The 71320-nt window shown below is 41.2% G+C and overlaps 2 protein-coding genes across 4 annotated transcripts; both read left to right on the forward strand.

The window, feature by feature from the left end:
• The first annotated feature begins 6760 nt into the window (after positions 1-6760).
• VWA5A (von Willebrand factor A domain containing 5A) lies at positions 6761-27461 on the forward strand. The gene is made up of 19 exons (XM_039347289.1): positions 6761-6904; positions 8224-8300; positions 9746-9948; positions 10569-10791; positions 11713-11879; positions 13869-13983; positions 14216-14388; positions 15018-15106; positions 15856-16000; positions 17567-17646; positions 17893-18007; positions 19127-19291; positions 19485-19588; positions 20359-20564; positions 21733-21819; positions 22509-22607; positions 24296-24438; positions 25376-25499; positions 26063-27461. Exons 2-19 carry the CDS (start codon positions 8261-8263, stop codon positions 26140-26142), a joined length of 2358 nt encoding a protein of 785 aa, XP_039203223.1. The 5' UTR covers positions 6761-6904; positions 8224-8260; the 3' UTR covers positions 26143-27461.
• Positions 27462-31206: 3745 nt separating this feature from the next.
• On the forward strand, positions 31207-52917 carry LOC120309762 (zinc finger and SCAN domain-containing protein 16-like). 3 transcript variants are annotated; one of them, XM_039347304.1, is made up of 4 exons: positions 31207-33210; positions 38245-39184; positions 40361-40490; positions 51723-52917. In XM_039347304.1, the coding sequence occupies exons 2-4, from the start codon at positions 38354-38356 to the stop codon at positions 52211-52213; spliced, it is 1452 nt and encodes a 483-aa protein (XP_039203238.1). In that variant the 5' UTR covers positions 31207-33210; positions 38245-38353; the 3' UTR covers positions 52214-52917. The 3 variants fall into 3 exon arrangements, with proteins under 3 accessions (XP_039203238.1, XP_039203240.1, XP_039203239.1); XM_039347306.1 differs by having other exon boundaries at positions 51726-52917; XM_039347305.1 differs by lacking the exon at positions 31207-33210 and adding an exon at positions 35090-35225.
• Positions 52918-71320: the final 18403 nt, after the last annotated feature.

The following is a 71320-nucleotide window of genomic DNA, read 5'->3' on the forward strand; positions in this document are numbered from 1 at the left end:
CAGCACCCTCCAGCATGCTGCCAGCCAGCCTGGTGCACTGAGCTCGGGCCTTGGGCAGATGGGAGTGAGAGCCACAGCTGCCTACTTCCTCCGTCTGAGGACATGTGCAGGGAGAGGTGCCGCCTGGCTCGCTAAGCCATGGTCCACCCGCAGGAGGAGGAGGAGGATGGAGGAGGAAGGCTGGCCAGGGATGGGCACAGCACTGCCCACAGGGGGAATCTGACCAGCCCCATCCTGGAGGGGGGATGAGAGGCCAAGAGAGCCTGAAGGGAGGCATCCTGGTGCACCCGGCTGGCCGGCGACGGGCTGGAGAACGCCAGATGGCAGCAGCTGCCCCGGGACGAGCAGTAGGTGGGATAGGCGCTCCCAATGTCCACAGGAAAAGAAGTGGCGTAGTCCAGCCCAGCCTGGCATGGCACAGAAAACGAGGCAGCAGCCCCACATGTGTCCTGGTACTCGGGGCTCAGGAGCCTCCCCCCATGCCCCCCACCCCTGCCCAGAGAAGAAAACCATCACAAGGCACTTTTCTGTTTTAATTTTTTTTCCTTGTCACTTTTTTGAGTTTTCATCCTGCTTTCATGAGACGGCAGCATTAGGGAGGGGGTGTAGCTGCCCTATTCCCTCCAAGCTATTAGCTGAGCAAGACGCCAGCCTGCCCATTACCCCACTCACCAGAGATCTCCCTGGATCTCCCTCAACCCTGCCTGGCCCCCACAGGCATCCCTTCCCAGGAGCAACATCAAGCTGGCCATGCCCACCCTGGCCACACCCACCCAGTCTGCTGTGAGCACCATAGCCACGCCCACCCAGCAGGCCATGCCCAGCTGGCACCTGGCGATATATGTGGGTTTTGGGTTGCAGTTTGGGCACTCGGTCTCTAAAAGGTTTGCCACCACTGATGTAGAAGAATCTTGACAGACTTGAACACTGGGCCCTAATAATAATAGTAGTAGTAATAATAATAATAATAATAATAATAATAATAATAATAATAATAATGAAAACAATTAATCAGTGGAACAGCTTGTCTTCAGAAGTTGTGGGTGCTTTATCACTGAAGGGTTTTAAGAAGAAATTGGACAGCCATTTGTCTGGAATGGTATAGGGTCTCTTGCTTGAGCAAAGGGTTGGACTAAAAGTCCTTCAAGGTCCATTCCAACTCTGTTATTCTGTATTCTGTAAATAGGCTTCAGAAAAAAGTGAAGAAACATCGTGCTTTGTTTCTGGAGTGTAAGAAAATCTTCTTTGTCACCAGTGTGAAACTTCCTTGCCCCATAAATTCAGAATCCTGTAAGTGCTATGAAAATTATCTTACAGCATTATACAAATAGGGGGAGATCCTAATTTAATCCTCGTGCAACTTATCTTTCAAGCAAAGTCCATTACAATTCAAAGAGATTTTGAGAATAGATGGAGCAGAGCCCAAACTCCAGTATGGCATAATTTTTGTCAAAAGTAATAAATTAGACTGCTTTCCAATTATTCTGTCAAACTGTTATGTTTAATTGTGGGTCCTTGGTGCTCTCCGAGCCTAGTGGTTTTCTTGAAGACATTTGATTACCAAGCTAGTATGGGAAGAAAAATCAGGTCCGATTCCAAACTGGGAGAAAGATGCTAAAAAATAAAATGGAGGCTGGCTGCTAAGAAAGAAGATCTCTGTTTATGAGCAGAACTGAGAAAAGCATGCAGTTCTGGGACAGCTGACAAATTAGCTTAGTGAGTCAAGGATTTTTTTATACAATTTTACAGTATTTCATAATTTTGAGTCTTGCTTTGTGGTGCTTTTATTACTTTATTGCCTTTACTTGTTTCAAAAAAGCTCATGATGAGTCTAAAGTATTGGCTTCCTCGGTCTTGTCCGGTCAAGCAAATGTAATTGATTTATCCTCTTACTTTAGTCTATTGTCTCTAGCATGCCCTTTCACTGAATAGGCAGGCTTAAGTCAATGTTTCCACTTTTCTCAATGACCAGGTTACTCAAGTTCATGAGTGAAATATTGTTTCTGTTTTTCTTTTCCTGAGTTTTATTCTTGTGATTTGGGGGGCGGGGGCATAGAAAAAAGGATTGGTGGGGTGCATTCTTATCACATCTTCATCTTAATTCTTTTTAGATTGCATCACATGTTACTTATATTCTCTGAATATGTAAATTAAAAAGTTTTGAATCTGAAAATAAACTTTGCTGTGCACTTATTTTTATTCCAGAATTAAGGAAAGCAAGACTTGGTATCATCAGGTTCTGATCTTTCTCGTTTTGTGTGAAGTTTGACTAGAAATAACAACCTGCAGTCATGAAAACTAGGAGATTCACTGGAGATTGTAAAGTTTAGCTCCTTCAGAGAAATTATCTCAACCTGAGTCCAAAAGGCATCATTTTAAATTGGAAGCTCCTGAAAGGACAATTAAAGGCTGTTTTCCATTCATCCCCCTCCTTAATCTGGATCCAGTAATAAGCCTCTCTTAAATCCAGCTTGGAAAAAACTTTTCCTTTAGCTAGGTGGGCTAACATGTCCTTCGTCAGGGAGAGGGGGTACATATTTTCTATACTAACCCTTTAAAATCCACGCATAATCTAAGAGATCCAGCTTTCTTTTCCTTGAATAGCATGGGAGGAGCCACACGTGATATGGCTGGCTGAATGAAACCATAAACTAAGTTTTTATCAATGTACTCTCTCAGTTCTTTCATCTCCCTGGGCATCATAGAGTACATCCTTGGTTTAGGGAGCTTGGCACTGGGCAGAATTTCAATAGCACAGTACATAGCCCAGTGTGGGGGGAAGATGTCACATTCCTTTTCACTAAATGCTTCCACTAAATCACGGTACTCAGTGGGGACAAATTGAATCTCCGACAGCTTTTCAGCTACAATCTTTAGGGTTTCATGGGACTCCCTTGAATCTCGCTGATGGCCATTGTCTTTATTTTATCAGCAGCAGCAGGTGAGAGAAGTCCTGTCCTCAATCTTAACTTCTGCATTCCCTCCTACCACCAAATGTTGGGACGCCATTTATCAAGCCATGCAAGTCCCAAAATTATTGCTTCAGTCATCTTCAGAACCACCACAAAATGGATGATTTCCCAATGCTGACCCATTTCCAAATGCACAGGTTCTGTTAGATGTGTGGCATGGATTCCTCCAATGAGGGGCCCGTCAGCTTGCTCAAACCTCATGGGTAGGAGCAGTAGTTTGGCTTGGATGCCCAGTTTGAGTACGATGGGTAGGTTAATTAAGTATCGAGTGCACCCCAAGTCTATTAGGATGTTCAAGCTCATAGGAGCCCCTGTTTTGGGCACTATTAGCTTAGCAGGAATGGCAAAGGAGGGAATGGGCTGACTCACCATGGGTTCCTCGTCTTCTTCGCCACTGTCGGAAGGTGCCAGCATCTGCTATTGCTCGAATTGGATTTTGGTCTGAAGCTCAAAGCTCGGGTCCTGATGTGCCCAGTTTTACTTTTCTCTTCCCCTCTGGGAGCTTTTCACGGCTTTGCAGCAGTGACTGGCATGCTCCTGGGTTGAGGATTAGGAGCTGGGCACTCCATAGCATGGTGGCCCATCTGACTGTACCAGTAACACTTCATAGGAGTCCTAGCTGATGCTTTGGAGACACTGGTGGCCATAGTGGCTTGGAAACATTGGCCAAATGGGTGTTTCTCCTGGATGCCTGGCAGCTTGGGCTCAGTGGTGCTTGACTTTCTTGGGCGGTCCAACTCGATGTCCAGCACCACTGCCATGCTATACCACTCATGCAATAGGTTAGGAAAACCCTGAATGATATAGGCTTGAAACAAGTCATGACCTAGCCCCTGCTTGAGGTAGTTGACGAGGGACCATTCTGGCCACTGCCCCAGCTGATCAGCAACTCTCCTGAATTCACGAACATACTCCTTAGTGGGGAGACCTCTTTGCTTCAGGCAGTGGATTTCCTTCTCGGCCAGCAGAGCTTGGGATTCGTCTTCAAAATGACAGTTGCTCCATAAATAGGTTAATATCATTCAATTCAGGAGCCCCTTCATCATGGAGATTGGTCACCCAGTTGGCCACTTCCCCCTCTGAATTTACCACCACAGTATTCACCATCATATCCCCATGCAGGTAGGCATAAGTGTAGTGATATAAATGAGCTTGCACCTGGTTTAGGAAGAAGGTTAACTTCTCAGGGTCCCATCAAAGGTGGACTTGATCGGAGATGGTTTTAACCTCAGCAAAGCTGCCTGCACCTGCTGCTGGACTTGGGCAGCTTGCTGGTCTTGTGGTCATAGCTGAACCACTCTCCGGATTTCTCTTGGCTGGGCTTTGGGACTGGCATCCCAAGGCCGCAGCAATGGGCATGGCTAGGATACAGGGCTTGACATCACAGCTGCCTGGGGGATGGGTGAACTAGCATGGGCTCCCGAGGTCAGGCTGGGATTCCAGCGAGGAGGGGAAGAGATGGGTAGTTCTTGGCATTCGCCCCTCCCTGTGGCACCCACCTCATGGGCAACAGGAATCATATCCTTTTACCTCCAGTTTGCTGAACATCTCCTTCAGCTGTTTGAGCGATGGGCTGTGGACTGAAGACTGAAACCTACACTCTCCAGAGTCACCCCATCCCATCCACCCCTTTTCTTTCTTGCTATCCACAGATGAAGAACCTTGGGACGATAGCAATAGGAGCTCCTCTCCAGCAGTTACAGAAGTGCTCCTGTGCTGAGGGGCAGCCTCTGCTTGATAGAGGTCAGCCAGGATCGTAGCTCCTTCCTGCAATACCAGTTTCCCAGGTTAAATTAACCTGGCCTTTGGCCAAGCCCCTGCCAGTGATGCCTCCTCAGTGGCTGGAGTGCCAGTTTGCACTCTGACAGCCAGAGTTTCGTTGCGGCTAGCAGCGGTTTCACTCTTCTCCTCCATTTTGAATCTTCACCGAGTCTTTACCGCTCTCCCAAAAGTGAGTGGGTAGGTGGTTGGGGTCCAGCATTCCGAGAAAACAAAGTTTTATGAGACTTGGTTTAATGTCATGGTTCCGACAGACAGAGACGAATAAAGCAGAACTATGAGGCTTGTAAATTCCTCAAAGAACATGTTTATTAGTTACAACATATCGGCATGGTCAAGAGTGAAACCAAGTCTGGATACACAATTTTCCAATACAAAATTAAATGGCCCACCCATAAAAGCTATGCAAGCAACTATATTCCCCAATATGATTATTTGGTGGGCTTTTTATACAATGCCCAATCCCTAATCTCGGGAACAGATGACCTTGGTACCCAAGGGACAAAAGATTATTTTGACTAGTGAAGCATCTGGGCAACCCCCCTCCCTCTGTTCTACGTGGCAACCTAGAATGAGAAAGAAAATGGCTGCAGCCATCTCATTTGTAGAGTTGACACCATCTTTGCTGATAGGCAGGCCTGCAGCTCGGTGGTGTAGGGTTCTGATAACTCCCATTTTGTGTTCCTGTGGGTGGTGAGAATCAAAATATAAATACTGATCTGTGGGGGGGGGTTCTGTAAATTTCCTTAATGTATACTGCACAGTCCAGGAAGGTTAGATTATTTTACTTAACATCTTCACACCTTCAAAGAAAAACAAGAAAGTCCAGTTGTGTTGTGAAAAAAGCATCTTTGGGACAGTTAAGAAAAAAGTACTCAAAGGCTGGTCTCTTTCCACCCCTATGCTATCCCAGGGCCTGGCACATTTTTGTGTATATAGAAATGTATTATCTCAAAATGATTGTCTGTGCAGGGATATCAGATTTTTCAAGCAGAATCACACATACAGTAATGCAGTTTCATCCAAAGTTACAATCCCATTTATTATAATAAAAACTAAAAAAATATATTAAAAATTAAAAATGGTCAATATGTCAAGATTACAAAAAATTTAAGAAGCCATTCTGAAAGAAGAAGAAAAATCAAGCAAATTGTGCTCATTTCTTGGGGCAAAGTGGGTTAGGGAGTAAGAATTTGTCCATGAAAGATCCCCAAAATGCCTGGGCAGGTTACAGGAGGCTGAACTGGGATGAGTTCACCATTTCGCCATTGGTGTATCTTTCATTTGTTTCGGCTACAACTTCTGTCAAATCCTGACAGCAAAATCATAGGCTGGGGGGTGGGTAGGAGAATTAAGAGTCCCAGACGATGGTGGTCAACTATGGAAATTGTAGGACGCCTGTCACCCACCTTCAGTACTGATGGGTCCTTGGTGCTCTGTGAACTTATTTTCTTGCAGACGTTTCATTACCCAAACTAGGTAAAATCATCAGTGACTAGCAGACGTACCTTGGCTTTATTTACTTGCATACGTTTCATTACCTGCTTTTTCCCTAGTTTTCTTGCAGACGTTTCATTATTCCAACTAAATAACATCATCAGTGACTAGCGCTGATAAGGTTACCTAGTTTGGGTAATGAAATGTCTGCAAGAAAACCACCAAGCTCAAAGAGCACCGAGGACCCCTCATGTCAAATCCTGAGCTACAAATATTCTCCTCTATTGGCATCTTCCGTATTGGATTGTGGAAAGGCGGAGGGGGGGGGAGAATAGAGTTAGGGGGCTTTTCCAAGGATGACGCGGAGCCCATGTTGGGTCTAAGGGAAGGGACGGAGGAAAAGACTGAAAAGTCAAGCTACGGTATCTCCCCGCAGGGATTGCAATGGGCCATTTAGCAGCCCCGGATAAAAGGAAGGAGGAAAAAGGCCCGTCGTTGCATTTAATGTTTCCAAAGCGGAGGAAAACAGGGAGCGGCCAAACGGGTGACCGGCGGTGACTCCAGCAGGCGCAGCTCCGGAACCGAGGCTCGCGCTGATTGGTGCTTCCCGAACGAGGGGAGGGGATAATAGGGAATTTCCTCAAAAACATCGGAGTTTCTCTTTCTGTTGGGTTTTAATGAAAGAGGAAAAAGCGAAGGTGTCCGGATCCTTTAAGGTAGGCAAAATTGTCTTGCGTATCGGAGCGCTTTCTTGCATCTTTCCCACGACTACCTGTTTTTACAGGAAAAACAAAATAGTGCAAGCGTGCCTTCCCGATACATTACTTCCACTATCCAGTTCTGGATTTTTTGCGAATCATCTACAAAAAAAAGGGGGGGGGACTCTTTTTTCTCCGACTGCCCCCTTTTACATTGAAGTCTCCCAAGGAAGCAAGCTACCGTACTTCTATGCTCTTAATCCACCTAACCTTGTATTTCTATTTCTCTGTTCTTGGTCAATAACCTGTTTCCCTAATCACAGTTTGTGAATTCCAACATTCTGGTTCCTCCTAGTGAACTAAGGTAGGTACGCATACCTTCCAGTAAGCATTGACTTCTAGTCGCTATCTGCTGTTACCTCTTATATCGGATTATCCAGAAAAGTCGTGCCCTGTAGCAGGAAGTAATAGTGGTTATATCTATTTGCACTTATTTTGAAATCTGTTCCCCTAAAGAAGAGATGAAAATATTTTCTCTCAAATTCTTCTTATGCTAGTGGGATGCTGTAACTGTTAGCTTATCACTGCCTAGAAATAGCTAAGGTGTTGTTTATTTGTGTTTTTTATAATTTGGATGATGTTCAATCTCAGTGGCATTAACAACAGAAAAACGATTTCACTGCAGTAATGGATTCTGCTGAAGAAAACAAAGTTTTGACTGGCTTCAGCCGCAGGATATCTTTCTCTGGATGAATTCACAAACTGAATTAAACTACAATATGGCTTTATTTTGGTTTATCATGATACATACAGGATCAGTAAATAACCCATGATGTTATAGACATAAACTAAACCCTCAAAGGTTGTTGTCTTACAATTTGACTATTCAATTTTATCTTCTGGCTTCCTGATTGTAGATGTGCCATAATGAACTGTGCAAACAGGGAAACATGGTTATTCCTGATTTGTGTTGTGGCCCATCGAACCTCTAACTAATTCACAGAGATGCAAGATAACAATGGCTAAAAATGAAAGAATTCACACTAGAAATTGGCCAGACGAGCCATAAAGACTTTGCTTAGGGGAAACAGTTCCTGTGCCATGTCAGAAAATCATTTTTTTTTCAGTTGAAATGATTTATATATGATGTGGGAATATATCTATGGAGATTCTCAGTCATCCATGTCATAGTTGTCCCAAAGATACTTTTTCACAAAGATGCTTTTTCATGTTTTTCTTTGAAGACATTTCGCTTCTCATCCAAGAAGCTTCTTCAGCTCTGTGGGAATATACTATTCTCTTAAAATAAAAAGAGTAATATTTTTTGTCTTCCACAGTTGGTGTGCCTTGCTTCTCTTTCATAGAGCATCAATTATGCATCGATGTGGCCTTCTCACATCCTTTAAGGCACCAGGTAAACTGAGTATCTGATTGCTAGTTAATATTGAGTAAAATGGCAAGTTGCATATGACTTAAAAAAGAAGATATGGTGTCTTTAAACTTATGGTTTTAATTCTATAGCTTTGCAGATTATTTGTATACTCTGTCCTTGAAGAATATCTGAAAACTTCAGCTACTGCAAAATGCAACAGGGTAGACAGCTTTGTGTGCTCCAAGAAGTACAGATATTACACCTCTACTCTATGAGCTGCATTGGTTGCCAATTTGCTTCCTGATCCAATTCAAGATGCTAATTATAACTTTTCAAACCTTACATGGCATGGGACCAAGTTATTTGAGGGACCAGCTCTCCCCAGTTACATTTAGCAGAAACAGCATGCTGTGGGTCCAGTCAGCCAATGATCTTTGTTTATCAGTGAAGGACAAATACTTGGTATGCCTTGATATGCATATTTTTTTATGATATAAATTGAGACAGGAAGATCATTTAATTATAATTTATCAGAATATTCAGACAAAAGGAATTCCTCTCATTCAAAGAGGAAACCCAAGAGTAGAATTGATTAGACAGGATAAAAGTAATCTTTCCTTTGCACAGTAAATCAGCTACATGTACCAGTAGCCAGACATATTATATGTATGTCCATTTAAATGAGATCTGATGTCAGAAGAGGTGTAAAATTTAAGACATTAATAAGGAAAAAGTTGTTTGAAGTTCAGGAAAAGACAACCCAGATCAATTAGCACTAATGAACTTTTTCTTATCAGGAGATAATCTCAGGCCTTTCCTTCCATAGTTTATCTTTTCAGTTTAAAAATGTTAGAAGCTATCAATCAATGCATACAGTCATAGGATAAAACCTTTTCCTATATTCCAGCCTGTAATGAGTATTAACACCATTTTAAAGGAGAGAAAAATATTACAAAACTGTTAATTAACATATTTTAAAGTCCATGTCACATGTTCCTCAGCAGGGTCCAGGAAGAGAGCCTTTCTATTGTGGCACCCACCCTTTGGAACAACATTCCCCTAAGATGATTCTAGTCCCATCCTACAGGCCTTCCAAAAGACCCTTAAAACCTGGATATGCATCAAGCTTGTGAATCCCATGCAAGTGTAGAACCCCTTAAACGGCTGCACTGTATATAAGTTTAGAAGGTGTTCTCCCTGCCTTTTTGTTATTGTAGTTTTTGCAGGTTTTAATTGTTTTTGATTATTGAATTTTGTGATTGTTCATTTTTTTAATTATGTATGCTGCCCAGAGTCACACATGTGAGATGGGTGGCCATATAATTAATAATCATCTGGGGATTACAGATTTTGGGGTAAGAGCATAACACCTACGAAAGACATCTTGTCAGCATTTTCGATAGTTAACTTTCAGCATAGGGTTTTCTGCTCTGGGCCAGGCCAGATATTGAGTTAACTATCCTCTTTTTGTTATTTCCACATCTCAGTGCCTTTGAAAAACATTTCTGTGGATGTCATTATACGAGGTTTCGTGGCTGACGTAGTATCAGAACTTCAGTACCAGAATAAAGAAGACAATCCAGTGGAGGTCACCTTTGTCTTCCCTCTGGATGATGAAGCTGCAGTTTATGCCTTTGAGGGTCTGATCGGTGGGACACGGATTGAGGCCGAGATCCGAGAGAAGAAGCAGGTGCAGAAGACTAAAACATTTCAGAATACAAGTTTTGTATTCTAGTTTTGGGAAGGCATAAGAGGCTATATCACTGCACTCAGATTGTCTGAAGAAATCTGCACATCACAATCTGCTATGCTAAACAGACTTAAATACATTTACTTTGGGTTTGATGTATTTTCTTGACAACATTTGTTCCTCTACCATAGTGAAAAGTTAAGTGGTGGTAGGAACAGTGTAACTGCCAAAACATGTGAAAGTGTTTTTCATTTGAAAGGAATACTATCTGGAAAGGTTACTGATGTGTAAGTGCATGCAGTCTTCTTGAGAATGTTATGAAAGTGAATTGCCATTGCTAGCTGAGATTTTTTTAAAACCCCGTCCCAGAGGCTCTTTTTTTTATTATTGAAATTTTTATAAACGTTTTACAATAAAATCCCTCCCCACCTCTCTCCCTCCCATTGACCCTCCCCCCCTTCCCAGAGCTGAATACAGAGCTAAAAACAACAAAAGAAAAACATAAAAAATTAAATAAACATCAAACAATTATACATAAATCCTAAAAAGTTTTTAAACCCCTTTAACTCCATTACCCAGAGGCTCTTTATTTGTGACCTCTTTCTCCCTCTTCAACACAGGCAAAGCAAGAATATGACGATGCCTTAAGTGAAGGCCGTCAGGCTTTTCTGCTTGAGAGAGAAGAAAATACCAGTGACATTTTCACATGCAACCTGGGCAATCTTCCTCCTGGTGCAGAGGCCACATTGAAATTGCGCTATGTTCAAGCTCTAGCTGTGGAACCAGATGAAGCCGTCCGTTTTGTCCTGCCAGCTGTCCTGAATCCCCGCTATGTTCCTGAAGGTAAGCAACTATATTCCCAAGTTCAGCATGGAGATCCCAAAACAAAGCCTCCAATAGGCACCCTCCCTGCCTTCCCTGCTCAATGGTGTCACGCACTGGGAGAATTAACTCAGTTTCATCCTAAAAACCAATAGTTGTGGCTTGATTCATACAAGACATGAAGGCATAATGTATGATGCTTGCATAGGAGTCGATGTGTTCTACACAATCTTTGGGGATGTGCAGTTAAGCAGTGTTTCAGTCACATTGTGCAAACAGCTATAGTTTGCCGTTAGAACAATAAACTCTTGAAGTAAGAAGCTTGAGAAGGAGGCATGCTGCCATTGATCTTTTCCATTTAATTTTACCATTTTATTTTTATTCGTGGATAGAGCTCAAAATGGTGTGCAGTTACTACACCAGACTTTTGCAAGATGGTGCCCACCAAATGAGTATAAGAAGGTGCAAAGAATTCAAAGACCTTCAGTTATCACTTCCCATTATTTTCCTTTCCAAATTAAAAAGAAATACTGATATAAAATGCTTTTTTGTCCCTTTCTATTTTCTTGTTACACCATCTTCATGAAGTAGGCTGGGTTTGCAGGCTGAGAGACTAGGACAAGATAACACATTCTTCAATTTGAGCAGGACTCCTTGTGACTTCATGGACACCTCCTTTTCTTGGCAGGAGTGATTTACCATTGGTTTCTTCCATGGTAACCAGGTAGTAAACATATCCCTCCCTGCTTAGCTTTGAAGTCCAAGTAAAACATCTGCTGGGATCCAAAATCAGAATGAGAATTGTGGCCATACAGGGCTCTGAACCTGTCTTGGTCCAGCTCAATAATCCCAGCACCACAGTTCCACTTTCTTGTTTCAGGTGGTATCCTAATGCCCCCAGATTCAGGCAGCTATCCTCAGGAATCCCTTATCTCTTATCAGGCTCAGAAGGGGGCACCATTACCCAGCAGATACCACGAGTGTCTACAGAAGCTCTGCCCTACACCCTCAGCCTCAGCGCCAAGGTGGAGTCCCCCTATGGCATCATTCGGGTGGATTCAAAATGCAGTCTTATACAAAATATGTCGGAGGATCGCACTGCTGCCCAGGTAAGGCTGCTTAGGACTTAAAGATTTGGATGGGGAGAAACTTTGGATAAAAAATTATTTTTCCAGCACTGCACACTTCATACATCACACCAGTAGAGGTAGCCCTCAACTTATGACCTCAACTGAGACCAAAATTTATGTTGCTAAGTGAGAGGTTTATTAAGTAAGTTTTGTCCAATTATACAACTTTTTTGTCACATTTGTTAAGTGAATCACTGCAGTTGTTCAGTTAGTAAGTGACTAATTAATAAATGTTCAATTAGTAAGTGTTAAGTGATTCTGGTTTCCCCATTAACTTTGCTTGTCAGAAAGTTGCAAAAGGTGATCATATGACCCCAGGACACTGCAACCCATCATAAACGTGAGTTGTCAAGCATCCAAAAGTAAATCATGTGAGCCTCGAGATGCTGCAACGATCATAAGTGTGAAAAATGGCCATAAGTCACTTTTTCAGTGCCATTGTAACTTCAAACAGTCACTAAGCGAACTATGGTAAGTCGAGGACTCCCTGTAACCTGTATGAACCTAACAGCCAAATGAAATACAGGATTGTTCCCACCATTTGAACTGACCTTTAGAAGAAAAAAATGGAAATAGGATGGGGGATTAAGACTGATGCTGAAAAGCAATGGTGCTGCTGCCCCAATAGAGGGCTCTAGATGCGTAGGACCTGCCAGATGCAGTTCCTTTTAGAACTGCTGAAAAAAATTGGTCTGCTGCAAAGTAAAGCTACAGATAATCGTCAATTTAATAACTCTTCATTTAATGATGGTTTATAATTACGATAGCCTAGAAAGAATGCTTTACAGCCGTAAAGCATCTCTGGCCATTGCAAAACCCCAGCAGTCATGTGATCACTGCCTAGGTGCATGACAACCTATTCACACTTATAACTAGTGCCAAGCACCTTCTAATCATGTAAGTGTCATTTGGAATCTTCTCTACTAGCTTTCCCAGAAAGTCAGTAGTTGTAAGCTGCTGTATCTGCCCAAAGGATTCCCTCTGGTCTATAAATGCTGGTTGAAAGAGCTGCATTCTTGCACCCGATCAAAGGATTTCCCTTTGTGCATCGAGGTGATCTGAACTCCTTTGACAAACAGTTCTTTCAGTCAGCCCCCAGAGACGAGAGGGCATCAAAATCTAAGCAGAGAGGCTGCATGGTAAGGCAAGAAGTGTGGGGTGCCTGATGGATAGGAGAGGTTCAACGCAAGCCTTACACAAATGTCTCTTTCTTCAGGGGCTGAAAATCCTGCTTGGAGTTTGGCAGGAAAGACATTCAGCTCCTGAGCAGAGAAACAGCTTGATAAGGAAAGAAGTGAAGAGTGCCATGGGCAGGACCAGCACAGGATGCACACAAAGGTGCTGGGATTATAGCCAATGAGCAAAGCAGTCATATGGGGGTCTTGCTCAATGACTGAGATTATGACCTAATTGTGGTCATAAGTCAAGCGCTACTCGTACATGGTTTCCCAAATAATTATATGTACATAAATAATGCATATTATTTATTTAGAAATAATGAGTAAATCCCTAACTCACTTGCCTTGATGATGTTATTTATGGCTCCAAGGGCTGACTATACATAGCCAGAAGATTCCCAGGTGCCTGTTCCCCAATCAGGTAGTCTTCGGATATGTTATGCTACCAATCCCATCATTCCCAGAAAGCAAGGCTTATGTAAATGAGAGAACACCAGGTTTTATAAATGGTCTTTTTCGCAAAGAGTAGATGGGCTTGCAAGGATGAGCATCTTCTGAAAGTCCTCTTAGAGTGGGCCAAATGGTTAGGGATCTGGGTGATCTGCTCCTATCAATGCTCCTATCAGAGCTAAAAGGGATCCTCCCTTAATGGAAGACTTAAGGCAAGGCAGCATTTGTAGCATCTTAGAGACTTAGCATAGCATTTACTTTGAGAATTCATGGCCTGGGATCTACAGCGGGGTTAGAATTGCAACCTGTAAGCACTTTGGTTTCACTTCTCTTCCCAAAGGTCTCCTTGGCTAAAGGGCACCAATTTGACCGTGATGTGGAACTGCTGATATATTACAAAGATGTTCACAAGACCAGTGCCATTTTAGAGGTTGGGAAATCTGGAACTGCCTCAGGTGAGCAAAGTTTAAGACAAAGGGGGAAATTTATCCTCTTCACTACAGTACTCAGCAATCCCTTTTAGCTTGCCTATCAGTGAAGGATGCAATTCAGCAACATATGGAGGAACACAGGTTCTTCATCTTTGGCATAAGCTATCATGTGGCTGAAGTGGAAGTCCTAGGAATTGGAAGAGTCCTGCCATGAGTGAAAATGTCTACTGACTGCTTTTCTTCCTGCAATATATAGGTTCATTGATGGGGGACCCAGCCCTCCTGCTAAGCCTGTACCCCAACATTCTAGCTGCCAAAGCAGGTCAGCATGTTCCTGGAGAGTTTATCTTCCTACTGGATCGCTCTGGCAGCATGGATACCATCGTGGGTACCAGTTCTGGCTCATTATCACGCATCGAGAGCGCTAAGGTATTTTAATGGTGGATAAGTGGATGAATCAATTGGATTGTTGAAGATGGAGAATGAAAAGTGGTCTACGACAGTGGTTCCCAACCTGCTGTCCACGGACCCCTGGATGGCTGCTATGTCATCACAGAGGGTCCGTGAAAACTTGAAGAAATGTCATGGTTTAAATCTTGAGTTAAGTCTTGGAGTGTCTATGGCCATGATTTATGGCCACAAAAGCTATTTAAAGGGGGTCTGTGGTGAAGAAAAGGTTGAGAACCAATGGTCTACAATATTTATAAGCTATATATATTGCCTGTGTAGGATTTCCTCAAATCTTTCTATGTGCTTATGCTACTGTACATGGTCCTTTCCCTTTGATCTGTTAGACCCTTCTGACTTAATTCTGTGAAGTACAGTGGATTTAGTGTCTAGGGAAGGTCACAAAGTAAGAGCTGGGATGATAATTGGAGCCCAAATCCCTTTATCTTACATCCAAATACAATAGTTGACTTTGCAAAGGGAGGACTACAGAAAAGTAGAGGTGATATATATGGAAGCTGTCATTTTAAGTCTGAAAGGATGTGCTGGGATATCTAAAGTGACTCCAGATGTTTCTCTCTTTCCTCCCCCTCCCCCCCCTTCCATTTCAGGAGACCTTGATTTTCTTGCTAAAGAGTCTCCCTCTGGGATGTTACTTCAACATCTATGGCTTTGGCTCTACTTATGACTCATTTTACCCGTGAGTATTAAAAGATGCCTTTTGTCCATCTTTTTATTTCTTGGTTTCTCCAGCTCCTACTTGTTATGTAAAGTATATTTGGAAAGAATTAAATAGATAATTTGCTTTTAAAAGAAATACAGGGTTAAATAGGAGAAACTCCAAAGTTCTTAAGTTAGGAGTAAAAGAAAAAAAAAATTACACAGTGATGTGTCTTGCATGTGCCACTTTCTTGAAATCCCTTTTCTTAACTTGAAAATCATATGAAAGCTTTATCATAGACCAGAAGCATGTGGAATTTTGGGATTGTAGGGCCCTACTTCACTTTTGAGAGCCTGCACTCCAAAAAGAAATAATGTGAGCACAAAAACTAAATTTTACTGACATAAAGAAACATTAAGTAAGCATAGTTTAATTTTTCCCAATGCTTCTAGTAATTTCCTCTTTTATCATGAATTATAATGAAAACTATAATTGGGTGAAAGTTCATAACCTTGAGAATCTCCTATTGGGTCCTAAGGAGGTGTTCCCTTGTCTTCTTTGGCCTTCTTGATAGCCATATAGTGCCCTTGGGTTCTCTATACTTCTTAGCATATTAAGGATGATAAATTATGAAGAATGGCTTTGGTCTGGTGTGGTTGTGCTTTAAGGCTATGAAAAGTGAGATGATGAAGAATAGATTCTTGTGGATATGGGAAATATATAAAAAGTTGTTTGGGAGAACTTGGTTTAGCTTAGTAATAGCTTTCACCCTCTGGCTCCTTCCACAGGCAGAGTGTTAAGTATACTCAGCAGACCATGGATACATCTGTCCAACGTGTGAAGAAGCTGTGTTGTGACTTGGGAGGCACAGAGATTGTAAAACCCCTGAAGGCCATTTACAGCCAGCCATGCCTTGAAGAACATCCTCGACAGGTATTCAATTCTAATGAGATCTTTCTTTTTACATAGAATCAGGATTTATGCACGAGCACAAAAAGATTTATAGAAAAGCACATAATGCCCATAACTACCAATATAAGGACTCTTCTAAGAAGCTTTACTTTTATTATATGCTCTAACTGTTACAAGCATAGCCATGGTTTGCAACCTTTCATGGTTGCAACCAAATAGATTTAGATGAGACCAGTTCATGTTTTCTAACATACAACTGAGACCTTTAATCCATCAGTAAATATTCATTTTCATTTCTGTATATATAGCTATTCTATAAGACCAAAACTTCACTTAGATCTATTACATTCTTCTCTTGTTCTTAATTTCACAGATACATTTCTGTTTTTCTTCCATTTATTTCATTAATCTGCATTCTCTATATTTACTACTCTTATATTCTTCCAAATGTAATGATTATCACCTGGTGGGTCCATAAATATTGACCTCCACGGCCCATCATGGCTTTAGATCATTAAGGTCTTTGCATGCCATTTTTAATAAGATAGGGAAGATACAAACTAGGTCAGGGATCCCCAACCTGCAGGCCCTAGCCCATTACCAGGCCATGTGAGAAGTGGGCCGGTGCACACAAGAATCTCCACTCATACGAGCGGCACCCCAAAGGTTTCTCTCTTGCTGAGTGGAGCTGTGCCCATGTGTGCCCACTACTTACGTGGCCCAATCCCCCTCTCCACCCCAGCCAGGCTGCCAAGCCACCTGCTCCCGATGCTCCAAAAGCGGAGCTGTGAGAGCAGAGGTTGAGTGGGACGAGTATGCCCTGTTCAGCTTCGCTGACTGACTGAGGCTGCCTGAGCATTGGTGAGTCTGAAGGAGCATGAGACCATGCCCACAAAGTCTTTTCTTCTCCGTGCCAAAAGCTTTTGCAAACAGATGAAAGGCTTCAGGGGAGTGACTTCACACTACTTCAGGCCTTCCGTCCCTTTGCAAAAGCTTTTGGCTTGCAAAAGCATGAAGGAGCATGAAACCACACCCCAAAGACTTCTCTCTTGCATGAATGGAGCTGTGTGTGCACGCGCGCAGTAGCCCGCCACTCACACGGCCCAATTCCCCTCTTTCCCCCCCTCCATCCAGACTGCCAAGCCGCAAAAGTTGGGGCCCACTGAACTAGGTTACCAGTATCAGTTATACCAATACTCTATGCAGCATTCTTTATTAATGGTAAATACTGTTGATCAGTTTGGGCATATTTTGGTCAATATGCCATCAAGAAAACATCACTCCAAATTTGCTTGTGCTATTTTGATCACGTCAAAATTTCTAATCTAGAGACTACTTTGCAAGCCAGCATACAGTTACTCAGAACAAAAACAGTAACTATACACAGAGCCAGCAGGTCACCATGTCTAGAACCAAGCCATTTTGGAGGATGTAGAGATTGTTAAGCAAATCTTTGGCTTCATTCCAGTCCTGTTGTCTCTTTGACTAGCCATAGGAAGTTCAAATTAAATTTCTTCTTGCCTGCTTCCAGTGATCTTCTCCCTGCCCTTTAGAATTTTCACTTCAAGTTGCTCTCTATCTCCACAGATCTTTGTGTTCACTGATGGAGAAGTGTCCAATACAAATGAGGTCATTGCTGAAGTTCGATGTAACAGTCACAGCCACAGGTAAGAAAAGGTAAAGGTAAAAGTTTCCCTGTCACTCATATCCAATTCTAGTGCACAGTGCTCAACTCCGTTTCTTGGCTGAGGGAGCCAGAATTGTACAAAGATAATTTCCATGGTTATGTAGCCAGCATGGCTATATGTCAAAGGCACACAGAACGGGTAAGAAGAGAGGATGAAATTATTTTCTTGTTGTTCTTGTCGCTTAGTTTCCATCAGCTTCCACCCTCTTCCTTCCTCACCAAACAGGTGCTTTTCCTTTGGCATTGGGGAAGGGGCTTCCACATCCCTGGTCAAAGGCATTGCTCGAGCGGCTGGAGGCAGTGCCGAATTCATCACTGGCAAAGAACGTATGCAGGCCAAGGTCAGGACTCTTCCTCTTCACAGGCTTTAGCTTTGGTGCATGTCATTGATATATAGTTCCAGGATTTAGCATCTTCTATGCTGCCACTTAATTATATATCTTTAATATTTCAGCTGCAGTGGCTTAATATCTTTGAGATAAAGTAGAACATGGGTTATCCAGTATTAACCAAAGTTGCAAGATATAATTCATAGAATCACAGAATGTACTGTCTAGGCTATTCAATCCAATTCCCTTTCAGAGCAGGTACCCTCATTGAAACATCTTGCTTCACCTCCATTCTGAACACATCAAATGAACCAAAGCCTATCTACTTCTCTAGGTAGTTGATTCCACTGCAGAACTGCTCTTACTATCAGAAAGTTTTGTCTAACTTCAAATCAGAATCTGTCTTCCTGTAATTAAATCTACTATTCCATACCCTGCATTCTGGAATAAAAGATAATGTCTTCTTTGTTTCCTTCATTTAGGAGCTAAGGCAATATATAAATTTATTTAGATGTTTTAAGGCCACCCAATTCATCACTAATTCTGCAATCCCTTTCAGGTATTTGAAGAGTGCCACTGTATCCCTCCTCAACCATCTTTTCTGAGTTCTAAACATACTCTGCGCCTTCAGTCTGCCTTCACAGAGCTTAGATGTTAATTCCCCAATCTTCTTTCCTATCTTCCTCTGAATCTGCTGTGTTCTTTCCTTTCTGCTTAAAAGAGTAATGGCCAGAACTAGTCATAGCATTCAAGGTGGAGTTGTACAAAGCAGAATACAGTTGAATAATTATTTCCAGTGACTTGAAAATTATTCTTATGCAGTTGCAGCATAAAACTGCATTTACCTTCTTTGCAGCCAAAAGCTACTCTTTATATTCAGTTTTCAGTCAAGTAGTTTTGTTTTGCCAATATTACCAGTCACAGTCCAGAGGACTTACTGTCATGAGGAGTGGGAGCAGAATAAAACACTTTGTGCAGTCAAAATTTTGATTGTTTTTGCAGAAGCTATTTTATAATCTCAAAGCTAGAGCAGTGACAACCTTAATATTTTCAAAGTAAATTTTGCCTTTTATTTCTCAGAGGATCCTGAAATTTTATATTGCTTCTTCATAAGATTCCTGTTTCCTGCAGGCTTTGCAAAGTCTGAAGAAGGCCCTTCAGCCAGCAATAACGGGGATCTCTGTGAACTGGGAGTTGCCTGCTGGCCTTGAGGCCACACTGGTGGGATCAGGCCCTCGGGTCATTTTCCAAGGTCAACGCTGCCTCATCTATGCCCAGATCCAGGGGCAACTTCAGGCAAGTGATCCACCTGAGGCCCACCAACCTGAGAAATCCTCCCTCCTGTGGTGTAGACTATACCCTGTGCTAGCTCAGCTAAGGGTATTCAGTTGCCCTCCTTCAGCACCTCTAATCTAGAGTTGTCCTGATCCTCACAAAGAATTTCCCTTCTTTTCCCCTTCCTTCCTTTGCGACTTTTGTTTTTATACAGGCGTCAGGCTCCATGGAGGGGGCAGCCGTTGTTCGGTATAATTTCCAAAATGAGACTTCCACAGAAACAACAAAGTTCTCACTCCAACTTGAGAAGACAGACAGGTATAATCCAAGGCTGAGGAAACCCTTTAAAGGAGTGAGTCAGTGGGAGCACATCCAAAATATTTCTCTGAATCCTGAAGCAGATGCCTCTTTTTCAGATTCGCAGAGTTTCTTCATGACCCACTCCCAGCTATCTCTTCACATACAATGCAGCCGGGAGTAGTTTATGAACCAAAAAAAAAAAGATGAAGCTGTTTTGTTGATTCAAAGAGAGGTGCTTTTCACCTAGCAGAGCCATTTCCTCTTGGAGATGACATGTCCTTTGTATGTTAATGCCAAATAAAAGTAGGAAGCCACCTCCTTGATCAACTTTATTGCTTAGATGTGTGTGTCATCTCTTGCCCTCTGGATTCACAAACCTTTAGCCAAGGGCCCAGAGATTTGACTAGATTCATGATTGTTCTGGCAGTTTTCATTGTGAAAACATAGTTAAGAACATATTGACTAAAGCCCAAGCCAATACAAAACAAACCACATGTGTTTACTTCCAGGCTACAGAAGTGCTCCTCCAGGGGAATATTCAGGCTCTGCTTTTTCTCTTTTTAGGGAAGAGACAACAAGGAAAGATCTTTTTTGCTCCAGGTTTTCAGTTTCATTGAGTTAAAATCCAACACAAGCAAGTTAGTCCCTATTAACTTTTTGTCGTATTTACTGTCAGCTGATCCACTGGACAGAAAACCATGATATAAAAGGAGCTGACAATAAATTAAGATTTGGTGTATGATGTAATGGCAGCCCTTTCTCTGCCCATCCCTCCCCTTTCTTTGCAGGCTCCCTGTTCACCGTCTTGCAGCTCGGGCGCTGTTGCAGGAATTAGAGGAGGACAAGGAGAAGGTTGAAGAAAAGCAGCTTCTGGCACTAGAGACAAGCCTGAGCTCTGGGGTGGTGTGTTCTCAGACAGCTTATGTGGGTGTGAACACAGAGCTGGGCAAGCCGGTTCAAGGACCTCTCCTCCACCGAGATGTCCCCCTTCAAGGTGAGTTGGGAGCAAAAGATGGCAGATCAGTCCCATGCCTTGAATGGTCATTGAATCAAATGACGGACTGATTTGCAGCTGAGCTTCTCCAGATAGTCTGGAGTCTTGCCTGGTGGAGCTTCAGTTAAAAAGCCCATTGCTTCCTGGACTTTAGCTGTCCAACAATGGGCAGAGCAAGTGGCAGGTATTGATTGCCAGGTATTGCTTGCCAGGTATCATCAACATATCATAGTTTTGTAATGACCTCGCTGGATTGCTGGTTTTCTACTTCCTTTCTGAGCTGTCAGGCTGTTCTTTTTAATATCTGAATGAGAATCGTTGATTGTAAAATCAAAAGAATGAATACAGTAATGATTTCTTCATTAGGATATCCCCTCTTTCCTTCAGAGAATGACCCGTCTGTAGTTTCAAAACCTGGAAAAATGGGGAATATCTGCAGCATTTGTACATATTATGCAGCTTCATTCACAGCGCATCATTGCCCAATTCTTGTACCACCATTAAACATTAAATGTGACCCCAAACTACTAAAAGGCTGCCCTTCCATCCCCAGAAGGATAGTAACTTTTTCAAGAAAGAGTTGCAGCTGCCTACAAGGAGAAACCAGAAAGATGCCTGGAAATGGTTTCTTCTAAGAAGTGTGTGTGTGCTTGTACCTTCAAGTCAGTATTGATACATGATGACTGCCTCGACAAATCCTGACAGTTTACATCAGGGTTTCAAAAGTGGCTTGCTATTGCCCCACCCCTTAGAATTAAGAGAAAGTGGCTAGCTCCAGGTCACCCAGCTGACTTGTGGCAAGACTAGAACTCACATCTCCTGGTTTATAGCCATTTAAAAAAAAGTAATTCAGACTGCCAGTTGTTGTTGTAGGGGGGGCTTTTTCATATTCCAGCTCAGACTTGCTATCTCATTCACTCTGCATCTGCTGGGATCTAGGTTAACATCCCTCAACATTTGGCAACCTTAAGATGTGTGGACTTAATCTCACTAGGGAATTCTGGGACTTTTAAGAAGCCCATGCATCTTAAAAGTTGTCAAGGTTGAGAAATACTGATCTAGACCATTCAGCGGGGAATAGGACATGAAGAGAAGGAAAAATTAATCTTGGCTTATTACAGTTCTCTTGCAAAATATTTTCCTGTGTTCTATTTTGGAATGTCTGCAGCTTTGATGGCAGCACCACCAGCATACTACAAGGCAGTAGGATCAGCACCTAAATATTCATGTGCAAACATCTTCCATAAACGTTCAGGTAATCTCTATGGGCAAATGTGTATCATAACCAATAAAGTAATTCCTGTTAGTCATTGTACAAGCAAAAGAAATGCTGTTCTCATTAATTTCCTTTATATTCTGTATGAAGATCAAGCATGGGTTGCATTCATTCATATTAATAAATACAATAAATAAACGTAGAATATTATTTGTGTAAGGTGGTTTTGGGCTATGCTGCAACCTCTCATTTTTGTGAGGCAGGCAGAATTGAGGTGCAAACAACTGTTGGGAGTCCAAAATTGGACCTTTAAGACAAAGCCTAATATTTGCACCTCTGAAAATCTTATTTTTGAAGTTGCAGATAACAAAATGTAAAGGATTGTGATATGGTGGGAGGAATAAACAGGCAGTTTTATAGTTAACAGTAATGAGTTCTAGAAACCTGTAGTTCAGTGACTGAAACAATGAGTTATACTTTAGTGGGGACAGGGTTCAACCTTGTCAGTTTTAAAATATGTGAACTTCACTTGGCTGGGGAATTCTGGGAGTTGAAGTGCATGCAGGTTAAAAGTTGTCAAAGTTGAGAAATATTGTACTGATCTAAACCATCCAGAGATCATGGAGGACTGGAAAGACACAGAGATAAGGAAACATTAATTTTGGATTATTACAGCTTTTATTGCAAAAGTTGTTTTCCTGTGGTGTTTCATTTTGGAATGTCTACAGCTGCCAAATTAGATGATGGAGCACATTTCAGCGCAATGTCTTCAAGTTCACTTTTGAGGATGAAAAGCACTCAGATGGCATGTGTTGTACCAATTGAAGGTAATTCCCCTCATCACTGGAACCCTAACTTTTAAAAAAGCCATTTCCACAAATGTCCATTATATTTTGCATATAAGTCGAACATGGAATGTGGTTTGTGTCAGAAATTACAAAGTGATTTAAATAATAAAAGTAGGAAATGTGTTCATTTATGACTGTCCAAGCTTGTCAAAACAAATCTGGATAAACAGTAACATCAATAAGAACAAAATATACATTCCTGCTATCAGCCTCCTGAGATGGGAACATTTAACATCCCAAATGTCCAGAGGGAAAAAACAGATTTTTAGTGTCTTTTGAAAAGCTGATAGGGTTGAGGTTAATCAAATCTTGGAGTTTGGGGGGGGGGGTAATCAATCCAAAATGCAGGTGCTGCACAAAAAAGACACATTTTGTTGATTCAGCCAGGCGACATTGACACAAAGGGACCTAAAGCATGACTTGTTCACAAGCACAAATGAGAGGGAGATGGGTGGTCCCACAAGTCACCTGGCTACCATTTGCGTATCTTTAAATTGCAATGTATCTTCTGATATCCAACCTTTTGCTTTTGTGAGGTTGGTAGAATGGGATAGAAAAATATGAGGGTTCAAAATTGGACCTTTAAGCAGATACCTGGGATTTGTGCCGCCCAAAGATTCATATCTGATGTTGCAGATAGTCAAATTTAAAGGGTAAATATAGAGGAGGGATTAAACAAGCAATTTAATAAGTGTGAGATCTAGAAACTTGTTCCTCAAAATCCTGTTTTTAAATCTCTTCAAGGTTTCATATTGATAAGATAGTCCTCAACTTAGGACCACAATTGAGTGCCCAATTTCTGTTGTTAAATGAAACATTTATTAAGTGAGTTTTGCTCCCTTCTACGACTTTTCTTGCCACAATTGTTAAGTGAATCACTGTAGTTGATATTAATAACCTGGTTGTTGTGAATCTGGCTTCACTTTGCTTGTCAGAAGGTCGCAAAAGGGATCACATGACCTTGGGATGCTGCAATGGTCATAAGTATGAACCAGTTGCCAAGCATCTGAATGTTAATCATATGATCATGGGGATGCTACCAAGGTTGTAACTGTGAAAAATAGTCATAAGTCACTTTTTTCAGTGCTGTTGTAACTTTGAATGGTCACTAAATGAACTGTTGTAAGTCGAGGACTATCTGTAGCCAGATAACACAAAAAGGATCTTATTCCCTTGTTCCAGCTCTGGTTAATGAACCTAAAATGCAACACCTGAATTAACAGACATCATTGTTTTTCTTCTCTACCTCAACTCAAAAATAAAATAAAAATCAGATTGGATTCATTCTTTTATTTAAAACCTATGAAAATGGTTTCATTTTATTAAGAGTAATCTCTTTGGTAAAAAGTTAAGAAATTGGACAGCAAATGAATATTTTGGATAAGGATGGATTTGAAAGTGAAAAGGTGAAGGTAACATTTATGAGATGATTGGTCATACGAATTTGATTAAAAAAGTAAATAATCCAGAGTTACATTAGTAGTCCCCCTCTTATGCTATGATTTTTGCCTCTGTATTTAGCTCAAAAATCATTCCTTCCAGCAAAAGATACAAAGAGGCAAGTTGATACATTCAATGTAAAAAAACCAGCTAAGAGGAAATTGAAGGTAAACCTTGATGGGTTCTGAACATTTGAGATACTGAGATTCCCCTTTTCACCAATTTAGAAAGCAGAACCAAGGAAGAAGAATCTCCTCTTTTGAAGCTGGTATCCCTGCAGAATGCAGATGGCTCCTGGCCTCATGGGCCTACCCTAGCCGCCATACTAGATCTCAGTGAAGCTGAGATCTCAGGCAAAGCACCAGCCAATGTAAGTTTTTGTAAATTTTTCATAATGAACTATAAAAGCTTTATTCATTTATTATTGTCTATCGATAAAAAAGTCCATGTTCAGCTAATTTGAGGGAAAGGAGTACAGAATTAAAATCATACAAGCATTCAAGAACCCTCCAGGTGCAGTGGGCATCAAATCACCCATTGCAGGATTGAAGCAAGAAGTTGTGAGAGTTGTATTCCAGAAAGTCCAAAGGATAACAAATTCAAGTTCAGATTGAATCAACTGTTACTAAAAAAAAGCTTTGTGACATTAGTAGAATGTAAGCAGGCATTTTTAAGAACACAGGAGCTGTCAACGTAGATGGAAAGACAGGCCAATGCATGTTTACCCTGCCTTTATTCCTTCATTTTGCCATGATGGGAGATGGAAGGCACAGCCATCTTATGTTGCTCTTCCCCTAAAAACATTTTAACATCTTCAATATTTCATACATATTATGGAACATTTAGCTCATTCAACAAAGCTATCTCAGCATTAAGACATCGAGTGGACTAGGACACTGGAGATGGTTGACAATAATCAGGAGAGATGTCTTAACTGAATTTCACTCCTTGAAAAACAGAGTCTTAATTATTGTTAATGAAAACCATGGTATCCATTACCTACTTCAATCTATAGTTTTGAATTCTAGATAATAGCTAACTTGTATTTCTGATTTAGTTACAGAATAATTATTTTTAGCCATCATTTGAAAAAAATATTTTGCACGTCTCTATAGGACAGTGTTTCTCAACCTTGACAATTTTAAGGCATGTGGACTTCAACTCCCAGAATTCCACAGCCAGCAATGCTAGCTGTGGAATTCTGGGAGTTGAAGTCCACATGCCTTAAAATTGTCAAGGTTGAGAAACACTGCTATAGGATAACATGTAAGGCTCATTCAGCATCTTTTCCCCACCATTGCTTTCAGGTGGCCTCAGATATATGGGCAACAGTGCTGGCTGTTCTCTGGCTTCATTTGAATGCTGCAGAACAGAAAGATGAATGGGAACTGCTGGAAGGAAAAGCTGTCCATTGGCTCCAAGTGAACGCAGGTGAGGTACTGAGAGCAGCTTATCAAGGGAAAACAATGTAAGGATAAGAAATAGTGTGTGGCAGTCTTTAATCTGCCTTGGGTGATCATGGAAAGAGCTGATCAATACTAGACCTTGTTAGTACTTGGAGACCACAGGAAATCATGGGACTGCTGCCTAGACTGAGAAGGTGAAGAAACATATCAAAAGAAGGCAATTCTATATTATTGCCAAGAAGGCTACCTTGAAATGTCCATGAGGTAACCAGGAATTTGATTCAAGGGAATCTTTGTTTTATGGAAAAAGAGATTTGGTGAATGAAATTCCAGCAGCAGTACTACTTAATGCCACCCTTCTTGCTGATTCTAGTTTTTGAAGTATTTTTTGGTAGATCAGTTCCTTAGAATTCCCTAGCCATAATAGCCATTGCTGAGATTTCTGGGAGTTGACTTCCTGAAGTTTAAAGGGTATCCAAATTCATGTGAACTGCCTTTTGGACATTGGAAGATGTGCTGAATGCTATATTGTTATAATTGAAGTGGATGTTGCTTGAGCAATCCTGATTCTTGACTATTCATTTACAGGAGATCAACTGGCTAAGTGTGTGAAGGCTGGTAATGCAGTTCTGGGAGGTAGAGTCAGCCCCCAGGTATTCGGGCTCTGAGTTTACAGTGTCATCCTATGCCTGAAACTGGAACATCTGCATCTATTCTGCTTCTATTCTTGCTGAAATGTAACCTGCTGCAACCCCCTTAACAATCTATTAGGTCCTGAAAGTACCAGTGCCTTGCTTACAAAATCACTAAGTTCTAATGCATCACAAATTGCTTTATTGGTGTATTGATATAGACACATTCTAGCATGTAGAATGTAGCAATAGCAATAGCGTTTAGGCTTATATAGCACCCCATAGCATTTTATAGCACTCTCTGGGAGGTTTACAATGTTGAAACATTATTTGCATATTGCCCCCAACAATCTGGGTCCTCAATTAACCGGAAGGCTGAGTCAATCTTGAGCCCCATCATCAGGGTTGAATTCCAGGCTGTGGGCAGAGTTTGCCTACAATATTGCATTCTAAATACTATGCCACCAGTATTTGTTCCATGATACATAAATATAGATATAGATTATCACTGCTTGTTAGAATGAAATGAAAGAATGAAAATTAAAGCTGACATCTACCACCCCAATATTTCTGTTTTAATTTGCAATCTAAAGTTTATATCAAGACCTCGGAGTGTAAATCTGTATGCATCTTCCACTAATTAAAAATTAGGGATGCATTCCTAATCCCAGCAAAGCCCAAAATAGATTCGTATAATAAATGAAATTTTCATTGATCTGAAAGAGCAATTTAGGATTAAACACTCTAGTTAAGAATGAAAACCCCAGATCAGTATTAAGCTCAGATAATGTTTATGGTTGTAAATTTCATTATGCTAGTAGTATAAAATAATGGAGGGGATGCTTACAAAAAACTAAAAGCCACTTTGATGTAGTGATTAAGGCATCAAACACAAATTAGGGGGTTTTGAATCTTGCTTTACGCATAAAGCCATCTGGGTGACTTTGGGCTAGCCACACTCTTAGTCTTAAGAAACATCTAATGATAAACCATTGCTGAAAACCCTTACCAAAACAAACAGCAGGGTCTACTCCAGCCTTCACAAAAAAATCAACAATAACTCAAAAGCATACACATGCTTAGAAATACAAGCTTCTCTCACTGTTTTTATAACTTTATTTAATAAATCATAAATATATTAATAAAGTTTGGAAATAGGAACAGTAAATTTAAAATAGTTTTAAAATGTTGAATTATGCAATCACTTAGAGTTTATCAATATATAAAGAATTTTGAATTTATTGAAGTATTCCAAAGATGATTATTTTCTTATACCATCCCAGACATAAAATCTTGGATAGATGGTATATATTCATACTGTTTATATAATAAATAGAATAACTATTCTGCATAAAGATTTAATGCTACCCTTTGTTTTTATCTTGGATATAAATGTGACTTTACTTTTTGGTCAGTTACTTATTGTGGGGGCACTAGTCATCCCCAGTGTAATAGATTACTGAGGGAGTTAAATTAATGAAGCTTCTAAGATACATTAATGGTCTACTGTCCTAAAGGTGCTTTTTCAACAGGCAATTGGACTTTTTTGTTTTTCCTTTGAAGATGTTTTGCTTCTCATCCAAGAAGTTTCTTCAGCTTTGACTGGATGTGGAGCTGAAGAAGCTTCTTGGATGAGAAGCAAAACATCTTCAAAGAAAAACAAGAAAGTCTAGTTGCCTCTTGAAAAAGCATCTTTGGGACAACCGTGAACTGGATGACTGAGAATCTCCATGGACATTAATGGTCCACTATTTGACAAAGTATGCTACCCAGACCCTTGAATCAAATACTTTTCCTAAACAAATGAGTTTTATAAGGCACAAGCACAAATGAATAACACTCCTACTCAAATTGTGAAGATAAAGCCTGTAAATCTCAGCAGATGGCAGCCTCTCCAATTTTGCCTGAGCTAGGAAGATAAGCAGAATAAGACCTTATTAAATAGAAGGCCACATAAGCTTAGGTCAAGGATATCAATCAACAAGACCTTCTCCCACTGTGTTAGTCTTCTTTAACATGATCCAGCTCAGATTTCCTCCCAGATTAAATCATCTTATTTTACGACCTTTCTAGCCGCAGTTGTTAAGTGAATCATTGCAGTTGTTAAGTTAGTAGCAGTTGTTAAATGAATCTGCTTTCCCCATCAACTTTGCTTGTCAGGTCACAAAACCTGTTCACATGATCCCGTTCATAAATATGAACCAGTTGCCAAGCATCCAAATTTTGATCACATGACTATGGGGATGCTGTAACAGTCGTAAATGTGAAAAATAGTCATAAGTCACTTTTTTCAGTGTTGTTGCAACTTTGAATGGTCACTATACAAACTGTTCTAAGTCGAGAACTACCTGTATGTGCAAATAATGGAATCTAACGCAATATTTTTGAAATCTCTCAGATTATATGAGTAACAATTAGATTTTTGTGACATATAAGGACAGTAACTCAGTAATAATTACATTTTAAAAAATTAAAAATTACCTTAAAGTGCTCTGGCGTAAAGAAAATGAATAGCTACAAAAATGGAAATATTCTGGTAAGAGAGTTAGCAGTGCTTCTCCAAAGATTATATTCTACAACCCATCAGTTCACATGTTCAGTAGATGGCAGCAAAAATGAGATTTCTGTTTGCTTGTGTTGCCATCTAGTAGTCATTCAGATCTTTATAATCCTGTACTTGGATGATTAGAGGTTATCAGATTTTATTCCATAACAACAGATCTTATTAAATCTATAGCTTTAGAGATTGTTGAGGGAAAAAAATCCCATTCAAATCTTGTCTTAGCCAGAATTCACCCAGTTGTATTAGGTAAAGCCCTGATTTTAGACTTCCACTTTTAATAGAAATGCTAAGTTACCTTAAAAAGTTGCAGTAAGATTGCTGAGATAGCATGAAAGTTACTGGAATTGATTTTTATTTCAACTGTTTTCACCTCATTCTCACAATACCTTAGATGGCATTTTGAGTGTGCTGAAATTGTTTTTCTTATACATCTCTCAATAACTCTGCAGTGTCCTTGGATACCTAGGTTCTGTAACTGAACAAGTCCTGTGGGAGATGTTTCCACACAATTTTCTCCTCTGGGATTTCACCAAAGCACGAAAGGTTGCAGACCCTTAGAAATTAAAAGCCAGACATTCACACACATTTATCAATCACTTCAATTACTTCAGCAGAAGAATCTCATGCCCCACTCAATATTACTAAGCACGAATTAAAATCATGGATTGAATTGGCCAGTGTGTAGCCAGTGGATATTAAGGGATATAGTACAGTGTAATTTTACCTTTTAACATCTTCCTACAAATACACTTGGGGAGAAAGATTACATTGGACTTATCATGGTCCATTTTCTACACTGATGACAGGGCATTCAAGAACAGATTATCTCCTACAAAATTGGGGCTTGCAAAGTATTTATTCAAGAACAGATTGTCTCCTACAAAATTGGGGCTTGCAAAGTATTTATTTAACTCACAAAGCCCTCGGATATGCATGATTCTAGGTGATATATACCAATCAATGTAATTGACTATCTCCATACTGAGAAAAACAATTCAAAGAATTGTTTAGAAGAATAAAGAGATATGTGCTAAATCATTCTAGAACCCAAAGCCCCCCTGAAATAAAGTCATTTTCATTGCCATTCATTGTCAAGGAAAGTAAGAGAATTGTACCCCTGGGTGAAATATGCTTCATTATTTATTAAATTTATACAGCCATCTCCCAAGACGTTACTCTGGGCAGCATGCAGCAAAATAAAAAATATAAAGATATTGAACACAGACATAAACACATACATACAATTTGATTAGCAATGAGCCCCCTCAAGGTATCAGTGGTCCCCTGAGAAACCAAAGCCTGATGACAAAGCCAAGTCTTCAAAGACTTCTGGGAAATGAGGGGTGAAGGGGGGGAATATTCCATAATGCATGGACCATTACTGACAACTCTTGTCATCTGATCCAAGTCACTTTAATTTCCAGTTGGAGGGAACTTTGAGGAGCCCCCCTCCCCCTCAAAGTTCAAAGTAGAAAGGCAGAATCGTGCTTGGCAAGGCATTTCCTGGTATCTCCAGGAAATTTATAGGTGATCAGCATTTTGAAGTGGGCCCAGCAGCCTACAGATAATTATTCTACTTCCCACAAAACAAGACAGCCTCTTCCCAAGTTTCTGATTGACAAGCTGGAAAAAGAATTCAAGAAAGGTAAGAGTAAAGGACAGAATTGTATGAATTCTATACAAACAACTACAAATATTGGTGGGGTCCCAAGCTGCTTCTCTCATGTCCAGTACTTCCTGAATAAACTGGTATCTTGTCTCCATTGTAAAAAGTAATCTTTCTTGTAGGGCTATTGATATATAGACAACCAGAATATATATCTACAGAGAAAATATAAAGAAAGTCATTATTTGGGTACAGGTCTTATACCTCTATATAAACTGGTTATCAATATACTAATTCAGTGCACCCTTTCCAGTTTATAACGTTGCATACCATTATCTCTTATATTTTATGACACAGACCTGCTCCTTCAGGAAATGCTGTAAGTTGGGAGGGCAAAAATGATCCACAAAATTACAAGGGGAGCTAGGTTTAAATTAATAGAGGCCCTAGCCCAGTGGTTCTCAAGCTTTTTAATGCCGCGACCCCCCAACCGGTCATAACTCAAGGACTACTCAATCGGTCGTAAGTCAAGGACTACCCAACCGGTCATAAGTCTAGGACTTTCCCTGTCCGGGAGCACCGCACATGCGTGGTGCCGCCCCCTGCGCCGGCTGAGGCGTAGCTGGCTGGGCAACTGACCCAGCCCAAGGGAGGTAAGGCACCCGCTGGGCTCCACACACACCAGCAACCCTCCCTGCGCCCGCTGGCTTCCCACCTCCCACCCCTGGCTCTCTTTTACTTACATTTTTAGTAGTTGCTCAGCAGGGAGGGGTGGAAACTTCCAGACAGCTCGCCTTTGCTGCAGAAAACTTGCAGCACCGTTTGCAGAATGGGACTTTTGGCGGGCTCAGCAAGGCAGCGACAGCCTGGACAATTCCTATTGGCTTTCAAAAGCCAATAGAATAAAAGGGAGTAGCACAGCTAAGGAAAAGGGGAAAAAATGGCGGACTGTGTTGTTTGGCGACCCCCGTGAAATGCTTGTTCGACCCCAAATGGGGTCCCGACCCACAGGTTGAGAACCGCTGCCCTAGCCTGTTATGAGAACTGAAACACTGACTTTTAAAGAAGATAATTTGCTTGCTGAGCAAAGATAAAGAGAAAAATCACTACAACAGAGTATTGTGTGAAGTAGTTGCCTTCCTAAAACAGGACACTCAATAGGATGTCCTTCAGAAGTTTCAAACTGCAGCTCCTATCATCCCAGGTCAGTGGCTGGGACTTAGGGGAGATATGTTTTAAAATAGGGGCCCCCCAATCCCCAGTCCGTGGACCGGCTATGGTCCGCAGCATGCCAGAAACCGGTCTGCGCAAACAAGCAAAGCCCCATCTGTGGGATGCAGGCAGTACATGAAATCAGGCCCCCTCTGATCCACAGAAAAACCTCTCTCCATAGAACCGGTTCCTGGTGCTCAAAAGGCTAAGGACCTCTGTTCTAAAACATCCAGAGGCACCATGGTTCATGAGAAGTGGGTTTTTTTCCTAGTAATTGCTGTTCTCTCTCTCCTGGAAATCCTGCCGCCTCTTATGAAAGATATCCAAAATAAATCAGATGGCTGCAATTAATTTCTTCCCTTCCTCAAAAATCACTTCCTCCACCCATATGCAAACAATCAGGAAAGAAAACTGCTTCTGAGCTGAACAAACTATAGGACACTGATCTTGGACTTCTTTTTATTATCAGAGAATTGAGGGTCCAAACAACAAATAATTTCTGGCCCAAAATACAATATTATCAGAGAGTCCTTTGATGGCTTTTCTTCCAGGATTATTTCTTCTTTTTCCACTTTGTAGTCCAAACTATAATGGCTGGATTTCCAATGCCTATTCTACTACTCATCAAGCCAAACTCTGCTTAGCTTTTCTGAGATCAGACAAGGTCAACTAGGCACTGTTAATCTGCCATTAAACCTGCTCTTAAAGGTATAGCGATAGATTAAATTTGAAAAATGGCCATCTTAAAAACAAAGAAACAAAAATCCTTTAAGAGAAGATTCCCTAAAACAGAATTCCACAGCATTTGGAAAACCAACTGTCTAATAGAAATACGAAGGCTTTTTGGATGAAGCACAAAAAGGGGTACAACAAAAGCAAGGAGTAGGTAACAAACCTCTTCAACAGGTCCAACCAAGCTTCTCACAGCAAGCTCAAAATGGCGTTAGCCTTTTCGGGGTGCAACCTCAGGGTTACCTGAACCGAGCTCGGTTCACAGATTAGTTTATTAGTGTACTACACAAACACGAGGCAACCTGCATAAACTTAGTATGCGAATTATATTCCAATTTATATTTCCAACATGCACAATAACAGTATAATCAAGTATTGTAGCTAATCCCTACTGTCTTCTTCCAAGACGCCTCTTTCCGGTGCCCTCACCAAAATTCACTCTTAAAAACTCTTACCCCCGAATCCTCTTAAGAGGATTCCCTAACGAGACGGACGGATCTAGGACCCTGAAGGCGCTGCCCTTTTCACTCGTTGTCACCTTACTTTCCACTGTGAAGATTTGCTCGCAGCACCGGGAGTGCTTTTCTGCACAGAAAGCCTCAGTGCTGGCAATAAATGAATAAGCACCCGAGGGTGAAAAAAGAAAAAAGAAAGGTGGGGGGAGAAACTCCCAACATTTCCAAAATACCTTCCCGTTGCAATGCATCACTGAAGCCAATTTCTACATTTTTTGGGATGATTAGGGGGAAGGACTTCCCGGGTCAGGAAGAAGTGGCTTCCGGGCAGCTTTGAGCCCCGGCACCTTTTTTTTTTTTTTTTAAATTTGGAAATTATCCGCTGGCAGAAGCTCAAGGGAAATAGCCTGCGGCATCCTTGGCCAAAGTTGCATTACCAGGATTCCTTATTTGAAACCATGGTCGGGAATCTTACTGGGATTGGTGTTTAGTGCACGCTGCTGGGCAGAACTTAATTTCAGTCAGGCTCGACAAAGGTATATTTCTTCCCTCCGGAGCTGCTCCATCAGCTGTTACGCCGTAGGTGAAGGTCTTAAGTTAAGGGATCTGGTCGCTTCTGGTTTTAGACCAGAGATCTCTGCCTGATAAAGACTTCTGTGCAACCTGCAAACTGTCTGGGAAAGGGAAGGAGGAAGCAAATTGGGGAAGGGTCTAACTAGTCTGCTGACATGGTAAATGTGTGCTAGTTTAAAAAGTCCACTCTTGGTTTGGAAGATGAGTTGGGAGAAGGACCTTGTCAGAATTGTTGACATTAGGGAAAGGGGGATCTTGGGGCAGGAGTGATCACAAATATTGTTCAGGAGTTCTGTACTGTTCAGGGTTTTTGTTTTAATCTTCCTCCTAATAATCAATGGGCGGAGCAGATAATACTCCTCCTAGATGCCTAGCTTCAGTCCGGCTCTTAGACAAATATAACCTGCGTTATTTTCCGGGGACTAAACTTATTTGAAGGCAGCGAGCCTTGCTCCTCAGGATGGAGGTGCAAAAGTAAAATAAGTGTGATTAAAAGCTGGAGATCCAAGGAGCTGTAATAAAACATATTTTTGAATGCCAGATTAATTTATTTTGATTTTAAAAAGTGAAGATTCTATCTAGTGCCTACATAGAAGTAATCTGTGTTGTTTCAGTAGGTTTTCATCTAGGGTTATGGCTTTATTACTCAGCGGAAGATACACATTACCCAAATTTATATACTGCTCCATCCCAAGACACTCTTTCTCAAACACACACACTTCCACACACTCATATTCCATTCCACCCCAAAGGATAGTCCTAGCATCTTTTGTATCCTAATTGTTTTATATCTAGATCAGGTTAGGGCAGCTTGGCCGCTGTATGTTTTATTAATCTAATTTTGAGGGAATTTACTTAAGAAAATATCCCAGAAGAAGGCAATGATGAATCATATCTGTACTGTTGCCAAAAGAACTTTTATGGATGTATTAACACATTTCCATACAATCAGTTCTGTCCAAAGGCGTCTTAATCCTAAATTGCTTTATCCTTGCAATTTAAACCTGTCCTTGACTCCATTTGTTTGAGTCATCTGTTAACAACTGTGTTTTGCACAGTAATTAGCCCACCACATTTCAGCCTGTTGTGTGAAATCAGCCACTGTGATCAGTTTGATATTTGTACCCAGAAAATTGGATTAAATTCATTATGGTTCAATCAACCATGGCTTGTACATGAATGTAACAATGTCTTTAATGTTATCTTCAGATAGACATCACTCTTAAAAGCTTTTACTAATAAATAAGTTTCAGTGAAAGTAAAACTTCTAATGAAGAGACATTTCAAATCTTCATGACAGCCTGATATCAACTAGTAATGCTTTTCCTATTTCCCTGTTGAGAAGAGTAATTTCAATCCTTTCTTTTTCTCTAGGAACATTTTATTCTGTAGTGTTATTTATAAAGTTCCTGAGCACATTCTTTTTACTGGATCAGTTTGATCCAACTGCAAGCTTATACATTTTTGAAAAATGGAAGTACTAGATTCTGTGCCTATAGAATGGTGCATCATATTAAAATGATGAGCATATATTTATAAAGATGTTTATTGGGCAGACTTCTGGAAAAAGATGGAGCCAGGCAGTCTGGATAGTTGATGGCTTGCTTTTGTGAAGTTAATGCTCTGTTATGGGCTGGGCTTTTGTTTGCAAGCACACCAATGGCATGCATACTAACAGTTTCTCACTGTTTGTGGGAAATCTAAAATGGGTTGAAACCACATGGGTGCAATGAGGCCCAGTCAGTTGTACAACTTTGTTAATCTGAGCATGCTCTGAGATGGGGGGGTGGGATTCATGAATAACAGGTTCAAGAAAGTGGGGGCTGCAAAGGCAGGAGTCAACTAAGTCTTTGGGGAATCTGAAAGTTTTAAAAAACTGATATCAAGTAAAGCATTTGGAGTGGGCAAGCAGGCACATTCTGGACTGAATCTGCAGTTTTTGGTTGCCAAGGCTGGATGAGTAGAAGAGTCAAAACTAGTAAGATTTCTTTTTTTCTCTCTCTCTCTCCTCCTTCCTCCTTATCTATCCTGGCATTGTATTTGCATTTGAAAATATTTTTGACTATTTGAAACATTAGAAATCTTATTCCATGAATATCTTGATTATCCCTCAGTTAGCGAAACTGCTCTTTGAAACAATGAATTTGTTTGCAGAGAATTCAATATTGGTATGGTGATCTAAAATTCCTATTAAAGAAATTTGAATACTTCTAAGAGTTACTTAGACACTGATGTATTCCAGCTTTCTAAGGATTTTGATCCTTTTCTTCTCCAACCAGCAAGCAAGAAAAAATTGGAAAGATGGATTGATTGATAGCAAGGCGTACATTCATAAATCCTAAATTTACTTTTGACCAGTATTGCATGCTTAGATTTTTCTTGTACATGGTGGGGATGTTTGCTTAGTGGTGTAATCTTTTCACCAGAAATCAATTTTGAATTGCTAAATGTGACAGGAAAAGTATCATTTCTACTGATGGCTATTTATGATCTCTAAATTGAGATTTCACATAATTCTTGGAACTGTCTTGCTGGTCAGCCTGAACAGAAAACCTTCCTTCCACTTGTCACGTATAAAAGGAGTACATCTGGTTGATATTTTTAAAATGCCATCTCCGACATTTCTTTTTTAAACAACGATCTCAGGATAACAGATTAAACTGGTACATTTTTAATGGAGGTAGCTAAAAAATACTATTACTATATTTTTGTTTAAATATGATTGATTGCATTATATATGTTAAATGAATACATGTCTTCTATTTTTTATTGTTAGAATTTATAATAGTTAATTCTACATGATTTCATACCACTGAATTACCACACTAAAAAAATCTGGTCAGTTCCTGTGTGCAGTTTTTGGTACGTGTTGAAAAAGTTTTGGTGTTTCTTGGCTCAATGCCCAGTGCATCATTCAGCCAGTAGAATTAAGAACTGAACTAATGGCAAAGACAATACTGTACATAGTCTCTTGTTTCAATTTGGAGTAATTTTGTGAATGAATTTGTATTTCTGTTATCTTCTTTTATTTAGAAAAAAAATTAGGAATCTAGAAGAGGGAAGCTGGAAAAATGCCCTCTAGTAAGTTCTTTAGTTAACCCTTAATGGCTCTTGGCTGGAAGTTTATTTTCGACTATTTTATAATTTTCTTCAGTGTTCCAGAGTTGGTTAAACAGGCCCAATCTGAGCTAGGGACAAATAAGGACCATTTGGCTTGGGTTTCATTTTTTAATTTTTATGATTGTTAAAGACTTTAAATTTTTAAAGTGGTCAAGTCCTTTCTGAATCTCAGAGATAATCTGGGGGACATTGTAGAGTCTTAAAATGGTGGCTTGAACCAACTGTTCTAAATGTCATATATATAATCTTCTGTAACTTTTGGCTCTTTCACCTAAGCCTTTATGCATTGTATTAGAAATTTCCAACAAGCCAAGATAATAAAATCTGGTTTAACACAACATCTGATAAGAACTAAAATATTTCTTTTCATGTAGATGGAAGCATTTGGAAGTTTGTATTCATATTATTTGGTGCTGAATATATGAAATGTTTCCATATGTTTTGGATTTCAACTTCCATCATTTCCATCAACCTTGGGCAATATAACTTAAATAAGTACTGAATATAAGAACAGCCCCATTGGATAAGATAAAGGCCCATCTTAGTCCAGCATTTTTTTTTTATTACAACTAGATGGTCCAATAATGCTCAGAAGCAACATATTGTCGTATAGTTGGTGTTTGGAGTCATGCTGCCCTAAAAATAACATTGAATTTTCTAGATGATAGGCCTGAAAGTATTCAGTCCCCCTTTTAAACTATTCAAGATTTTGACCATCATCACAACTTAGAATAAAGAATTTTAGAAAGGTCCAGGCCAAAACAGCTGGAGGATGTAAAATTTCCAACCCACAGCCTTGTACAACAGTCTTTAACATAAACTATGATCAATTATAAATGAGCTGGCCTCAAATCATAAATTATAAAACTATGGAAAGTAACATATGAAAGTAATAATTAAACCATTCCTTTCCCGTCCTTTATGCCAGTCAAATTTAGACTTTACCCTCCCTTCATTAATTGGCTTTCTTCTTTCTCTTCCATGTCATGCTTAGTTCAGTTCTTGAGATTAACATAGAAAGTATTACATTTAATTAAATGGAGATATCATTTAAAGGGGAAAATTGAGTTCTTATACAGTGTATTACAAGCGTGACCAGATCACTGCAAATTGAAGCATTTCAGGGTGCTTGTCAAGGAAAGGTTTTGTGAAGTTTACAATTTGAAGAAACTATGAACCTTGTCATGTATATTTCTGAAAGAAATTTATTTATCTTGCCTCTATTGTTTTTTATAAGTAACTCAAGGCAGCAAACATAACTAGTACTATTTTCTCCTCCTATTTTCCCAACAATAACCCTGTGAGATCAGTTCAGGTGAGAGAGTGACTGGCCCAAAGTCACTCTTTCATGTGTGGCTTTCATGCCAAAGGCAGGACTAAAATTCAGTCTCCTGTCTTCTAGGGCTAGCTGTATTTCTGAATTCAAGTAAATATACAAAAGATTGCAGTTTTAATAGCTGAACAGATTACTTTATGCAAAATATTCTGCTTTCTCCAGTTTAGCTAATCTGAGAGAAAAGTCCTATAACACAGTTATTTTACTAATAATTAGTTTAAATAATTTTTAATGCAGCTTGGAAGCAGCAATAGGCACATGAAATGTGTTATTTATTTTTCAAATGTTAGCTTTATGTACCCTTTTGTAACCTGCCTCTGTAGTTATAGCTAGTTTTCTTTTAATGTTAGTTATAGTTATAGATCCTACTGGCCAATCAAGTCTGATTTGTGCTGGTAGCATGCAATATCTTTATGGATTGGTGTCCCCAATTAACATATTAAAATAGGTAGTTCAATTGTAACTGTGTTTTTTTTTAAAAAAAACAAACAAACAAACCTGTGTTCATATTCCTCTTTGTTGTCATTGTCTCTTCCTCTAGTTTGAGACGCAAACGACTCGAGGAATTTCTCCACTTGATAGTCTCTCCAGTTGGCAGACCAGTTATTGGAAGCTTCAGCACAAGCCTACATAAACTCCAAATCCAAAGAATGAGGAGGAAAATAGCAGCAAAGCGGAATATGGTAGCCCAGTACTTCCAGTGTCAGACACCATTCGAACAACGAGTGCAACCATTGGTGAAAATGGAAAAAGAACCCGACCCAGCAGGCTCTGATTCATTAGGAATGTCAGAAGCCTCTATAAAAACATATCGTATTATACCGGTAGGAACAGGAGGAGGAGGTCTCCGGCTAGTAACACCACAGCAAACCAGGAATGAACGACCAGAGGCACCCCAACGCTGGGAAATCCAAGGGCAAGAATTGCCAACTCCAGAACTTACCCCAGTCCAATCACCTGCATGGAGGAATCTGCAAGTACCAGAACTCACCTTAACAGAAGACATTGAGACCTACTTGACTACTTTTGAGGATGTGGCTGAGGCCTGCAAATGGCCAAGGGAACAGTGGGTCACTCGGTTGGTGCCAGCCCTCAACGGAGCTGCTCTTCAGGCCTACAACAGCTTGGATCCTAGAGAAAGTGGGGATTATGGGAAAGTAAAAGCTGCAATCTTACGAGAAGATGCTATCAGTCTGGAAAGACAGAGGCAGCATTTCAGGCATTTCCGTTACCAGGAGGCTGAAGGGCCCCGTGAAGTCTGTTCTCGTCTGCGGGGCCTCTGCCATCGCTGGCTGGAACCAGAGAGCCGCACCAAGGAACAGATTGTAGAGTTGTTGATCCTAGAACAATTTCTAACTGTCTTGCCTGAGGAAATGCAGGAATGGGTTCAGGAATATCGTCCAAAGACCTGCATTCAGGCAGTAACCTTGGCAGAACATTTTCTTTTGAAGCAGCAAGACAGTGAGAGATGGGATCAACAGGTGAGCACTTTCCAGCATGAAACCTGGGAGCTTATGTCCTAACATGCAATTAGAGTTTTAAATCACTTTTAAAAGCACCAGTTTCTGCCTACACTCATGGTAGTATCCAGGAATGGGGGGGAAAAACAACCTACCTACCTACAGGAGCTGGTTGTTGCTGAAGCATTCCTTTTTTTTTTTTTTTTTTTTTTTTAGTTTTTACAATTTTATTTAGTAGTGCCCAGCTCCCATGAGGAGAAACTGCCTCTTTTGTGTATTTTTTTTTAAAAAAAAATAGACTCTACAAGCAGCTCAAAATGTGAGTCAGTTCTGATGTACATAATAGAAACAGTCACGTTCCACAAAAGCCATTTGACCACCTGTTTCACAGGCAAGTGTTTATTTGATAACATCTCTGTCAAAATAATGTCCTGTGCCAAAAGTTTAATACTATATTCATTTAAATTGTTTAAAAAGGTGCTTCCTTTGTTTATATAGTATTCTTTAAAGTATAATGAAAGTGATTTCTGAAACCATCCATGAAAAGTTATTGCACTGAACTGAAATTGAGTCCTTATTGCTTTTTAGATTTTCTGTTTGTTCACAAAAAGAAAGCAACTGGAAAGTGAGGAAGCAACACGAGGAGCATTTGTTCTCTTAGATTGTTTAACCACACAAATTTGACATCCCTCTCCTTCCCCATCTTTAGAGCAGAGCAGCATTCTGAGAGAACCTGAATGATTTAAATGAATATCAGCTGATGCAGACAGCCTTATACACTATTAAAATTCACAGAAACAGTAGCAGAATACTCTTGGAGAGATCCAAGTTTATGTCAAGCAAGTGTGAATTTTGAACTACCAGAAATAAAAGATTCCATACATTTTGCAAGGTGTGGCAGTTGGGGACATCCAGCATCTAGCCAAGAATTGACTTTGTCTGGTTAGGGTTTAGTAAATTCCAGATTAAAGTTAAAGACAGCACATGTAAAGTGTTTTTTCCTGGATTGACAACTATTACAGTCACACATCTGAATCTGTCTTATACCACTGACTTCCCTAGATAGACACTAAAGATGATTGAAAATGTTTCTCTGTGTTGCTGTTTTCCTACTTGCATTCTACTTTCCCTGACAAAATTATATCACTCTGCTTGGTGTATTCCTTTGCCTTGAATGGTGTCTAACTGCTGTTTCAGGTGCTAGGGCCATATATGCTTGAGGAGTCTATGAATTTTCCAGAAAGTGAGCAAGTGGTCTCAGATACCCGGCAGACGGTGCTTTGCAGAGAAAATAAGGATGAGCTGAATGAGAATGCCTCCTCAGCAGGTAAGGGTTTTGAGACTCCAAATATCTTGAGTCAATTCTGATAATATAGTCATTTAGTTAGAGATTATGGGATTGAAATAGAGTATCTGAAGGGACCAAATTGGGCCAGAGAATCATTCTGGATTAACGAGATCCAAGTTCAAATAACTCTTGAGCCATAAACCTCTGGTCTTCTACTCTATTTTATCATATCTTATTTTGCAAAGTTGTTGTGGAATTACAATGGCTGCCTTTCCTTCCTCCAATCCCTTCCCTCGTGCATACACGCTGTATCCAGTTGCCTGTTTCCATCCCATTGATTTCCGGACTTGCTGCTCCCTCCTCCCCCTTTTTTCTTTTGATCGTTTTCCTCATGTGCCTATGGTTGTCCGCTGTATCTCCACTAGTTTTTAAAGTCGCTGGATGCAACTGGATACACACGACGAAAACGATCGGCGAAAAGAAGGGGGAAGGGAGAACAGCAGCTTTAGAAATTAATGGTGGGATAGCAGACAGTGGTGTATGCAAGAGGGAAGGGATTGGAGAAAGAAAAGTGGATAATGGAACAGCAGCCTTGAAAACCACCAAGGGAACAGCTAACGCGAGCCTTTTAAGAGTAAAACAATTAGGAACATTGGGTGGACCGATGACTAGGTCCAGGAGCCGTGCGCAAAACCGGCCAGTATCATAAAAAGGGGACTCCCATTGACTTGCTCCCATGCTCTGATGATGTCGGTAGTGCTGGCCGACGAAAGCTCAGCATTTTTATTAAACGATTTCTAGTTTGATATTATCCTGGTGTTCATATTTATTTGTTTTTTACTGCATATATATATATATGTATGTATGTATGTATGTATGTATGTATGTATGTGTATATGTATATATATACACACACACACACTGTAAATGCCGGCGTACAAGGCGACCCAGCGTATAAGACGACCCCGTCTTTATAGCCGGGCCGCATTCCTAGAACGTCGTCTTATACGCCGGAAACTACTAGTATTTCCGGCGTATAAGACTACTCGGCGTATAAGACGACCCCCGTCTTTGGCGCCGATTTCAGCGCTCGCGGAAGTCGCCTTATACGCCGGCATTTACGGTATATATATATATATATATATATATATATATATATATATATATATATATATGTAGGTCTTGGTTGTTCGGGTTTTCTCCCACCTCCAATTTTACGCGGGAGAAAACCCGAACAACCAAAGACCTACTACAAATACCCGCGAAAACCTCAGAAAACATATATATATATATATGTTGTTGTTAATTGCGAAGTCGGTCCGACCCATCGCGACCCCATGGACAACGTTCCTCCAGGTCTTCCTGTCCTCTACCATCTTCTGGAGTCCATTTAAATTCACACCTACTGCTTCAGTGACTCCATCCAGCCATCTCATTCTCTGTCGTCCCCTTCTTCTATTGCCCTCAATCTTTCCCAGCATTAGGCTCTTCTCCAGTGAATCCTTCCTTCTCATTAGGTGGCCAAAGTACTTGAGTTTCAACTTCAGGATCTGGCCTTCTAAAGAGCAGTCGGGGTTGATCTCTTCTAGGACTGACCGGTTTGAACGCCTTGCAGTCCAAGGGACTCGCAGGAGTCTTCTCCAGCACCACAGTTCAAAGGCCTCAATTCTTTTGCGCTCAGCCTTTCTTATGGTCCAACTTTCACAGCCATACATTGCAACTGGGAAAATCATGGCCTGGACTATGCGCACTTTTGTTGGCAGGGTGATGTCTCTGCTTTTTAGTATGCTGTCTAGATTTGCCATAGCTTTCCTCCCCAGGAGCAAGCGTCTTTTAATTTCTTGGCTGCAGTCCCCATCTGAGGTGATCTTGGAGCCCAGAAAAATAAAATCTGTCACTACCTCCATTTCTTCCCCATCTATTTGCCAGGAATTGAGAGGGCCGGATGCCATGATTTTGGTTTTCTTAATGTTGAGTTTCAAGCCAACTTTTGCACTCTCCTTCTTCACCCGCATCAAGAGGCTCTTTAGTTCCTCTTCACTTTCTGCCATTAGAGTGGTATCATCTGCATATCTTAGGTTGTTGATATTTCTCCCGGCAATCTTAATTCCAACTTTTGATTCATCTAGCCCTGCCTTTCTCATGATGTGCTCTGCATATAAGTTAAATAGGCAGGGCGACAGTATACAGCCTTGCCGGACTCCTTTTCCAATTTTGAACCAATCAGTGGTTCCGTGTTCGTTCTCACTGTTGCTTCTTGACCCGCATATAGGTTTCTCAAGAGACAAATGAGATGGTCTGGTACTCCCATCTCTTTAAGAACTTGCCACAATTTGTTGTGATCCACACAATCAAAGGCTTTTGCATAGTCAATGAAGCAGAAGTAGATGTTTTTCTGGAACTCCCTAGCTTTCTCCATGATCCAGCGTATGTTGGCAATTTGATCTCTAGTTCCTCTGCCTCTTCGAAATCCTGCCTGTACTTCTGGTAGTTCTCGATCCACATACTGCTGGAGTCTAGCTTGTAGGATTTTAAGCATAACTTTACTAGCATGTGAAATGAGTGCAATGGTGCGATAGTTTGAACATTCTTTGGCATTGCCTTTCTTTGGAATTGGAATGTAAACTGACCTTTTCCAATCCTGTGGCCACTGTTGAGTTTTCCAAATTTGCTGGCAAATTGAGTGTAGCACTTTTACTGCATCGTCTTTTAAGATTTTGAATAGCTCAGCTGGAATACTGTCACCTCCACTAGCTTTGTTGTTGCTCAGATTTTCTAAGGCCCATTTCACTTCACATTCTAGGATGTCTGGTTCGAGGTCAGTGACCATCTCATTGTGGTTATCTGGGATGTTAAGCTCATTCTTGTATAGTTCTTCTGTGTAGTTTTGCCATCTCTTCTTAATCTCTTCTGCTTCTGTTAGGTCTCTGCCATTTTGGTCCTTTATCATGCCCATCTTTGCATGAAACGTTCCCTTCATATCTCCAATTTTCTTGAAGAGATCTCTGGTCCTCCCTATTCTGTTGTTTTCTTCTATTTCTTTGCACTGTTCATTTAAGAAGGCATTCTTATCTCTTCTAGCTACTCTCTGGAATTCTGCATTCAATTGGGTGTATCTTTCTCTTTCTCTTTTGCCTTTCGCTTCCCTTCTTTCCTCAGCTATTTGCAAAGCTTCCTGAGACAGCCATTTTGCTTTCTTGCATTTCTTTTTCTTTGGGATGGTTTTAGTTGCTACCTCTTGTACAATGTTGCGAACTTCCATCCATAGTTCTTCAGGCACTCTGTCTATCAGATCCAGTTCCTTAAATCTATTTGTCACCTCTACTGTATATTCATCAGGAATATGATTTAGTTCATACCTGAGTGGCCTAGTGCTTTTCCCTACTTTTTTCAATTTAAGCCTAAATTTTGCAACGAGAAGCTCATGATCTGAGCCACAGTCAGCTCCTGGTCTTGTTTTTACTGACTGTATAGAGCTTCTCCATCTTTGGCTGCAGAGTACATAGTCAATCTGATTTCTATGTTGACCGTCTGGTGATGTCCATGTGTAGAGCCGTCTCTTGGTTGTTGGAAAAGAGTGTTTGTTATGACCATCGTATTCTCTTGACAAAATTCTATTAGCCTGTGCCCTGCTTCATTTTGTACTCCAAGGCCAAACTTGCCTGTTATTCCGGTTATCTTTTGGCTTCCTACCTTAGCATTCCAATCCCCCATGATGATAAGGACATCATTTTTTGGTGTTAATTCTATAAGGTGCTGTAGGGCTTCATAGAACCGGTCAATTTCATCCTCTTCAGCACCAGTGGTTGGGGCATAGATTTGGACTATTGTGATATTGAATGGTTTGCCTTGGATTCGAATTGAGATCATTCTGTCATTTTGGGGATTGTATCCCAGTATTGCTTTTCCTATTCTTTTATTGACTATGAAGGCTACTCCATTTCTTCTGAGGGATTCTTGCCCACAGTAGTATACCTGATGGTCATCTGAGTTAAATTCACCCATTCCTGTCCATTTTAGTTGCTGATTCCTAAGATGTCGATGTTCAGTCTTGTCATCTCTTGTTTGACCACGTCTAACTTGCTTTGATTCATGGATCTTACATTCTAGGTCCTATTGGAGAAAAATCTTTACAGCATCGGGACTTTCCTTTCACCACCAGATATATCCACAGCGGAGCGTCTTTCGGCTTTGGCCCAGTCGCTTCATTCTTTCTGGCGCTACTAGTACTAGCCCTCTGCTCTTCCCCAGTAGCATATTGGACACCTTCCGACCTGAGGGGCTCATCTTCCAACGTCATATCTTTTTCCTTTTAGTACTGTCCATGGGGTTTTCATGGCAAAGATACTGGAGTGGTTTGCCATTTCCTTCTCCAGTGGATCACATTTTGTCAGAACTCTCTGCTATAACCTGTCCGTCTTGGGTGGCCCTGCACGGCATAGCTTATAGCTTCATTGAGTTACGCAAGCCCCTTCACCACGACAAGGCAGTAATCCATAAAGGGGATATATATATATATATATATATATATGTTTTCTGAGGTTTTCGTGGGTGTTTGTATGTAGGTCTTTGGTTGTTCGGTTTTTCTCCCGCGTAAAATTGGAAGTGTCTTGGCGACGTTTCGACGAAGTCCCATTCGTCATCTTCAGGCTGGTGTTTTCAGCTTCGTGCTTCAAGCAGCAATGTGTGGTCTTAGCTGTTTCTTCCTTTTAACTGCCAGTGGGGGTATGAACTGATTGGGTGGGTGCTTGGCTGTGTTCTGATTGGGTGGAGGTGTGTTCTGATGTGGGCTAGGGCTGGCGGTGCGATGAATTGGCTTCCCGCTAGGGGGTGGCTGTGCTCTGATGGCTGGGGGGTTGGCTGTGCTCTGATTCGGCGGGGGAGGGTCTGTTTTTGGTGTGCTCAGGTTAGTCCTGAGTTGCAGAGGGGTTAAGAATTTTGGGCTGCCTTGTATTTTTGGCTTCGCGTTTTGTTGGTCGTGCCTAATTTTCATGAGGGGTCAGTTGCTTCATGTATGGATGGAGGGGTTTAAAGTGGTAAATGATGCAGCTCGGTCTGGCTTCTGGTTTGTGGTCGTGCCTCATAGCGGTGTGGCTTTGGGTTTGCTTTTTGCGTGGATGTGTGGTGGTGACATCCTGTGTGGTTTTTGTGAGTGTGGGTCTGGTATCATTTTTTGTATTAGGGCGTCGTTTGTCAATAAGGGCGGGTTTCCAAATGGCTGGTAGGCGGGAGGTATCATCTCGCTTGTTCATGCTGTGTGGGCGTTTTTCTATCTCGATGGCTTCTCTGATTATTCTGTTATTAAAATGTTCACTTTTGGCAATGGTTCCGGTATTTTTAAAGTCAATTTCGTGTCCTGTGGCTTTAAGGTGTTGGACCAGGGAAGATGTTGGTTCCTCTTTTTTGACTGAGTTCTTATGTTCTTCAATGCGTGCACTTATTCTTCGGTTGGTTTGTCCGATGTATGTGGTGGGACAAGTGGTGCATGGAATTTCGTATACTCCTTGATTTTCTAATTCAATTTTATCTTTGGGGTTTTTAAGGATGGTGGATATTTTTCTGTTTGTGCAGAATGCTGTTTTGATGTTGTGTTTATGGAGGATCTTACTGATTCTGTCTGTGGTGCCTTTTATGTATGGGAGGAGGGCTTTGCCGTTTTCTTGTTCTTTGTCTTGGATTTTAGTGGGGGTTTCTTTTGGATTAGGTTTGTAATCTTATTTCTTTGGAATCCATGTATGTTAGCATTGGTGAGAGTGTGTAGTTCGGTTTTAGGTGTTGTTCGTCGGCTAAGCGTTTTGTTCTGGAGATGAGTGTCTTGGCTACAGAGTTGATCTGTGCTGGGTGGTGGTGTGAGAGAGCGTGCAGATAGCGGTTTGTGTGTGTTTTCTTCTGGTAGATGGTGTGTCCTAGGGAGCCATTGGATTTCTTGTAGACTAAGACATCCAGGAAGGGGAGTTGGTTGTTAGCTTCTGTTTCCATGGTGAACTGTATTTTGGGGTGTAGGCTGTTGAGGTGTGTGAGGAAGTTGTCCAGTTTTTCTTTCCCATGTGGCCAGATTATGAAGGTGTCGTCTACGTATCTGAGCCAGAGTTTGGGTTTGTGATCCGATTTTTCTAGAGCATGGGTTTCAAAGTGTTCCATGTAGAGGTTGGCAATGACAGGTGAGAGGGGTGGTCAGGGTGGTGGACAGTTGGATGTGTTGTTGATCCCAGGGTGGTGCGCCTTCTCGTTTGTGTATTTTTTTGTCCCTTAGAGACCAAATTGACTTTTAAAATAACCAGAACCATTGCCAAAAAGGGAACATTTTAATAACAGAAATAATCAGAGAAGCCATGAGATAGAACAAACGCCCCACAGCATGAACAAGCGAGATGATACCTCCCCGCTCCTACAGACATTTGGAAACGGCACTTATGACAAACGACTCCCTAACACAAAAAATGACACCAGATCCACACTCACAAAACCACACAGGATGTCACCACCACACATCACGCAAAAAGCAAACCCAAAGCCACACCGATGATGAGGCACGACCACAAACCAGAAGCCAGACCACAGCTGCATCATTAGCCACTTTAAACGCTTCCAATCCATACATGAAGCAAACTGACACCCTCCATGAAGATGAGGCACGACCACGAATGCGAAGCCAAAAAATAGCAAAGCAGCCCAAAATCTTAAAAACCTATGCAACTCAGACTAACCTGAGCACAACCAAACAGAACACTCCCCCAGCCAATCAGAGCACAGCCAACCCCCAGCCAATCAGAGCACAGCCAACCCCCCAGCCAATCAGAGCACAGCCAAGCCCCTAACCAATCAGAACACTCCTCCACCCAATCAGAACACAGCCAAGCTCCCACCCAATCAGTTCATACCCCCATGGCAGTTAAAAGGAAGAAACAGCTAAGACCACACATTGCTGCTCGAAGTACGAAGCTGAAAACACCAGCCTGAAGATGACGAATGGGACTTCGTCGAAACGTCGCCAAGACACCTCCAATTTTACGCGGGAGAAAACCCGAACAACCAAAGACCTACATACAAACACCCGCGAAAACCTCAGAAAACAAATATCGAATCTCTACGGGGAGGAAATCCACCATCTGACCAGAACCTATGAAAAACTTGAAGTCCAAAGAGCTTCCATTTTATGCGACCTCACATTCCTACGCAACTGCCGAGATCAAAATCTAATCCCCACATGTTTCCAACTGAAATTCCACTCCAACTCTGCAGCCACCAAACGGATCCTGAAAAGAACAGAATTGGCCCTAATCAGAAATGAACTTCACACAAAAAGATTCCTCCTAGACCGAATTAACAAAGATCTCCTCACACTCCACCTCAAACTCAGCAACAAGATCCACCCCGCACTTTGGGACAAATCCAAACAACTCGCCGTCTGGAGAGCCGAAACACAGACCCCCCTCAAGACAGATACACACACCAACAAACTCCGAAGACTACAAGAACGCCAGAAACAAACCCCTCCTCCCTCACAGCCACACATGAAACAAACAGTGCATAACATCTCAGATAGGATCCTCACCAAAGCCGAAACCAATGTCCTTTCCAAAGGATTCAACTTTGCAGTCACTCCCAAACACATCCCCACTGAAACCATTATATGTGGAGTTGAAACCAGCCTGACCAAAATCAACCCGACGATGGCTAACAGAATCAGACTCGAAAATCACCAACATCCTCTGTACCAGCAAGCCACCCAAAAGCAAACTTACCCAAAGAGGAACAGACAGCACTACGTAACCTGAAAGAAGACACCAGCATAATAATCCTACCAGCAGACAAGGGCAACGCCACGGTGGTTATGAAACACATCTGACTACCAAACCAAATTAACCAACCTACTCCAAGACTCCACATACAAACCCCTAAATACAGATCCCACCACCTACCTGGAAAAAACCACCAGATCCAAAATAAAAGCCTCCCCCATTAGCGAAGAGATCCAGCAAAGAATCATTCCCAGAGAGAAATCATCCAGATGCCCCAAACTCTATGGTCTCCCAAGATACACAAAGGAAGGAACCCCACTCAGACCCATAGTCAGCTCCATAGGCTCACCTCTACAAAACCTAGCCAAATTTCTCGCCAAACAACTACAGCCCTATGCAGAATCCATCACCTCACACGTAAAAAACTCATTCCAGTTTATAGAGATCATAAAGAAACAAAACTTACAGCCCAGCGACCTACTAGTGAGCTTCGATGTCATATCCCTCTTCACCCAAGTGCCTATCAAAGAAGCCTTGACAGCTATCCAAAACAAATATAACCCCCCCAAACACATCTTAGATCTGACAAACCACTGCCTATCCAACACATTACTTCATCTATAACGGACAAAAATACAAACAAACAGAAGGAGCACCCATGGGATCACCCCTCTCACCTGTCATTGCAAAACCTCTACATGGAACACTTTGAAACCCCAAGCTCTAGAAAAATCGGATCACAAACCCAAATTCTGGCTCAGATACGTAGATGACACCTTCATAATCTGGCCACATGGGAAAGAAAAAACTGGACAACTTCCTCACACACCTCAACAGCCTACACCCCAAAATACAGTTCACCATGGAAACAGAAGCTAACAACCAACTTCCCTTCCTGGATGTCTTAGTCTACAAGAAATCCAATGGCTCCCTAGGACACACCATATACCAGTAGAAAACACACACAAAACCGCTATCTGCACGCTCTCTCACACCACCACCCAGCACAGATCAACTCTGTAGCCAAGACACTCATCTCCAGAACAAAACGCTTAGCTGACGAACAACACCTAAAAACCCGAACTACACACTCTCACCAATGTACTAACATCCAATGGATTCCAAAGAAATAAGATTACAAACCTAATCCAAAAAGAAACCCCCACTAAAATCCAAGACAAAGAACAAGAAAACGGCAAAGCCCTCCTCCCATACATAAAAGGCACCACAGACAGAATCAGTAAGATCCTCCATAAACACAACATCAAAACAGCATTCTGCACAAACAGAAAAATATCCACCATCCTTAGAAACCCCAAAGATAAAATTGAATTAGAAAATCAAGGAGTATACGAAATCCCATGCACCACTTGTCCCACCACATACATCGGACAAACCAACAGAAGAATAAGTGCACGCATTGAAGAACATAAGAACTCAGTCAAAAAAGAGGAACCAACATCTTCCCTGGTCCAACACCTTAAAGCCACAGGACATGAAATTGACTTTAAAAATACCAGAACCATTGCCAAAAGTGAACATTTTAATAACAGAATAATCAGAGAAGCCATCGAGATAGAAAAACGCCCACACAGCATGAACAAGCGAGATGATACCTCCCGCCTACCAGCCATTTGGAAACCCGCCCTTATTGACAAACGACTCCCTAATACAAAAAATGATACCAGACCCACACTCACAAAAATCACACAGGATGTCACCACCACACATCCACGCAAAAAGCAAATCCAAAGCCACACCGATGATGAGGCACGACCACAAACCAGAAGCCAGACCAGAGCTGCATCATTAGCCACTTTAAAGCCCTCCAATCCATACATGAAGCAAACTGACACCCTCCATGAAAATGAGGCACGACCACAAACGCGAAGCCAAAAAATAGCAAGGCAGCCCAAAATCTTAAACCCCTCTGCAACTCAGACTAACCTGAGCACAACCAAACAGAACACTCCCCCAGCCAATCAGAGCACAGCCAACCCCCCAGCCAATCAGAGCACAGCCAACCCCCCAGCCAATCAGAGCACAGCCACGCCCCTAACCAATCAGAACACACCTCCACCCAATCAGAACACAGCCAAGCTCCCACCCAATCAGTTCATACCCCCACTGGCAGTTAAAAGGAAGAAACAGCTAAGACCACACATTGCTGCTCGAAGTACGAAGCTGAAAACCAGCCTGAAGATGACGAATGGGACTTCGTCGAAACGTCGCCAAGACACTCCAATTTTACGGGGAGAAAACCCGAACAACCAAAGACCTACATACAAACACCCGCGAAAACCTCAGAAAACATATATATATATATATATATATATATATATATATATATATATATATATATATATATATATACATACACCGTATATACAGTGCACGCATTGAAGAACATAAGAACTCAGTCAAAAAAGAGGAACCAACATCTTCCCTGGTCCAACACCTTAAAGCCACAGGACATGAAATTGACTTTAAAAATACCAGAACCATTGCCAAAAGTGAACATTTTAATAACAGAATAATCAGAGAAGCCATCGAGATAGAAAAACGCCCACACAGCATGAACAAGCGAGATGATACCTCCCGCCTACCAGCCATTTGGAAACCCGCCCTTATTGACAAACGACTCCCTAACACAAAAAATGATACCAGACCCACACTCACAAAAACCACACAGGAGGTCACCACCACACATCCACGCAAAAAACAAACCCAAAGCCACACCGATGACGAGGCACGACCACAAACCAGAAGCCAGACCACAGCTGCATCATTAGCCACTTTAAACCCCTCCAATCCATACATGAAGCAAACTGACACCCTCCATGAAGAGGAGGCACGACCACGAACGCGAAGCCAAAAAAATAGCAAGGCAGCCCAAAATCTTAAACCCCTCTGCAACTCAGACTAACCTGAGCACAACCAAACAGAACACTCCCCCAGCCAATCAGAGCACAGCCAAGCCCCTAACCATTCAGAACACACCTCCACCCAATCAGAACACAGCCAAGCTCCCACCCAATCAGTTCATACCCCCACTGGCAGTTAAAAGGAAGAAACAGCTAAGACCACACATTGCTGCTCAAAGCACGAAGCTGAAAGCACCAGCCTGAAGATGACGAATGGGACTTCGTCGAAACGTCGCCAAGACACTTCCAATTTTACGCGGGAGAAAACCCGAACAACCAAAGACCTATATATATATATATATATATATATATATATATATATATATATATATATATATATATACATACATACATACATACATACATACACACACACACACACATGCACGCACACACACACACATATATATATATGTATACACGCACACACATATATACACACGCACATATATATATACGCGCGCGCGCACACACACACACACACATATATATATCAGTCTGTAATTAAATAATTAAAGTGTTTGTCTTGTTGCAAAAGTGAAGCTTATGAAACTCTAGTGTATAGTTACATAAATAGTAATAACTTTTTTTCTTTTTTAATCTAGCAGGTGATGAAATACAGACTAAAAATGAGGAAGAGTATCTGTTACAGGAAAGTTCAAAAAGACAGAGAAATCGCCTTCTTCCCAATTTGCAAGCAACTCCCTTTGCTCACCAGACACCCAACAGTCAGCTAGCTTTGAAAAAACAGCCCTTGCACAAACAAGAAGCGCTTTTCCCTTGCCCCGAATGTGGGAAGAACTTCTCACGTAAATCCACCCTCACCAGACACCGGAGAGTACACACAGGGGTCAAGCCCCATCAGTGCACCGAATGTGGGAAAAGATTCTTGCACAAATTCAACCTGGTGAACCACATGAGGACCCATGTGCGAGAAGAATCAAGCCGTTGTTCACTTTGTGGGAAAAATGCAAAGCGGAATTCAGTGCAAGGGAGCCAAGAGCGAAAGGCTGGGTGTTGTGAATGCACAGGCAGTTTGGAACTACAGTACAGTGTGGAGCAGACAGTGCAGGACACGGGTGAATCCTTTAACTGACTTGAATCCTAGGGAGAAACAGTATAGCTGACTTGAACGTGCAAAGAAGTTTTTAGGAAATAACACTAAATCAGGGAAATGTTCTGTGCCCTGGAGTCTTCTAGAAGCTAGAACCATTTTCTGAGGGCAAGGCAGTTACCCTGAATATTAATCAAAGCAAAAATGCCTTCGGTAGCTCAGTTCACATATTGAATGTTTTGTTGTTAATTTCTAAAATCATCCAGGGGAAGGGAAGAGGGAAGAGCAACAAAGTTCTAACATTCAATGATAATAGGAATATTTTCTTCTTGACACAACAGTCAGAAAGAAAAGCTAGACAATCACACAGCCAAAGCTAATGGAAATTCAGCCCTATCCTTCCCCAGAAATCAAAATGTGATTGACCATAGAAATGTGCAAAATACTTCCAGGTCAGTACATTTTGATATCTGAATATACTGAATTTTAAATGAGTTTCAAGATTGGGCCATCTCTTGTATTCTCAGAAGAGATGCTCTCATATCAGAATGGAACATTTAAAGGATGGAATGGTTTAATTTCAAAATGTTTTGCACATTCAATTAAAGAGCATCTATTTAATTAAACTGCTCAGATACTTGAGGCTCTGAAATTGGATATAGAATTTATTTCATAAATATCAATTTTGCAAATGTCCCAAACAATAAAAATAAATAAATCTTGCTTTCAAGTTGATCAGTCATGTTCTTAAGTGCAAAATTGTCTTTATTTGCTCTTGCATAAAAATCATATGGACAGATGCTTATCCAGTCATATATTAGCTAATTAATTGTATCAGATTTTTACAAATTTGGGTAAACTTCTAGATAATGTGTAATGGAATGTCACCTTAAAGGCCTTCAATCCTGTGCCTCTTTCGTGGAGAGCTTGAAAATTCTGTATTTGAAACTGTGATAGAGGTGTGAACTGTTCTGTTGATTTGTTATTTTTTTCTGTGTTCCCTTTTTTTAACAGTGCCTCAATGAGGGATGGTAAAATTCACAATAATATTTGGGTTCATTGGAACTTTTCTATTAGAACATTTTCCTCCTAAAATGTTTGTTTTCTTAAAAGTAGAATTATTTTCCAAAAATAATTACCAGAGTCAAGATAAAAGCTAAAGAATTACTTGGCTTAGCAGACATCCTGGTCAGAGTTACAAAGGATTTGATTTAACTCATCTGAATTACATCTCTTGGAGAAGCTGCCTCATTTCCAAGGAAATTTGCAGTTGTGTTTGTCAGATTATAGTTCTCAGTAGCACATGGCAAATTTTTGAAATGGTGACTTTAAAAAGTGAATTGGCTAAGAACTGAGGAATCTTGTGTTTTGAAGATGAGACAAAAATCCAATTGAGTGTGTTGTAAGTAGAGGTTTTCTAATTTCATCATTTGGCTGTTTGTAAATTCCTGTCAAGCACATCATAAGTATTTCTAACACTACCAATTTTAATCCCTCTAACACTGTTGATATACCAAAACTGCATGTTTGGAATTTTGCAATGGTTATAGCTGCACATGTAAATGTTAGGTTTTTTAAGAGAAAAAAAGTTTTTGTAATTTTTTATTAAAGCTTTATTTTTTTCTAGTTTGCACATTAAAAGGAGTTTAATGTTGTAATCAGAATTTATAGTTCTTCATTTCTCACTTAGCTGGGAGTTGATAATTTTATTAGTTTGTAGTATAGCTATAATAAACCCATAGTTTTGATTTTTAAAATGTGCTTCAGAGCAAGTGAAGCTATGAATATATTAGCCATATGAAATACTTTGGACACTGAATCACCTGCAAGCTCTGACTTGTAACCCAAATGAAACCACTGGCAATGGATCTGAACATTTCATAAGACACTTCACCAGACCCAAAATGACTTGCAAAATTTGTCATATACACAATGAACTATATACATACCTAGGAATCAATCTAAATATAATAGGATATATCTTTTAGTAATACATATAATACTGATGCACCAATTATTTTAAACATTTTTCATTTTAAAATCCCATTAAAGTGAAATTTATGTACTATATATCTTTAAGATATTGCATGTCCCAAGCTGTTAAAGTCCAGATGTATGAGGCTGCCATGCTGATTAGAAGTTAGAGAATGGTGATTTCAACACATCTGATTAGAAAAGAGATGGATTTTTGCTAGTTTTTTTTTAAATGGCTCTTTGTTGTTATATACTTGGAGTAGAAAAGACTGCTTGCATCCAATCTGCTGCCAGAAATTAGCAGACCACATTCATCATGGCAATCCAAATTCTATATTGAGACCACTGCCCTCATAATTCTATCATTGCCTCTTAAACTAAATAAACAATTGCAGCTATGTTATTCTGTGCAGAAGACAATGCAAATTCATACCACAAAAAATGCATGCTTTAACATTCTCAGAACTGAAAAGCACATTCTACAAAATTCAAAAGCCATACGCTCTATTGTAAAACTTTGGTTGTTTATAAAAGTGATCTTACTCAGTTCTGTATTCTGACTCTTTATCATAGATATGAGTATCACATATAATTCCCTGAAAATGCAAAAAGTTCTATAATAACATTAATGTGGTATATATTTTTTCTTCCAATCAGTTATGTCCATTTCTTGGAGACTGCCTAGACAAGTCCCTGTAGTTTTCTTGGCAAGGTTTTTCAGAAGTGGTTTACCATTGGTTCCTTCATAGAATTCACAATCTTCTAGTTTCTAGCGTTATAAATATACACAGAGAGAGTTTAGTAAATAAAAAAATCAGTATAACATCATTTAATCTAAAGACATTATAGCCAGAATGGTATGATATTTGGGGTCTTGGATTGAGTCAAAGAAGACCCAGGTTAAAATTCCTACTTAAGTTTGCAAGAAGCTGTATAACATCATGTCAATCCATAGCAGTTCTCATAAATACTGCCTGTTGCCATGGTTTGCTTCATGATGATTCATTAAATTATCAAAACTAAACAAAATAAGTTAGCTTATTCTATGAACCCAGCTATTACTTTCCAACAAGACCCAGCAGTTAATATACCAAATCCAGGCTGCAAACATCTGGATGATTAATAGATAGCAAAAAAAAATCTCTAACTTTTGTTGCCTCTGGATTTTTGCTCCCAGACCTGGTAGTCCTAATTTAGGTTAAAATTATTAGAATCTCTTGGCCTCCATTAGGCAATAGGGAATGGCTAAGAAAGAAAAAAATATGGAAGCTGCTTGCCTGTATTAGCATGCTCTCTAATCCTTATCATGGCTGTTGGGCCATTATTGCATCCAGTTAAATGACAGTAATATTTTTCTCCACTACAAAATTTAGTTTAATTAGATTGCACAATATTCACTGTCAAAGGTCACCAGACAAAAATGATGTAATGACCAATTAAGTATTTAAATGGATAGGTCTACCACCATTTCCTCCCTGAATTTTGGAACTTAAAATATTTTCTCTACCCTAGGCACTTTTCCAAATAATCCTTGACAAGTTGGTCATGAATGATAATACCACAGTCTTCTTTTGTCCTTAAAAGCTCTATTGGCTTGTTAAGGACTCTCCAAAGAAGATAATTGCTAAAGAGATAAGCCTAAAGTAACAGCACCAAACACTTTTTCAACATATTATGTATTCTTCCCCTTTTTAAAAAAGAATAGGTTTAAGATGCTAAACTATTTGAACATGCCCTACTTGATGCTACTTAAGAACAGCCAAAGGGGGGAAATTCCATGCAGAGATCTGTGAATGAGACAGCCAGAACTCAAAATCACAACTATCATAATTCAATTATATAAGAATGCCATAATTTAATTTCCTAATTAACTCTCAGGGAATTTCATCTTCTTTATGAACACAAACATTTCTAGAACCTTTGTGAATTCAAAGTATGTAGGAAACTACTGATAAAATGTTGGACACCAGAGACTTTGCTAGGTAAACATTTCAGTGATCCAAAGCAGAGCTACAATGCTCTTCACCAGGAATAAGCTAAACTAAGTAAAGCAAAATAAAATAATTTGTGCAGGTAAGCATATCTGTATAATTTATACAGATTTCTGCTTTATTCCTTGCAGAAAAAAATGCAGTTATCATAATAGTTTGATTAGATAGAGGTAATAATACTAATACTGTAGCTTTCTTCCATTTCTTCTTATACTAATTGATTTTCAGTTTTGCTCAGAAACCCAATACAGCCTGTCCGTATAGGTTCCATTGGTTTAATTTAGCAGAATATATTTCTTTTTGTACAGTTTGTAAACAGAATTCTCTCCTCAGTGCTACACAAATCAGTTTTGTCCTTGCATGCTTCCTTCACTTTATCTTTCCATTTTTTAGCTAAATATGGCAAGCCAATGCTTTGCAACCACAATCTTAATGTTTCATCCCGGTTTCCAAACCTGTGAGGTTTATACAAGACCTAGTCTGGGTCTATGTTGGGACTATTCACAGCTCAAAAGTTTGGGGGAGGGTGCTTCCTAACTTAGATGTGCTTCCCAGGCCTTTGCTTTTGAGTTGCCCATCATGGAATTATTCTTTCTATTCTTATCACATGTTTCTGAATGGTATTCCCCTAGCTATCTCTGCATTTCCTCTGGCAAGACAGTCAAGAGGTGCTCCTTAATTAGAAATTCCAAGGTATCTTCTTTGGTATGGTACTGATTTCAACTACAACAATTAAGTTCCCCCCAAAGACTATAGAACTCATAGATTCCTCAATTTTATGGTAGTGATGGAACTGCCAGGTGTCAATTGTGCTCCCTCTCAAGGTGGATTTATTTTTCATCCATATTAGCTTTTGTATCTAGGCTCAGTATGAGCCTACTTGACATCTTTGCTAAACAATGGCACAGCTGAGTCACCTACTTCACTTGTGGGCTATCTGCAAACTGATCATTTACTAAAAGATAGCCAGGAAGATATCAATGTTTGCCTCAAGTCCTCACAAGTGTTTTCCACTCAGGAATTTAGAATGAAAAATCTTCAGCTCTTTCAAATATGTCCTGAGGGGTAAAGTTGATATAAAGATCATAGCACTGAAGATGTGATTTGGACGGGTAATAAAACATCTACCACTGATAAACCAAGTTAAGAGATCTCAACAATCCAACACTTCAGTCCTGAGTTATGTAAATTCTCTGCAGTTACCTTTAGATCCTGAAGACACTGAATTGCCTTATTTAATTTCTCTTTCATTATAGTCCAGGTACATGCTTGAACTATCCATATTGTATATGTATGATGGCTTCCAACTGAATCAGAACCAAAAGATGGAAGTTCTCAGGTACAGCTTTACCTGAGACAACTCAGCCTGATCTTGAAAACTCAGCTGGAAATAATTCTACAGCTCGGCAGCCATTAATGAACCTATGTCCCAGTCTCCTTTTCAGAAAGACTTAGGAATGGAAAGAAATAGAAATATTTAAAGGAACTCTCCCACCCTTCCATAAAAATCAGAATTAAACAGTAAAGCAAATTCTGAAATTTTCATAAAAGCATGGATAAAAATATGGATATATGCACATTATGGAAAAAACTATTTTCAAGAACATGCCTTTGAAAAAGCAGATCTTAGGAGCAATATATGTAGCAGCATATGAAAGTGTTCATGTGGAATTTATAATATCTTAATTTAGCAAAAATGTCACAATATTAAAACAGTACTTGAACTGTGAACTGCAGAGCAGAATAGGGACAGTGAAAAACCAGTTCTCATTCAAAGACATTTACATCTGCAGGAATAAGTTGTTTGCAGAATAATTCATCCTGCCACTTGTGTGAGTTTCTATTCATACAACAGGAGAGGTGAACGATCATACTTGAAATTCCATTTCCTTTCAAAATGTATAGTGTATTGGGTCTATCAGGGAGTCAGACTCCTACTGAGTTCAAACAGAAGCTATGGCAACCTAAATAATCTGAGTACATATTAGACTCAGTGAGGGATGGGGGTTGAAAGTGGCATGAGTGGTATTAACCATCTTCCATTTGCTGTCAACAAATATTTGTTCCCAGTTTGACACAAGATCAAGCTACTGCTGCTGATCCCATGAAATGACTTTGGAAATGTCCAGTCCTAGTAGATTTGGGGGTTTATTATGGACCTGACAATAGGTGTGATTAGTATACAGAAGTATGCATAACTGCAGTAAAAGATAAGTTTTTCTTCAAAACCCCACAGGATAGATTGGTCTGAGAACACAATTAACTCAAAGTTATCTAATAGATTAAGGGGAACTAGCATCTGGATTTCTTTGCTTATAGGTCAATACCATAACTACTATAACATAATGATTCTGGGGTTGGCTATCTTGAGGCTATGAAGATGACAGCATTGTTGAGCATGTGCAAACTGTAAAGACTTGCTCCATATTTGACATATGCCCACAGATGTGCTTGCAAGTTGGCCTGCTTGGAACTACTATGTCCTTCAAGTATCTTCCTAATTTTCAAAGCTTGCTTTGCACCCAATTAGTAACAAATTCTTATGCTGCAAGAGTGTAAATGCAGTTCCATTATACAGGGAATTACATCTTTGTCTCACCAATACTCTGAGATGTCAAACTTCCTCACTCAGAGTCCTTTACACATGCCTAGAGATACTGTTTTTCACGTGTCACCTCTTAAGACTCCAAAAACCTTCTGCCTGGCATCTTTCATTTATCGTCTCCTTTCAGCATCCCTCAGATTAATTTTTCGACTTTGGCCGTGCGACGTCATTCTAATCTAAATCGATTGTTCTGATGGAAGCTCCAGCAGGGGGAGCGCGCGGCTCGCCTCTTCGCTCGGCCGGAATCAGGAAGAGCCAGACCGAATGCAACCTTGATAGGCAAAGATCCAAGATAGCTGGAAGGGGTTGGGGTTCAGCCCGGCAGGTATGGTTCGGAACCCGACAAAGAGGAATAAAGTCTTTGGGTTAAAGACAGCGGAGGGCGCTCTGCAACTGGAACGGTTGGGGCTGGGATCCAGGATTCGGAGCTCTGATTGGTCGAGCTTAGAAAAACATGCCTGCCTGAATACATTTCTTTTCTAGTATGTGCCTCACCCATGCCCCACCATTTGTGTAAATATTGATTTACTGCATTATGTACACATTTGTATTTCAAAGTGGGTTTCATATGCAGAGACAGGTAAATAATATATAAAAATCATAGGTCTGAGAGAACCAGATTTCTTCAGGCTAGCAGCATCCATACAGAAAAAATTTGTTTTCAATATTCAAAGATTCCTGGGCTGAATTTAAGGGAACCCAGGTGACAGGGGCTTTTGTACTGAATTTCATGTGTGCAAATGTTCATACTTAAATGGAGATACAACAATGTTATTCTTTCACATGAACATTTTCAAAAGTTAGACTTGATAGCTGTAGTGCATCTCCAGCATTAGATTTATATGAAAATTCCAGTAAACTGAAACATAATTTTTGCTTCTAACAAAGGAACTGTTCTTATTGATGAGTTTTTAAATTTCCTCCATCTTTATATGCAGTACATATTAAAATATACCCATATTTACCACTATATTATTCTTTTTCTTTTTTTGGATTCCTTTTAGGATAAGCAAAGTATATTAGTTAACAGAAATGCTTGCTTTCAGCAAGAATAGTATGTTGTCCCTGAATGGTTGCTAGTAGATACTAATTTTGTAATGCTGAGGCATCATTTCCAAATGTATTTGATATACATTTTTTCACCTTATATAAGTACCATCTGATTTCTAACTACTAGTTAAAAATAACTTTAAAGCAAACTGCGGGGGGGGGGGGGAAATCACTTCGCAAGAAATGTAAAAATGTACAATTTATGAAAAGGAACTCAGATGTTCCATTTAATCTCCCCTATTTAAATCTGTAATATATGTCTATAATTAATTCTGATCATATAACACACAAGCTATGATGTTGTAGGGCAGGGGTGTCAAACTGCCAGCCCGCGGGCCAGATGCATTATAGCAAAACCACGCCCACCCCATTGCCGACAATGGCAAAAAAGTCACAATATGTCCCAACACGTCATATAATGTTAGGAGTTTGATACCCCTGTTGTAGGGCATAACTCAGAAGAATGAACAAGAGAAGAATCCAAACCAGCAGGGGTAGCTTATCCCAAATGAATGGAAATCAAGAAAATTTGAAAGTGCAAAAAACTGAAAAACTTTCCCCTCCTTAAGATTATTAGATGCATTATCTAAAATGACTTAAGAATACATTGTACAAAATCATCCTTAATTGAATTTACAGATTTGGTACTTAATGATAAAATATCACAATGAGGTAAAACAAGAAATCTTTATTTTCTTCAAACATAGCTGTTTATGTCATAATCAGAAGTAGCATACACAAGATCTTTAAACAGGAAACAAACTCATGTGCTTACATTTGTATTGAATATGAAGAATGGGAGGATTTCCATAAAGACTTTTTCATGTACACCTTCATTTACTACGGCAACAACTTCTTTTGATTAGATAACCTTTATTGTCATTTTCTACTGTGGGTACAATGGCACACATTAAAAATGAAATTTAGTTGCTTGCTCTCAAAGTATACACATATATAACACACATTTAAACATAGTACATACAACATACGTATAGACCTATACCAGGGGTAGGCAACCCAAAACACTCAAAGAGCCACTTGGACCCATTTCCCACCGAAAACAAAACACTGGGAGCCGTAAAACCCTTTTGATATCTAAAATGAAGATAACACTGCATATATCTTTTTTTACCTTTAATATGTATGTATGTATGTATGTATGTATGTATATAGGTCTTTGGTTATTCGGGTTTTTTCCCGCGTAAAATTGGAAGTGTCTTGGTGACATTTCGACAAAGTCCCATTTGTCATCTTCAGGCTGGTGTTGCCTTTTAACCCTGACGATGTCAAATGTATTTGACGAAAGCTTGGTGGATTAAATTCTATTTTTGGATAGATATTCTCTTGGTGATCATTATTTTGACAATATGAATACTCCCAAGAGTCGCGTTTTTGTTTTTATTTCTAATCATTATAACAGAGCAGTTTTGCTCATGGCAAGGCGCTGGGAAAAGTCCGTTTGTCGTATCTCGGCTTGTTATCGCAAGCTAGCCTTCCTGCATACTTGCATGTGTGAAGAACTCCCGCCTAAATCGTTGATGAGGAGACCCGCAGTGAATTCTGCTGAGTGCCAACTAGCAGTGAGACAGTTTCAACGTCGTACGGTACGGGCACTCATCAATGACCAACACCGTCGGGTGGGAACCCTGAAGATGGGAGCCTATCGCCTTCATGAGCAATGTAGTAAGGATTTGTCGGAGCAACATTTTCAAATGCTCGACCAGCACGTTCGGTCAATGGCGGAGAGAACTAACCAACAGACTGTCATACGCCTCCAACGTAAGATAGACACTTTACGGGAATTAAAGGGTAATGGGTACATGGATAATTTAGTGCATAATTTGTCCTCAAAGGTCCTCACCCGCCCCCAACTCACTCTGCTGCAGCGCGATGTAGGACATAATCTGATGGATGCAAATCTGTTAGATTTTATTGCCGCGTTGGAAGCCGCCATGCACCACGGGGGTATGGGGGAGAATTCTGTGAGCTTAATCAGACAGCAGGTCACGGGGTTGCTTATGCGTCATAAGCACCACCAAGTGTTAACTAGGACGAAACGGAGGCCCTGGAACAATTTAACAAGGACAACACCATTGTGATACTCCCCGCTGACAAGGGGAGGGCCACAGTGGTGATGGACAGGGCACTCTATGTGGCCAAAGCGCTGCAGTTATTAAATGACAGGACAGCTTACAGAATCATTAAAAAAGACCCCATGGTGGCCTTGAAAAATAAAATCAATAAATTACTTGAAGGTTTTAAACGGTCAAAGAAACTTGACAAAGACACCTTAAGGAGAATACGGCCCAATGATTCGGCGCTCCCAAGGTTTTATGGGCTGCCAAAGGTCCATAAGGAGGATATTCCACTTCGCCCTATTGTGTCGTTCAGAGGCACCCCCATTTCAGGGTTGGCGAAGTGGCTTAGTCGATGGCAGCCCTACTACAGTTAGATCCGCGGAGGAATTCTTGGAAAGGATTAGGACCCTTAGAGTGGAGGAGGATGAGGTGATGGTCTCTTTTGATGTCACCTCACTCTTTACCTCCATCCCCCAGGATCTGACCCTAAGAATCCTAAGAGATCAATTAGAAAAACTAGGAAAAAGTGGACACCGGGATTCCCTGCAACCTGGGGATCTGGCGCAACTCATTGAGCTATGTCTTACAACTTATTTCTCCTTTCAAGGCAGTATATATGAGCAAGTAAAGGGCACACCTATGGGCTCCCCAATATCCAGCGTGGTGGCAGAAGCAGTTCTCCAACAATTAGAACGCGAGGCCATGACCCGTCAACAGCCCAAGTTTTGGGCACGGTATGTTGACAACATCTTTGCTATCATCAAACAGTGTCATCTAGCTGACTTTACGGGAGTGTTAAACTCAATATATCCGGACATTAAATTTACGGTGGAGGACGAGATCCGTAAATTTAGCCTTTTTGGACGTATTGGTCCAACGTTCCTTAGACGGAACTTTGAACACCAAGGTCTATCGGAAGCCCACTCATACGGATCAAATCCTCCACTACCATAGCAACCATCCGGCCTCCCATAAAGCCAGCTGCATTAAGTCCCTGTTTAAACGGGTGCAATCGCACTGCAGCACCATGGAGTCTAAGGCAGAAGAAAGGAAACATCTATTCCGCATATGCCAGATGAATGGGTACCCCCTAAGGTTTATTCAGCGACACAGTGTGGTATTAGACCCCCAAAACAGACAGCAAGGAGAGGAACCCCTGACACGAACCATACGGGTGTCTCTACCGTACATTAGTAATGTGTCAGAAGCCACAGCCAGGCTTCTGGCACCCCACAATATACAGGTAGCCCACAAACCTACTCAGACCCTACGAGCTAAAGTGATGCGCCCCAAGGACCAGCTTCCTACCGCCGAGAGATCAGCTATAGTTTATAAGATCAACTGCATGGGGTGCCAGAGTAATTATGGAGGCGAGACCTCAAAAAGACTTAAGACTCATTTACATGAGCATAGGTTGGCTATTAGACGAGGCAAGCAACATTCGCAGATTTGGGCCCATGTAGCAGAACACGATCATTGCTTTGATTTTTAGAATGCCCAAATCTTGGCCAATGACACAATAAAAGGAGGTCGCCTGCTGAAAGAGGCATGGTTTTCAGGAACGGAGTCCATCAATCAGTGTGTAGACTTGTGTGCAGCGCATCAAGCTCTGAAAATATGGAGTGCCAGCAACCGTACTAACCTGTGGAGGGGACCCAATCAAAAAACTTGTAATCAAAAAAATACCGCCCAGCCTCCCTCCCTGCGTAATCACACTGATGGAGCCTCAATTGACAGCTCCTCCCTCCCGGACATGCGATTACCAGCTCACAGACAACAGACTAACTTCAGCGGACACCCGCGGCTAGTTTGTCACGACCCGCCGGGAGCAGACTCTTTTTGGGATGGAATGGAGATGGAGTGGGGCTTGAGGAACCGGAGGGAAAATGGAATATAATAAAGTCTAACGAGGACGATGAGAACGAGGATGAATTCCCCCCTGAGGACACTACCAGGCACATTATGATAACCCGGTCGCGGTCGAGCAGAGGAAGGCACCCCCCTCTGACATTCTCAACACAAAGGTGCGCAGTGAAACAGCGACTGCAATTAAAGAGGAAGAGCCCCATATGGAGCGAGAATGGAGAATTGAGGATGAGTGGGAATGGTGCTCACCGACAATGGATGAACAACAAGGCGCTGACAATGGGACGATGGCAGAAAACATCCTGAGTATGCGCGAGGGAGAGAGCGTGAAAACGAACAGCAGATCATTCAGGAGAACTCACGGGAAGGAGGAAGAGAGGAGGAATAGCATGGGCTGTGACTATGAGCCTGCGTTACAACCCCAAGGGATAGATAAACAAGATCAAAGTGGTCTTGGGGTTTGCAGGGATATTGGAAGTGATTTAAATAATTGCCCACCCCCGCTCCCTAAGGGAAGTCGTGTGTGGGATGGTGGGGGAATTATGAGCAGGGGAGGAGAAAAGATCCTGACCCCCAACCTGACCAACCCTGAAACAGCTAATGGAGTAACGTATGACAGAATGCAAATTAGCAATGGAAAGAGGATAGGTGCTGATGTGGGGGGTGTACTTGGGACTCAATTCGATCAGCTGGGGCCGAAGACATGCTCCAGGAGCCGGAAACAGGCATTAAACAACTGTATATAAGACTTCCCCCGGCGTTTGCCTTTTAACCCTGACGATGTCAAATGTATTTGACGAAAGCTTAGTGGATTAAATTCTATTTTTGATAGATATTCTCTTGGTGATAATTATTTTGACAATATGAATACTCCCAAGAGTTGCATTTTTGTTTTTATATATATACATATACATATATATATATATATATATACACACACACACACACACATATATATATATATATATATATATATATATATATATATATATATATATATATATATATATATATTAAACAATAAAATATACGAACACCAGGAAGTTATAAAACTATAAAAAGTTTTAGCTGGCATCTGCCAGCATCATCAGGGTAGTCTCCAGTCGATGGGAGAAGCTATTTATAAGTGTGGCGTTCTTTGCGCCCGGCTTCTTGACCTCATCATGGGTCCCAGCCAATCCACCTGCGTTTTGATCGTAGTTTCTGTGTTGCAAGCTGTAATTTCCTCACTTTCCTTACTTGTGCTGGTACCGCAGCTCTTCCTCCCTTCTTTGCATAACTGTAAGTCGGGGGGACTCCTTAATTCCACGTAATTAGATGTGCAATGTCTGTGTTTATGTTGTTTATTCACCTCATCCTCCTTCTTGGTACTCTCTATTTCTCTTCTCCTCCCCCTGTTTCTCTGTTTACGATCCTCTTTCAAAACTATACCCTCATTGTTTGTCTCTGTAGCCCATGATTCCATTGTGTTTACATCATCCTGTTTCCCAATCCTTCATATCACTTTATTAACTCCCCTTTCTATTTTCTCTTCAATGGGGGTGATTTTAACACCCTCTCCAGAATTCGTGGCACCCACAAATTGATTGCTGACCCCTTTTTCCGGGGGAGCTGTCCCTTCACTGTTGTTCGTGTATTCACTCATTACTTGGGGGTATGCAATCTTCCTTAAAAGGAGAGGGGCGGAATCCTTACAGTCGTGACTTGCATCTCCTTCTGCATTCCTACGGGGAGTCGTACCTCTCAAATGTCTATAGGAGCGTGTGGAAGCTCTAAGATTATAGCGAACAGGCTTCTCATCTCCCCGTTGTTCTCCTGCGTTCCCAAGACAATAACAGTTCAAATGGGAAATGTCATTAATAAAGTTAGTTGCAGGATCGCCGGTGGAATTACACGTGGCACTCCAATCCTTCGAATCATGATTGTTTAATAACCCAAAATCTATACCAGATCGCTTTTTTGTCAAACTCCTCGCTGTTCCCGGGGAGACCTTCAATTCATCGGCACTTGGCTCTTGGTTGTCAATCCACTCCTGTATCCATGAGGGAGGGGCATATGTTTCAGCAGGTGGAGAGTTACTCTGCTGCTGGTTATTCCCTGTCTGGGTGTTTCCAAAACCCGTCTCCTCCGTCAACCCTCTTTGCCGAAGGCACTTAATGTTACATCGTTTTTCTCCACAGGGACGGTCACGCATTGCCCATGTTCTTAATATTACATGTGCTGGGCATAGGTCAACATGTCTGTTGATGGATTCTTCGTTAGAGAGCCACACCTCTTTAAGGAGCCGGCCCCCCTTTGTGCTGTCACTGGCCATCACCTGCACGTTGCTAAAATCGAACCTATGCCCAGATTCTAGCATATGCGCCCCGATTTGGGAATACTGGTCGCCTCTCCTTACCGCCAACTTATACTCGTGAATTCTAGTTTTGACACGTTTGGAGGTCTCCCCCACGTAATTAGCAGAGCAACCTTCACAGTTGATCCTGTAAATGACATTGGACTTCTCTATGGTGGGGAGTGGATCTTTCAATCTCATCACCTTAGATCGCAGCGTCTGGTTGGGGTTATGTGCCACCCTCACATCATAGGGTGCCAATATCCTAGCCGTGGCTTCTGAGACGGTGTTAATATAAGGGAGAGTGATACGAAGTCTCTGTGATGTATGTTCTTCTGTATGGGACCTGATGGGGAGGGAGGGTCTGGATGATAGTCCATGGCACCTGATGAACTTCATAGGGTAACCATTGTGCCTGCACACCTTAAAAAGGTGCTTCTTTTCTTCCGTCCTAGCCTTGGCATTGCTGCAGTGGGAGCCTACTCTCTTGAAGAGTGTTCTAATGCAGCTGGCCTTGTGGGCCACTGGATGGTTGCTATCGTAGTATAATATTCTATCTGTGTGCATGGACTTGCGGTAGACCCTGGTCTTCAGGGTTCCATTAGGTTGGCGGTGGACCAGGACATCAAGAAATGCCAACTCACCCTGGTGCTCTTCCTCTTCCGTAAACTGCAAATCCACGCACACTGAATTGAGTATGCCCACAAAGCCAGCTTTTTGGCTCCTCTTGATGATGACAAATGTATCGTCTATGTAGCGAGCCCAGAATTTAGTACAACACTGGGTCATCGCTACATGCTCCAATTGCTGCAGCACTGCCTCTGCTATGATGCTGGATATTGGTGATCCCATGGGGGTGCCCTTAACCTGCTCAAAGGTAGTGCCCTGGAATGTGAAGTATGTTTTTAAACATACTTCTAATAGATTTATGAGGTCCTGAGGCCGAAGGTGGTCCTGCTGGTGACCTAAACCTTTTTTCTCGAGAAGGTCTTTTATCGTCTTGATGGCCAGATCTTGTGGGATAGAGGTGAAGAGGGAGACGACATCAAAAGATATCATCACCTCATCATCCTCTATTCTCAAAGACCTGATCCTGTCAAGGAAATCCTCAGCAGATTTGAGAGTAGTAGAACCACCCTCAACCAAATGGTTGATGCAATTACTCAGCCATTTGGCAAGGCCTGAGGTCGGAGTGTCCTTAAATGCCACAATCGGGCGAAGGGGGACCCCCTCCTTATGGACCTTAGGAAGGCCATAAAATCTGGGCATTGCGGTGTCTAAGAGTAACCTCATCAAGCCTCTTACTGCGTTTGAGGTTGTTAATTTATTAGTATGGTTTTTAAGGGCCATCATGGGGTCACCGTCTACCATTCTATAAACTGTGGTATCATTGAGCAGGCACAATGCCTTACCAATATATTGCGCCTTGTCCATAATGACAGTGGCCCTCCCCTTATCTGCTGGCATTATAAGGATGGTGTCATCCTTTTTAAGCTGATTTAAAGCCTCTAGTTCTTTCTTAGAAAGGGTTTGGTGGCCCCTATGATTCATAACCAAACCTGTGACCTGTTGCCTGATGGTGTTTCTGGTCTCCTCTCCTACTCCAATGTGGTGTATGGCTGGTTCTAGGGCCGCAACAAAGTCTAGGACGGAAGAAAAGAAGCACCTTTTTAAGGTGTGCAGGCACAATGGTTACCCTATGAAGTTCATCAAGCGCCATGGACTATCATCCAGACCTTCCCTCCCCATCAGGTCCCATACAGAAGAACATACATCGCAGAGACTTTGTATCACTCTCCCGTATATTAACACCGTCTCAGAAGCCACGGCTAGGATATTGGCACCGTATGATGTGAGGGTGGCACATAACCCCAACCAGACGCTGCAATCTAAGGTGATGAGATTGAAAGATCCACTCCCCACCATAGAGAAGTCCAATGTCATTTACAGGATCAACTGTGAAGGTTGTTCTGCTAATTACGTGGGGGAGACCTCCAAACGTGTCAAAACTAGAATTCACGAGTATAAGTTGGCGGTAAGGAGAGGTGACCAGTATTCCCAAATCGGGGCGCATATGCTAGAATCTGGGCATAGGTTCGATTTTAGCAACGTGCAGGTGATGGCCAGTGACAGCACGAAGGGGGGCCGGCTCCTTAAAGAGGTGTGGCTCTCTAACGAAGAATCCATCAACAGACATGTCGACCTATGCCCAGCACATGTAATATTAAGAACATGGGCAATGCGTGACCGTCCCTCCGGAGAAAAACGATGTAACATTACGTGCCTTCGGCAAAGAGGGTTGACGGAGGAGACGGGCTTTGGAAACACCCAGACAGGGAATAACCAGCAGCAGAGTAACTCTCCACCTGCTGAAACATATGCCCCTCCCTCATGGATACAGGAGTGGATTGACAACCAAGAGCCAAGTGCCGATGAATTGAGGGTCTCCCCGGGAACAGCGAGGAGTTTGACAAAAAAGCGATCTGGTATAGACTTTGGGTTATTAAACAATCATGATTCGAAGGATTGGAGTGCCACGTGTAATTCCACCGGCGATCCTGCAACTAACTTTATTAATGACATTTCCCATTTGAATTGTTATTGCCTTGGGAACGCAGGAGAACAACGGGGAGATGAGAAGCCTGTTCGCTATAATCTTAGAGCTTCCACACGCTCCTACAGACATTTGAGAGGTACGACTCCCCGTAGGAATGCACAAGGAGATGCAAGTCACGACTGTAAGGATTCCGCCCCTCTCCTTTTAAGGAAGATTGCATACCCCCAAGTAATGAGTGAATACACAAACAACAGTGAAGGGACAGCCCCCTCGGAAAAAGGGGTCAGCAATCAATTTGTGGGTGCCACGAATTCTGGAGAGGGTGTTAAAATCACCCCCATTGAAGAGAAAATAGAAAGGGGAGTTAATAAAGTGATACGAAGGATCGGGAAACAGGATGATGTAAACACAATGGAATCATGGGCTACAGAGACAAACAATGAGGGTATAGTTTTGAAAGAGGATCGTAAACAGAGAAACAGGGGGAGAGAAGAGAAATAGAGAGTACCAAGAAGGAGGATGAGGTGAATAAACAACATAAACACAGACAGTGCACATCTAATTACGTGGAATTAAGGAGTCCCCCCGACTTACAGTTATGCAAAGAAGGGAGGAAGAGCTGCGGTACCAGCACAAGTAAGGAAAGTGAGGAAATTACAGCTTGCAACACAGAAACTATGATCAAAACGCAGGTGGATTGGCTGGGACCCATGACGAGGTCAAGAAGCTGGGCGCAAAGAACGCCACACTTATAAATAGCTTCTCCCATCGACTGGAGACTACCCTGATGATGCTGGCAGATGCCAGCGAAAGCTTGGTTTTATTCTGGTTTTATTAAAACTTTTTATAGTTTTATAACTTCCTGGTGTTCGTATATTTTATTGTTTAATATGAGTCTACCCAGGAATCACTGTTTTGTAGGTCTTTGGTTATTCGGGTTTTCTCCCACGTAAAATTGGAAGTGTCTTGGCGACGTTTCGACGAAGTCTCATTCGTCATCTTCATGCTGGTGCTTTCGGCTTCGTGCTCCTAGAACCACGAAGCCGAAAGCACCAGCCTGAAGATGACGAATGAGACTTCGTCGAAACGTCGCCAAGACACTTCCAATTTTACTTGGGAGAAAACCCGAATAACCAAAGACTACATACAAACACCCGCGAAAACCTCAGAAAACAAATATATATATTTGTATTCTATTCTATTCTATTCTATTCTATTCTATTCTATTTCTCTCTTTTTCTCTCTCTCTCTTTCTCTCCCCCCCCCCTCCAATCTTCTGCTCACCTGGCAAGCTGGCTTCAAGCTGTTCTCCAACAAGCTCAGAGGTAGGTAACCTCCGCTCTTTTATGACTCATGGACTTCAATTCCCAGAATTCCTGAGTCAGCCTAGCTGGGCTAGCTAGCTCTCTCCTGCCCTTCCTGTTTCCTGCAGAGACGCAGCAAAGGGAGGAGCCCCACCCCAAAAGCTTTTCAGCTTGTCGGAATACACCGTGAGTCTACTCTCTTTTACACACACACACACACACACACACACACACACACACACACACACACACAAACAAACACAAACAGAGAGAGAAGCAAGGAAGCGCAAGTGTCTCTCTCTGTCTCTGTCTCTGTGCAAATGGCAGAGGAGTCTGGGAACCACAGGAGAAGGCTCAAAGAGCCGCATGCGGCTCCGGAGCCTCAGGTTGCCGACCTATGACCTATACCCTTACATATAAGTAACATATAAATATTAATCACTGTCCAACTTGAATACATAATGGAAGGAGGAAGCTTTAGAGTTCACAAGGTTAATACTGTATGGAACAAAACTGTGACTGAATCTGGATGTTCTGCTTCGGATACCACAGAGCCGCCTCCCAGAAGGTAACAAGGAAAACAGATCGTGAAGAGGATGTGTAGTGTCCCAGACAATCTTATGGACCCTGCTCAAGCAACGCTTATGTGCTATGTCATGAATGGAAGGGAGGGAACTGCCAATGATGTTTTCAGCCATCCTCACCCTCTCTGCACCGCCTTTCTGTCTGAAGCAGTGATGTTTTAAACCAGACTGTGGTACTCTATGATAGGATGCTCTTGATCGTCCCTCTGTAGAAAGTAGTAAGGATAGGGGAAGGAAGATGTGCTTTTCTTATGCGACGCAGACAATGCAGGCGCTGCTGTCTCTGCTTCACCAGTGTCTCGCTGTTGAGCGACCAAGCCAGCCTACTTGCTAACTGCACACCCAGGAATTTGATGCTGGTAACCATCTCCACAGGTAAATCATTAATGCACAGAGAAGTGTGGCTGTGCCTGCCTTTTCTGAAATCGACAATGATCTCTTTAGTTTTTCCAGTATTTAAAACTAGGCTGTTTTCCTTACGCCAGTTCACCAAACATTCAACTCCTTGTGATAAACACCCTCATTGTCATCATGAGTAAGGCCCACTACTGTTGTATCATCTACGAACTTCATAATATGGTTGATGGCAAACCTAGCACAACAGTCATGGGTCAACAGGTGAAAGCAGCGGACTTAGGATGCAGCCCTGAGGAGAACTTGTACTCAAGAATCTCATGATTATCTGATGGGATTTTAATATTATTTTTCAACACAGCCTGGCAAATAATTCTGATTTTGCAGACCTCAGAAGAGGTATCTTGGGGTATATAGAGCAAACCTCCTTTGAGGTCAGCTCAGCTTTGTG

Source organism: Crotalus tigris, unplaced genomic scaffold (genome assembly GCF_016545835.1).
Source record: "Crotalus tigris isolate CLP2741 ecotype Arizona unplaced genomic scaffold, ASM1654583v1 scf7180000018058.1502924, whole genome shotgun sequence".
NCBI classification, from domain to species: Eukaryota; Metazoa; Chordata; class Lepidosauria; order Squamata; family Viperidae; genus Crotalus; species Crotalus tigris.

What these genes read in the sequence shown, in the direction of transcription:
- LOC120309762 (XM_039347304.1), top strand. Translation starts at nt 38,354, where the DNA reads ATGAGGAGGAAAATAGCAGCAAAGCGGAATATGGTAGCCCAGTACTTC. An exon ending in GTGAGAGATGGGATCAACAG is followed by an intron (nt 39,185 to 40,360) that starts GTGAGCACTTTC and finishes CTGCTGTTTCAG; the next exon opens with GTGCTAGGGCCATATATGCT. An exon ending in TGAGAATGCCTCCTCAGCAG is followed by an intron (nt 40,491 to 51,722) that starts GTAAGGGTTTTG and finishes TTTTTAATCTAG; the next exon opens with CAGGTGATGAAATACAGACT.
- VWA5A (XM_039347289.1), top strand. Translation starts at nt 8,261, where the DNA reads ATGCATCGATGTGGCCTTCTCACATCCTTTAAGGCACCAG. An exon ending in TTGAAGAACATCCTCGACAG is followed by an intron (nt 16,001 to 17,566) that starts GTATTCAATTCT and finishes CTATCTCCACAG; the next exon opens with ATCTTTGTGTTCACTGATGG. An exon ending in CCGAGATGTCCCCCTTCAAG is followed by an intron (nt 20,565 to 21,732) that starts GTGAGTTGGGAG and finishes GAATGTCTGCAG; the next exon opens with CTTTGATGGCAGCACCACCA.